Source organism: Lactuca serriola, chromosome 5 (genome assembly GCF_051521515.1).
Source record: "Lactuca serriola cultivar US96UC23 chromosome 5, Lser_US96UC23_V15, whole genome shotgun sequence".
NCBI classification, from domain to species: Eukaryota; Viridiplantae; Streptophyta; class Magnoliopsida; order Asterales; family Asteraceae; genus Lactuca; species Lactuca serriola.
Window position 1 is genome coordinate 178,794,584 of NC_136412.1, and position 72,089 is coordinate 178,866,672.

Genomic DNA, 72,089 nt, shown 5'->3' on the forward strand with positions numbered 1-72,089 from the left:
TTTGATGCGTTTAGCTCCCTTCTTAGGGTTTCACATTGATAAACACATAGATTTACCGAGACACTCGAATTCTTGACATACAAATGTACATTTTCATAGAATAACTTTTAATCATACAAGTATTATACAAGATTGACCGGTTTGGCTTGTTGACTTGACTTTAAGTTTGACTTGTTGACTTTGACTTTGACTTGAATTTGACGGTTGTCACAAAACCGCTTCCAAAACCTGGAAGTGAACCAGACGTCTCGATTTGATACTACTGATATAGGCACTCCATGCCGTGCTACTACCTTGCACACATAAATATTGGCTAGCTTCTCTGCCGATATACTCTCCTGGATTGGTATGAAATACTCGCTCTTGGTTAGTCGATCCATTATGACCCGAATTGAATCAACTCCCTGTGCGGTCCTGGGAAGCTTAGTGATGAAATCCAAGGTGATATCCTCGCATTTCCACATAGGAATGTCTAACGGTTGCATCTTGCCGTGGGGTCTCTGGTGCTCTGCCTTGCCTTTCCTGTAGTTCAGGCATCTTTCTACGTACCAGGCTACGTCCCGCTTCCTGCAGGGCCACAAATAATCGGGTCGAAGATCTCTATACATCTTTGTCGCCCCTGGATGGATGGAGAACCAGGACTTATGGACCTCATCCATCAACACCTGTCGTACTCCTCCCCAATACGGCACCCAGACTCTCCTATGAAGGGTCAACAATCCTCGACTGTCATAGTCGAAAGAAGCTACTCGGCCCCCAATCCTCTCACACTTTAGCCTTTCCTCTTTCAGGCCCTCGACCTGTGCCTCTCTAATCTACTCCAGCAATGGAGTAATCACTGTCATCCTTAGAAATATATCTCTAATCGGTGCCGCCACCGCCTTGCGGCTCAGGGCGTCGGCCACAACATTGGCCTTGCCTGAATGATATAGGATCTCACAATCGTAGTCCTTCACCACATCTAACCATCACTGCTGCCTCATGTTCAAATTCGGCTAGTCCATGAGGTACCTCAGACTCTTGTGATCTGTGTAAATGGTACAACGGACCCCATAGAGGTAATGTCTCCAAATCTTGAGGGCAAACACCACTGCCCTCAGCTCTAAGTCATCCGTCAGATAGTTAGCCTTGTGAGGCTTCAGCTGTCTAGAGGCATAAGCTATCACATGCCCTCGCTGCATCAACACTGCTCCCATCCCTGTGATCGAAGCATCATAATAGACTACAAAATCATCCACTCCCTCTGGAAGAGTGACAATCGCTGCCTCGCACAATCGCTGTCTGAGGGTCTCAAATGCAGCCTGCTGCTCAGGCCCCCAACGAAACCCCACCGACTTCCTAGTCAGTCGGGTAAGTGAAACTGCTATCTAGAAGAAATCCTGGATGAATCTCCTGTAGTACCCTGCCAACCCTAGGAAGCTCCGAATCTCAGATGGAGACCTCGAGACCTCCCACTGCATCATGGCCTCTATCTTGGCTGGATCCACCAATATCCCCTTCTGGTTGACGAGGTGTCCATGGAATTGCACCTTGCGTAACCAAAACTCGCACTTGGAGAACTTTGCAAAAAGTCTCTCGCTCCTTAGCGTCTCTAGCACCTCTCTCAGGTGCTCCTCGTGCTGCTCCTGAGTCTTGGAGTAAACCAAGATATCGTCGATGAACACTATCACAGACCGATCCAGCATCGGCCTATATACGCGCTTCATGAGATCTATGAACGCGGCTGGAGCGTTGGTGAGCCCAAACGGCATCACCACAAACTCATAATGACCATAACGGGTCCTAAAAGATGTCTTCTGAACATCCTCACCTCTGACCTGCATGTGATGATAACCGGAGCGCAGATCAATCTTCGAAAACCAAGATGCTCCCTGAAGCTAATCGAACAAGTTATCTATCCTCGGGAGTGGGTAACGGTTCTTCACCGTTACCTTGTTCAACTCCCGATAATCTATACACATACAGTGCGGCCCATCCTTCTTCTTCACAAACAGGATCAGGGTTCCCCATGGTGAACTGCTCGGTCTGATGAAACCCTTGTCCAGCAGCTCCTGCAGCTGCATAGACAGCTCCTACATCTCTGGAGGAGCCAACTGATACGACGCCTTGGCTATCGGAGCCGCACCCAGAACCAGATCAATCCGAAACTCAACCTGTCTCTCCGGAGGTATCCCAGGAAAATCCTCCAGGAATACGTCTGGGTAGTCTCGCACTACTGGTACATCGTCAATAGTCGCCTTGCCCTTCTCTTGGGCATCCAAAACATAGGCGATGTACCCCGCACAACCCTGCTGGAAGTAGCGTCGAGCTCTCGCTGCCGAGCAAAGAATTGGTCCACGCTGTGGCCACTCGCCCGGAATCACTAACTCTCCTCCATCAGGGGTTCAGACCCTCACTAACTGTAGCTTACAATCAATCACTGCCCCATTGGGGCTTAGCCAATGCATACCCACTATAACCTTATTCCCTTGTAGGGGAATAGGAACCAAATCCACTGAAAACTGCTCATCAAATAGCTACAACGAAAATTGTCCTATGTACTCTCACGACCCTGACGGTTCTGTCATCAGCTATCTCAACCTCAAGTGGACAATCCAGCTCCCTCGAAGGTCTGCTAAACCTCTTGCTAAGCGCAAGTGAAACAAATGATCGGATATCCCCCGAATCAAACAACACTGAAGTTGATATGCTGTTCACTAAGAACGACCCCATATAAATACATATAACCATAAGAAACAATCGGCATTAATAAAAAGATAAAGGGAGGATACATACCCATCACCACATCAGGAGTCGCTCGCGCCGCCTCTGCTGTCATCTGAAAAGCTCTACTTTTCACCACTAGCACCTCACTTCGACCCTGACGGTCGTCTGTAATCCTTAATGTTGCAGGGGCAGGTGCTGCCACCTTCCATGCTGCTGGCAAACTCGGACCTTGGGACTTTTTATGTCCCCTCTAATTGCAATGGAAGCAAATTAGCTCAGATACCGCGGTAACGATGGGAGTAGTTGTACAATCTCTGCTCATATGCCCAGTCCGGCCACACTTGTAGCAACCGGGACTCCCTACCTTGCACGCCCCGTCGTGCAATCTCCCACACTTTCCACACCAACCGTGGCTCTGCTAACCTCTAGATCTGTGATCTGATACCTTGGGCTTCTTGCCTGAACTCCCAATGCCAGATACCGCCTCTGGCTTCCTCTTCTTCTCCATCTCTAAGTCAATCTCTCTCTCACGGACCCTAGCAATCATATCATCCAGCGTTTTACAGCTGCACCGGCTCACAAACTAGCGGATATCACTCCGCAACATCTCATGATAACGGGCCTTATTCATTTCCTCATCAGCTGCGTACTAAGGAACAAGAAGAGACATCTCCTTGAACTTGGCGGTAATCTCTGCCACTGTCTCTATAGTCTGAGTAAGATCCTGAAACTCCCTGGCTAACTGTTGTACCTCAATAACCGGTGCAAACTCAGCTCTGAACTTGGTAGTAAAATCAGCCCAAGTCATCGCATCAAGATCTACGTCATCCCCAATGACATGTCCAATCTCCTCCCACAAATCTCGTGCCATGTCCTTCAGAAGACAGGATGCTAGTCTGAACTTGTCCCCCTCGGGACATCTGCTGGTGCGGAAGGCAATGGCGACATCCGCCAACCACCTGGTACTCGCTATGGGGTCCCGCGCCCCATGATAGTCAGGAGCTCCACAGGCTCTGAACTCCCTGAAAGTGAGCGTGCGTGACCCCATCATGGTCGCCACCTCATCACGAAAGGTGCTCAACCTCTCATCCATCAGCTCCAAAATACCCTCCTTGATCGAACCAAAGATCACAGGAGTCTGCTCGAGTATGATGCGGGTAATCTCTGAAGAGAGGAACTCGCAGGTCTGATCATCTAAATGCTCGGCTCCCGAGCCTGGTCCTGATACCTCACCGGCACCTAAACTGCCGACTGCTGGTCTAGGGTGGAAAACCACCATGCTGAAACACACAATGACAACTTCAGAAATACTGATATCTCGAAGGATCACTATTACTACAAGTTTCCTGGTTTTGCCTTGGCCTTCCTTGATTCAAGTATAGATCCTCTGCTTTCAGTTGTATGGGCCCCTACTACCTTCCACATCTATCTGTACCTTCCCCATGAACCGCCTCGACTGCACCAAGTCCCTTTTACTACTACTGCTGATGTCATGCTAATCTCATCCTAGGCTAGCCCTAGGGTGGTCACCAACCCGCTCTCCACCATCAGCTGCATAAGTAGTCCCCACTTTCTTTCCCTAACTAGCTCGCGATTACTATTACATATCACTGAGACTAGTTAATTCTTCAAATGAGGGATCCTACCCTATAACGGTTGGACTCAAACAAGAGCTGCGAAATAGAGCTAGACCTAACCTTCTAAAATTATTTAGTCCTTGCAATATGTAACTTAACATATTCGTTTACTAGTTAGTGAAAGACAACTAGAACTCCTAAAAGCACAAAGCAAGCAGCATTCGAGCATTGAGTACATAATCATGCAATACCACTCTGGCTATCATTTTGACTAATCTACACTAGCATACAATGCTAAGCTCATACTATCAGGCACAACCTAACCAGGCTATATCACTTTTGTCCACTCAATACTAGCGTGCAATTCTCATAAGGCTGAAACACATACAACAGGCACATAAGGCATCCTCCTTGATCCTCAGTCCTATTCTAGCATGTTGTTCTAATGAAACTGAAACTAATAATCATAACATAAGCTTGTACGGGTAGTTTGGGAGTAGTTACTTCAGCTCGGTTGATCGCATGCACCACACCCCTTTTTAAGAAAACTCTTTTTCTTTCTAAGTTCTTTTCAAAATTTTGTTTTCGAAAACGTTTCTCTTTTAAAAATCTTTCACCATTTCCTCAGTTTGAGTTCAGATGCACTCGAAAGTATGCCTGCATCCCTCAAACTAAGGCTCTGATACCAACTTGAAACGACCCAAAATTTTTTGTTTAAATATTACTAAATATCAAATCCTCGGATATCATATATAATAAAATCATGGAATAAGTAACTCAAATGTCATAGTACTGTGTCAAACAAAACTATATCAATCATAACAATATCCGAAACAAACTCCTAGGATAAACTGAAGCTGTGGTGTGTGCGATGCCATCAACCCGAGCTCTTCCCTTTGCTAGCGAAAGTACCTGAAACCAAAACTAAAACTGTAAGCACGAAGCTTAGTGAGCTCCCCCAAACTACCACATACCATACAATAACACACAAACAACTATTGGGCCTTGCCCACTCCATCGGACCGAAGTACGGAACTAACCAGGGCCTTGCCCTCTGCATCGGACCGAAGTCCGGAACTAACTAGGACCATGTCCCCAGCATCGGACCGCAGCCCGGAACTAACTGCATCTGACCGAAAACCGGAACTGGCCGGGACCGTGTCCCCTGCATCGGACCGAAGTCCGGAAACTGACTGGGCATAACATAACATAAACATATCAACTAGCATAAGCACATATACTGCATACTGCATCGGACCAAAGTCCGGAACACATAGCACAAAGACATGCTTGAATCACAAAGACATCAAGCACACAAAACTACTACATTAGACCGAAGTCCGGATCTACTACTAACTAGACGGGTTGGCATTGTTGCCGTAGACTCATTCCTACTGGAAGGAAACTCACCTCGTAACTCTGGTTGCGGAGATGCTAAGTCTGAAACTGCCTGACCGCTGATCCGGAACTCCCCGACTACAAATCCCATAAACACTAAATCAAATACTGATAACTAATCTTAGGGTAAAATGACTATTTACCCCTGGGCAAGTCAAAGTCAACTTCCTGGTCAAAGTCAGCTTCCTGTTGACCGGACTCGTCGAGTTGGGTCGTCAAATCGCCGAGTCCCTATCATCCATACTAGACCTTTACTCGTTTCTACTCGTCGAGTTTGGAAAAGACTCAACGAGTTCTTCCTCGATGCTAACATCGAGTCTAACTTCATCCGACTCGTCGAGTTATATGAACAACTCATCGAGTTCTCCTTCAACATATGAACACGTCCAATCTATGACTGGCCGAGTCGTATGAACAACTCGTCGAGTCTAAAGAACAACTCGCCAAGTTGAAGAACAACTCGCCAAGTCCCAAGCATGCTATTAGTTAAAGTCGATTCTAATCGATTCCAGTGCTTCCAAAACATAGATTTGAGCTTCCACGACTAGTTTTACACGTAAAGTTTCCAACTTTACGTGCATGCACAATGATATGAGGCAAAAATACCTAAACTCATCACATACTAAGCACTTAGGGTTTGGAACAAGGCCAAGATTGCATAAAGATGGCTATAATGAGCTCCTGGAGTTCAAGAGAGGCTAGATCTGAAGTATAACTCGATCATAAGGCTTCATTACAAAGGATTTGGGGTTCTTGAGCTTAATATCAATAATTTGGGGGACAAAATAGATCTATAAGATCAATAAGCAAGATGGATACTTTATTACCAGAAAAGATGACCACAAAAGAGTGTGTTCTGGATCTACTTCCGCTTCCTTGAACTCTTCAACCTTCTCCTTCTTCTACTTGCTCTAAAATGCACCAAAAGTTCCTTCGCAAAGCAACAATCACTCCACACTCTTTAAGGGGGCTAGGGTTTGGTAAGAAATACTCTGAGGGTGATGGAGGTGAAGTTGGGGCGCAATAAGATGTTTAAATAAGGTGTAAACCCTTAAAATTAGGGCTTCATCCAGATAGGCGGACACACCGAGTACCAACATATGGACTCATCGAGTAGCCAGCTCCATTTGCGTGATCATCTCGTCTCTACTCGACGAGTCGGGCTACAGAATCGTCGAGTACCCCTTAAGAAATGAAAATACTTTATTTAAATTACATACCAGAAATTAGGGCATTACAAAAATCATCTACACTCTCTGGCAGGGTGAGAATTAGGGTCTTACACAACCGCTGTCTGAGAGTCTTGAAAGTTGCCTGCTGCTCAGGCCCCCAGCGAAAGGCCACCGACTCCTTGGTCAGTTGGGTCAAAGGAACTGCAGTCTTGGAGAAGTCCCATATAAATTTCCGGTAATAACCCGCTAGACCTAGGAAGCTCCGAATCTCAGTTGGACACCTCAGAATTTCCCACTGCATCATGGCCTCTATTTTGGCCTGATCGACCAGAATACCCTTCTGGTTGACAAGATGCACAAGAAATTGCACCTCGCACAACCAGAACTCACATTTGGAGAACTTTGTAAAACGTCTATCCCTCCTCGGAGTCTCTAGCACCTCCCTCAAGTGCACCTCGTGCTGCTCCTCAGTCTTGGAATAAACAAAGATGACGATGTACTCTCCCAATCGTGTAATTAGGGAAATGATCTTTCGCTATTCACTAACAATTCTCGGTATGCTATTGACATATGACATCGCTTGAAAATATAATTTAGACACAAATAGAGGATAACCCAGGGTTACACTTACTCAAACCCTTGTAACGAAAGACTCCATCGTGTAGTTTCCCGCACGTGCTGTACTGAATCTAACCCTGCTGGTCCCTCAAAAGCTTATCCGAAATCTAGGGTCTCCTCCCGAGACTCCTCAACATAAGCAACTGATCTAGTTCCCAATGTGCTCCTAGTGCATTTCTCATTCTCAAGCTCTAGAAATCATATCATTCAGGGTCTTGCACCCTGAGATACTCACTATCTCCCTTCTATCATTTACAGTATGTTTCGATACCTTACATTCTTCATTTCCTCATCTGTTGCATACTGTAGTACCATATAAGCTATTTCCTGAGACTTGGCAATGATCTCTGCCACAATCTCAATCGTCTGGTGGACATCTAACAACTCTTGCGCCAACTGTTGCGCTTCAATCGCCCGGGCGCACCCTACCCAAAATCTAGTCTAAAAGTCATCCCATGACATAGCATCAATCGCATCATCACTCGACCTTTTACCAACCTCTTTACATCAATCATGTGCTCTGTCCTTCAGGAGGCAGGAAGCAAGTCGGTCCTTGTCCCCTTTCGAGACTACGGCTAGTATGAACATATTGGCGACATCTACCAATCACCTGCTGCTAGCAATGGGGTCCCTAGTCCCATGATAAACTCCCAAATCATCAACGTACGCGTCCCTATCATGGTTGCTATCTCAGTGCAGAATGCACTCAGCCTCTCATCACAAATCTCTAAGACACCCTCCTTGATCATACTGAAGATCACAGGAGTTTGGTTAATGATACTGCGCGTACTTTCCGATGGAATGAACTCCCTCGTGTGACAATCAAGCTGCCCGGCTCTAGAGTCCAAGCATGATCCCTCGCCGATAGCAAAACTGCCATCTGGTCTACAACGTAGTGTCACAGTGTTGGGTAATATACTATCATAATCACCTTAATACTCGTCAAAAATCAAGGGATCTCACACACTACAAGTTCCCTGTTCTTATCTCAACCTTCCTTGATTCGATTACGGATCCTCTGCTTTTAGTAGTACGCGCCCATACTACCTTCCACATCTATCCGTACTTTCCTCAAGAACTTCCTTGACTCCACTAAGTCCCTTCTACTGCTACTGCTCTCTGTTACTCTCATCCTAGGCTTACCCTAGGGTAATCACCATCCCACTCTCTACCATCAGCTGCATAAGATGTCCCTGCTTTCTTCCCCTAACTAGCTTGCAAATACAACTACACATTACTCAGAATAGATAATTCTTAGAATGAGAGATCCTACCCTATAACGGTTGGACTCAAACAAGGGCTGCGAAATAGATCTACACGTAACCTTCTGAAATTATTTAGTCTTTGCAATATGTAACCTAACATATTCGTTTACTAGTTAGTGAAAGACAACTAGAATTCCTAAGAGCACAAAGCAAGCAACATTCGGACATTGAGTACACATAATCAAGCATATACTACTCAGGCTATCATCCTGACTAATCTGTACTAGCATGCAATTCTTATAAATCTGAAACACATAATAGGCACATAAGGCACCCTTCCTAGATCCTTAGCCCTAATCTAGCATGTAGTTCTCATAAAGCTGGCACACATATCATAACATCAACTTGTATGAGTAATTTTGGAGTACTTACCTTAGCTTGGCTAATTACATGCACAACACCCTTTTCTCTTTTTTAAAATCCTCTTGCTTTTCTAAAACTCTTTTTTTTTCAAAATCTTTTTACAAACATGGTTTTTCTTTTGAAAACTTTTATACCAATTCCTTAGTTTGAGTTCAGACGTATGTGAAAGTGTGCTTGAATCTCTCAAACCAAGGCTCTGATACCAACTTAAAACATCCGAAAAACACAGTCTAAAAATTTCTCTTTAATTTAATAATAAAACCATAGTCATCAAACATCATATAAAAATCATAAACAGTGTATCTCAAAATATCATAACAATTGTCAAAAATATCAAAGTATGAACATCCCAGGCTGAACAGATGGTGTGTGCACTTCAATCATCCCAAGCTCCTTTTTTGAAAACCGAAGTACCTGAAACCAAAACTAAAAACCGTAAGCATGAAGCTTAGTGAGTCTCCCCAAACTACCACATACCTTACACATAATCATGCTACATAGAGATACGGGCCCCTCCCACACTCAGGGAGATACGAGCCCCGCCCACACTCCATTAACTACGAGATACGGACCCCGCCCACACTCCACTGACTAAGAGATACCGGCCCTGCCCACACTCCGCTGACTAGGAGATACGGGCCCTGCCCACACTCAACTACTATGAGATATAGGCCCCGCCCACACTCAGCTAGTCATACAAATCATACAAGTACTACACAAACAACAAGTATCACTAAGCATACAAATCTGTACCATATCAGCTACCTATGAGATACGGGGCCCTCCCACACTCAGCTACTATGAGATACGGGTCCTGCCCACACTCACGTTCCTAACAACACATACAGGTATCACACAGACAACAAGTATAGCAATCCAATAATCTGACTGATATCTATACTTAGAAAATAATGACATACGGGCCTCGCCCACACTTAACTACTAATGTATCACATATGCGGGCCGACCTTGGTGCCTTAGACCCGTTCCTACCGGAAGAGGACTCACCTCACACTGCTGAAGACCCATTGAAAAAACCCTAGCTGCTGGATGATAGATTCCCGAATCTGTCAACATCAAAATAACACCCAATTAATAATTGGGTTCCATCACATATACCCATAAGTCCATGCTTGGGGTAGAAGACTGCTTACCCCTATCTTGGCTTGATTCAAGCCTAAGGCGCAATCCAAAGGCCCACAAGTCAACTATGAGTCAAAGCCCAACATATGGCCCAATTTTCCAAATTGGGCCCAATCCTCTACATGGTATTCCCTTAAGGCCCAACCATTCAGTCTAGTCCAAACTTTTGGCATTCTAATGGTCCAACATCATGTAACCATCAAGGCCCAAACTATGGCCAATCTATGGCCCAATTTTCCAAATTAGGCCCAAACCCTGATATGGGCCTTACCCTAAAGCCCATGTAAATATTCCATTCCATATGATTGTCCTTGAATGGCCCATTATTGGCCTAATCACCAAAGCCCAATGTAAAGGCCCAAATGAAATTAGGGTTTCATATAAAATGACAATTAGGGTTAAGTGTTTCTAACTTAACCCATTACGGACTTAATCCATTAAGTCCTCTACTGTACTAGATAAATCATATAGTGTAATCAGGCTTAATACATAGTCCAATTCCAATGGCTTAAAATGTGGGTCCCAATAAGTCCAAGCCCATGATTCCAAAATTAGGGTTTTCTAAACCCTAATTAGGGTTTCCACCCAATCATAGTCCATTAGGCCCAAAACTAAATATTTAGGCCCATTAGGGTTTTGCTAGTCGGGCACCACCCACTACCTTACGGTGGTGGTTATGGTTCTTTAATTATTTTTTTGCTAATTACAGTTACAATGCTTAATCTCAAATAACATACACACACACACACACTAAGCTACACATACATAGCTACCCTAGTGGTGGCCGGTGATGGTACATGGTGGCAGCCACCACCTTACGGTGGTGGTGGCCTTTTCTCAGTTTTCCAGCCAAGCAAATGACACACTTAATAGAAATGCACACACACACACACACACTTGGTGGTGGCGGCTGGTTAATGGAACTTAGGGTGAAGGTTGCAGATGAGTCGATGGGTTATATACTCGTTCATATAACTTCAGCCCATAATGATGAAATTGGCCCCTCCTTATCCATTTTCTTTCAAATTTAATCCATATTTACCCTTTAGCCCTTGATCCCATAATTTCCTTTCATAATAAGTCCCAACATTACTAACCAGCCCCCAAGCCTTCAAATCTTTTCAATTCAAGTCAATTAATTACCAAACGCACCCTGAGTTCTGAAATCCTCTTCAAATTAAATCCATACGTTACCCTTTTAACCCCTAACTTCTAAAATTTTAACAATTAACCCTCGAGGCCAGCACCTTGCTATATCATTATGGATTTTAGGCCTACTTTTAATTTAGTAATTGTAACACCGAAATTTTTCAAAATAGATTTTTGATTTTCAAACATAAAAATCACATGTCATATTTCCCGAAAATCTCAAGTATCAACATTAATACAATTTATTTATCAAAAGTAGTTTGTCATATAAACCAGGATCATCCAAGACATATCTCTAATGCGAGTGTGTGTACAATCAAGCTGGGGCCTTCCCACGATCATCGGAACTACTTGAAAAAGATAACACATTACACGGTAAGCACGAAGCTTAGTGAGTTCTCCAAAATACCACATACAGCTCATTAGCCACTTTAGGCTATACCTCGATAAGACCCTCCGGTGAATGTATCTCATTGGAACACTCCGGTCCCAACTCAGTAAGCTCATAATAAAAATACTCAACATAAATCACAAATACATAATGCAGAATATCAAATACACAGTTAATCACAATAAACAGCTCAATCACACAAGGTACCACTCAAGGCAAGTATAGTGAGAAGACTCACCTTGCAAGAAGTCATCAAAACTCGAACTTAAATCATCGGTCTAGCCTCCGCCTATCATACACGACAATTATCGCTAATTAATCACGGCTCTTAAGAGGCCACACTAACTCGCATAAGGGAAAAAGACCATTTTACCCCTCACTGGCCCTAAATATCAATAAGTTGACCAAGCCCTAAAAGTCAACAAAAGTCAACGGTATGGAGTACGTTGGGCGTACTTGGCTGCCATGCAGATATGGGGATGCACGACCCCTATGCTGCGCGTACTGGAATTACACCCAGCATATGCTCCAATTTCACCTTTCTCACCTGTTTGGTCTTAAACAGTTAAGACCTTGGCTCACATCTCAGATCAAGACTCGTTAATAGCACTTAAACCATAAAGTCAGGGACTTTAATCCTTTGCATGGCTGTAAAGGTCCCAAACACACAAAACACTCACCCTCTTATGACAAAAAGCACATATCTCATGCATTGCTTGATCCTAACATCCAAGATAGGATTTTTATGACACTACTAAAGGGTTTTGAGCATTCTAACACTCTTATGGTGTACATGCAACCTTATAAACCTTGGATCTATGTTTTCTCTATTATACATGCAAAGATTCAATATTCCAAGGTTTCATCCTAACTATCATAATATGAAGTATATACAACACAAGAATCTAGTAGAATAACATACCTTTTGATGGAGCTTGAAGTCGTGAACCTTTAAGAGCTTAGTGCCCCAAGTGTTGCACCTCAAATGATTCACACAACACCAAAAACCCTTGGAATAACTTGAGAAGAAGAATACTTAAGTTCACTCTTATGAAATCGGATTTGCCCTCTTGTGTACTACACACTGGTGCCATTTCATGAACCATAGACCTCTTTGTATAGTGTGGAGGATTTGGGCTACATTCATGTAAACCCTAATACCCATGACCTTTCATTCCCATAGGATCCATGGGTTAAACACTCCGTGGACTATCCATGAGAGCTTAGCCCAAGTTAAATGATTTTGGTCTATCCTATATATAAGAGTCCATATTTAGTTAGTTCCATTTTTATCACTAAATTAATTCTTGATCAATACTAGTTAAATAGTATGATTCCATATTAATATATTAGAACTTATAATATATTAATATAAATCATAAGTATCCTTTTTCTCATTTTGTCTATCCAATTGTTCCGATGTCGTGCAACCCAAATGGACCATGCCAAATCAGGTCAAGTACATAACAATTATAGTTATGAACATAGACACTAATCTAACAGTTTCCCACTTGGATAAGTCTAAAACTTTTATTGCATACAACTCCAAAACCCAACTAGCAATCACAACTCTTAAAGCCGCCCTAGTCAACGACTTTTCCGTTGGATAAGGGATCATACATTCCTCCATTCCAGATATCATATACTGAGACATGGATTATAATCATTCTCCCTGTCCATTTTTTGTTTCCCGAATTCCGATTTATGATGACCGACTAACTAAACAAATAAAATCAGTCTAGGCTTGGCCAACCACTTAGGGGTGTCTTCACTAAATCATCGAAGGGCCCACAGATATCGCTTTTATCCCTCCAATGGTAAAAGGACTGAATAAAATTCAACTCATATGCTTATTCTACCACTTTTTGAATCATACACAAAGTCATGTTTTATAACATCGAGTTACCAATGCGTTTTCGTACAATCAATGTATAACCAACTCATAGTCAACAACTCATGTCTCTAGGTTTGAAGAATATAAGATATTATCATCTCATAATCACCCGTGATAAAATCCATGAAGTGAGACAAATGAGCGTGGGTTTAATCCAATACTTGAATCTCATTCCAGGAGCACTCATGAATGTTGTAGCAACTCTTGCTATGTCCAACACCTTAGAAATCTACAATCCTAATTCATGACAGTCTTGACTTAATACCTACTTCCGACCTATTATCGACTATCGATGGTTTGAATAACTTAGACATTCGGGAAGAATGACATAGTTATTCTAGAAGTCAAAACATGCAAAATGAAACACAAGAGTAATCAAATCCAATATGGTCTCATAACTTATGAATATAAATAGAGCACCTTTTATTTATCACTATATGGATTACACATTATTCATTGCATAATGTTTCAAATAATCAACTTAATACTTGAATTAAAACAATAGTCATGCGATGCTCCAAGCATGCACACTATGTTTGTCCAAACAATAGTTATGCCATACACTAAGTATGCACACTATGTTTGTCTATGATCCTTACTTTGTGGAATAGATCAACTGAACATAATTCCAATGATTCTCATTTCACAATCCCAAATCCTTATAATAAATGTAAAAATTCTAAATTCCTGCCATTTACTGAAATCTGTTAGATTCTATACTTATATGCATTGATCCTCTTGTAATGACTGTGCACAAAGTCACAAAGACTTGTCAACAGACATTACACAGTATTCCAATGGAGATCAATTCCATGGAAACGAAGTCTCAAATTCAAAGTAAATTGCTTTGAACATCCTTCTTGCATTAAATTTTCTAATCTTACATAGATTTAATGGATAACTTCCACCTATGAAACATTTCCATATTCCCATTCTGACTATCACTTCAGAATAAGAGTTGCCCCCTTTTTAAATATGTGAATACAGTCCTTTCCAAAAATCTACACCATACTTCCAACTGTCCATGAGCAACCAATCTTTAGTAAACCTCAGATTGTCCTCGACAATTGCTTAATCACTTTAGTCATATCCAATTATAGTACTTTTTCCCTCTTAATGCCCTAGGCAATTGGAAAAATTTAGAACATGTGAATATTATAGCACATGCAATCGATCCTATATCCAAAGCATATGGGACATGATTCATGATATCTCACATAAAGACATGATACTAGACCATTCTTTTGCTATAAAATTTCTATTTCTATTTGCCGTGTTTTCATAATTTAGATTATGAAAAGGATGTCGTAATCATAATCGAACTTTAGAACGTAAATAGTGTTCCCATATATAGAATTTCCTTATGTTGAACCATTCCAACATAACATTCATATATATACTTGACTAAATTTGATTAAAATCTCACGATCTAAGCTTTTAGGTTTGAAATGAAGTATAATTTTCTCTCCCTTAACTATAGCAAAACAACTTTTCCCAATTGAAACTTTTGTTTTCTATAATTAACATTGCTAACTTGCAACACTTATCATAATTGTCATGCTCCCACTAACATGATAATTGTTAGCATAACACTTATGCTCCCACTAGCGTTGACATGTATCCGGAATCAGCCGGACTTCTAGAAATCAATACTTTATTGAATTTTTTTTTATCAAAGTTCAGATTTCTGATACGAGATGCTTTGATAGAACTTTATCAAAATCATACATATTTCCTTAGACAGCTCATATTTATGTCTAAACAATATTAGGACTATGAAAAGGGATGTCGTAATCATAGTCTCAATTGTTTAGACCTTTGTCATTTCTCACAAGTCCATGTTAGTATGCCGGTTAACCACACACACTGCACTAACGACTTTGAGAATGAAAATATCACAATTGATATCTACTTAAAACCTACTTAGTGAAAGCGTTTCTTCACCATCAATTTCATGAATTGGAGAGAAACCTTATGACACTTATATTTTATGGAGTATGTGTTCCTATCCATGTGAATTTGTCAACACCATGATCACAAGACAAGGTTAGTGACAAATCCAAACTCACGGGGACTGAACTTGTGCAATCTTAAATTCTTGCCACCTGGTAGCACAAGGGTCTGCTATTGCTTCCAAGTAGTTATGCAAACAACTGAGAACTTATAGAACTCAGATGCATAGTCAACTTTAACTGGAATGGACACAGAAATAGGAATATGTCAACACGATAGGTTACAAACCTCAATTCATGTGCTAGTAATAACCAACAGGTTTTATTCTTAATTAGTTCTTGAAACTTTTTCAAGATCTTTAAGACTCCCACTGTCTTCTTGACATATAAGACTCTCTTGCCAAGAACCATTCCTTGACAAACAAATATTCAAGAGATAATGCGGATTCTTTATCAAGGCAAAAACTTCACACAATTGTCCTTAGTTGGTCTTTGTTTTATCCAAAACATCACAACTTACCAATTTCAAATGTACCAGAGTAGAAAACATTTTACTCTTACATTTGACAAGTATTATAAACCTTTTTTTTAATATGTGTCATTCAAGTTACAATCTTGGAGTATGACTCTAAGAATTGTTTTGGAATGAAGTATGACTCATCTTCTTGATTTAACCATTTCAACAATTCATGATTTCTCTTCTTATCCATAGGAATGCACTAAGATGTCCTTAGAGGACCAATTGTGATATGGTTTCTTAATCATTAAGATGATCACAAAACATGATACTAAAATACTGTCCTATCTTTTTAGATTTGGGAAAATTTTATCTTACTGCCTAATTTGATTCTTCTCATTCGTTCTGCCATACATCGAAACTTTTCCAATGTTTTAGAATTATACTTAAACTTGTAAGTATAACCATATTTACTAAACTTTAGTAAATTATGATGAATAGTCTTATTAATCTTTTGTGGTGCAATTGACCAGTGCACAAGAATATGTACTTGATCCCTTAGTCCTTCACTTGACTCACATATACATGTGAACAAGGAATTAGTCTTAATTTTCCAAAGTTGAAAATTCTCATTCATCATACAATACAACTTGCATGATTCCAAGTTTCTATCCAGCTGAAACTTGGGTGATGAGAATCTTTCCTTATTTGGTAAATTTAGACACTACCACAAAAGAAAGAATCAAATTCTTATTTCCAATATTGCTAGAAACATACAAAAATCATTTTTTCATAAATGCTAGTGCAAGGAGTATAATCAAATAAAACAAAATTTTATTTATTTATAAAATGTGGAAAAAACTATGCTATTACATAGTTCCTAACAATCTATCATAACTCCTAAGTAGCAGCTAAAAAATCCGATCTTCAAATCATGCGGTTGAAATCCATCTTTGCGATCAGATTCAATATACTCTTCCTTTAAGTTTCCCTCCCTTTGCTTGATCCTGCCATACATCAAAATGTAACCTAGTCACATCATGTATTAAAAATCAATAATTATAAACTTAACAGAGTTAGAGAGTGGAATTACCTAAAGCAGAGTAAAACTTTTTGATTCTTCCTTCTCTTAGATCTTTCAGGTAGTTAGGGCAGCTTTTCTTCCAATGTCCCTTCTCTTGACAGTAAAGACATACAAATGCTTTGGGAATGGTACATGGGACTGTCACAAACTTAGCCTTTCTCTTTACCATTTGGTCAACCGGGTTGACCATGGCCAATCCCTTTCCATCGGGAAGAGAACTTTTTCGGACTTCCAATGTTACCTTGAGAGGTAGAGCTTCCAATTAAATTTGATTGACCATTGTGCCAAATCATTGCTGATTCAGCAACAACAAGCAAATAAGAAAGATCTATTAGTGTCATGCCATGATCTGTCACATAGTAGTCTTTAATGAACTCACTATATGACTCAGGAAGTGACTGAAGAACCCAATTAATAGCCAACTTCCTTGGGACAACGACACCTAACACTCTCAGCATGTCGATATGTGACTTCATCTCTAGGATGTGAGAACACGTAGGCCTTCCATCTTCATGTTTCATTACAAGTAGGGCTTGAGTGATCTTGAACTTTTCAAGTCTTCGAGCTTTTGAGTCAGGGAGCATAATTGGAGGAGGTGAAGAAAGAGAAGTATGATTTCCATGATCCAACCAAGGAACATCATCTTCATTAGGAAAGCTTGTTTCAAGAGATTTGGGAAGATCATAGTTGTCTGAACCTGACATCTACAATGGGAGAAATTCAAGTTAGTTGATTTAAGTCCTTAATTTAACACCCAATATGAAATATTAAGGCTAGGACCCAACACAATATTTTATAACTTGGAAGAGGGATGCCGTAATCCAAGCTACAAAACATTTAAAGGTAGGAGAATGACGATTCACCAATTTCCACCATGAAAAACGAAATTAATTATTAGGTTTTAATTGGATTTGAAATTCCTAGATCTTTTGAGATTCATTGAACTATTCAATGGCATGTTTAAATCTCGATTATTCCCTCTCATGTTTGTGACTGGGATGCCGAGGATCACAAACAAGGTGTGGATAACCATGCAAATATACTTGGTACTCTTAATTTTTGTCACCTAATCGATGTGCCGATTTATCACGCGCTCTCCACCGATCTATAATAAACCTTAAGCCACCATTTCCCAACTTTGTTAAATCCAAGTTAGTTTGTCGGTTAACCACACACGCTCCACTAACGACTTAAGCAAGGTGCAAAGTGTAATTTCATGGGTTAGCACCAAATTCACATTTTCCTAAGTAATTAAGATTAGGAATTTATAAGTGTTTAGTTACTTAGTATTTACCATTACTTAGTAGAATTATAGACTTGTCCTACTCGTTCGGCTAACGACCCTCCACCAGTCAAGGAAGAGGTGGGTGAGAGTGGACACCCATTAAACTGCGATTTTATAGGCAGTAACCTTATACCCCCTTATAGATCGGCTTCGTGAATGAGGCCTACTAACGGTAAGACTGACTTTGTTCCTATACATACATACATACATACATATATATATATATATATATATATATATATATATATATATATATATATATAACTATTAACTATTAATATTATAATACTATAAGGGTTGAATTTTAACATTGAAAATTCTAAGGGTTTAACTTGGAATTAAAGTATTCATGAGGGGAAAATTTACAAATTCCAAAACATGAGGGAAAGTTTTGAACTATTTAAAAACTTTTTAATTCCATAACTTATGAGTTTAAAGTAGTTTTAATGAAAAACTCTTCAAGTTCCATAACTTGAGGACAAGTTATGGAAGACTTTAAAGCATTAAAAAATGAGACTCTTCATTTTTATAACTTATGGAAATCTTATGATTTTCAAAAATCATAAATGTGAGTTTTCATATAACTTGAGGACAAGTTACAAAAACACATATTATCAACAACATTTAGATGAATTTGGATTGAAAACATATTATCACGTAATTTTCTATTAATCTAAACTAACTCATAAGAACAAGATAATTTAAATCAAACAAATTTTCATGAAATTAGCCTACCATTAAACTAATAAAAAACATGAATGTACTGACAATTATCTATTGAATTGGATTAGAATGAACATTACCACATCAAAAACAGGTTTATAGGTTCAAAAACAAATTAGGGTAATGATTCTAGTCCAATTCCAGCCTTAAAACTCGAAAATATGTGTCAGGGGCTCCTACTCGTCAAGTGTATGAACCTACTCGACGAGTAGGATGAGTTTCTTGATGGACTCGGCGAGTCTAGTGCTCGAAAAGCCAGAATTTTTGATTTTTAAGCTGTTGCATAAAGTATAATTGAAAACCAAGTGTAGGCTCTGATACCACTAAAGGGGTTTGAGCATTCTAACACTCCTATGGTGTACATGCAACCCTATAAACCTCGGATATATGTTTTCTCTATTATACATGCAAATATTCAATATTCCAAGGTTTCATCCTAACTAGCATAATATGAAGTATATACAATACAAGAGTCTTGTAGAATGACATACCTTTTGATGGAGCTTGAAATCTTGAACCTTTAAGAGCTTAGTGCCCAAAGTGTTACTCCTCAAATGGTTCACACAACACCAAAAACCCTTGGAATAACTTGAGAAGAAGAATACTTAAGTTCACTCTTATGAAACTGGATTTGCCCTCTTGTGTACAATACACTAGTGCCATTTCATGAACCATAGACCTCTTTATATAGTGTGGAGGATTAGGGTTACATTCATGTAAACCCTAATACCCATCACCTTTCATTTCCATAGGATCCATGGGTTAAACACTCCATGGACTATCCATGAGAGCTTAGCCCAACCTAAATGAACTTGGCCCATCCTATATATATATATATATATATATATATATATATATATATATATATATATATATATATATATAAGAATCCATATTTAATTAGTTCCTTTTTATCACTAAATTAATTCTAAATTAATTCTTGATCAATACTAATTAAATAATATGATTCCATATTAATATATTAGAACTTATAATATATTAATATAAATCATAAGTATCCTTTTTTGTCATTTTGTCTATCCAATTGTTCCGATGTCATGCAACCCAAATGGACCATGCGAAATCGGGTCAAGTACATACCAATTATAGTTATGGACCTAGAAACTAATCCAAAAACTACACCACTGAATATACTCAAAGGGGGTGCATCATTGTCTCTGGAGTACAATATCACATAAAATCTCCAACTTTTGGGACAAAACCCTAGAATACTCTACTAAGATGCAAAAACCAAAAGAGCAAGAAAGCTCTGAGCTTTATACCTCAAAATGAAGCTCCACACTAAGATAAGCTCAGATCCAAGGCCTGGAATCCCACTCCTTCTTCTTCAAGACTCAATCACTCCAAAGAAACTCAAGAATTCTCCCAAGGCTCTCAAATGCACTCACAAACTCTAAGAACGAAAACTAGGGTTTAGGAGGGTTGGTGACTAAGAATGGTGGCCAGGAATGAGGTCATCATATCCTTTAAATAGGGGTCTCACCCTAAATTAGGGTTTTCACTATGAGTCTAGAACGCCCAACGTACCCTCCGGTACGCCCAATGTACTAGGTGGCTTTTGCGTCAAGTGCACGCATATGAGTATGTTGAGCGTACACTCGCGTACGCCCCATGTACTCATTCACCACCTATTCTCATAAAGGGAATAAAAGGGCTAATTACTCAAAAGACCAAGGGTTATGAAGTATACCTAGACTCGTATGTTACAATTCTCCCCCTCTAGGATCAGACTTCGCCCTCGAAGTCATGCTCCGAAAATAATTCGGGATATTGCTCTCACATTTCTGACTTCAGCTCCCAAGTCAACTTGGACCCTCTACGATGTTGCCACTGCACCCGAACCAGGGGCACCTCTTTGTTCCTTAGAACCTTCACCTTCCGATCCAAAAATCGCAATCGACCTCTTGATGTAATTCAGGCTCGCATCCACCTGAATGTCCTCTAGGCGTACCATTTCCGTCTCATTGGCTACACACTTCCTTAACTGGGACACGTGGAAGGTGTTATGAATCTGACTCAACTCTACAGGTAGCTCCCACTGGTATGTTACGTTATCCACTCTGGTGGTCACTATGAAAGGACCGATGTATCGGGGCCCCAACTTTCCCCGCTTCCTTAATCGAATCACCCCTTTCCATGGGGTTACCTTCAATAGTATAGAATCTCCGACCTGGAACTCCAGCTCGGATTGTCTCCTGTCTGCATAACTCTTCTGGCAACTCTGGGCGGTCAATAACCTCTGTCTGACCTACTAAATCTGCTCATTCGTCTTCAGCACTATCTCAGTGCTACCCATCACTCGTTTCCCTACCTCTCCCCAACAAATGGGAGTCCGACACCTTCTCCCATAAAGAAGCTCAAAGGGAGGCATACCAATACTCGAATGATGGATGTTATTGTAAGAAAACTCAGCCAAGGGAAAATAAGTGTCCCAACTTCCTCCAAAGTCCATCACACATGCTCGCAACATGTCCTCAAGTGTCTGAGTCATCCACTCGCTCTGCCTGTCTGTCTGCGGATGGTATACGGTGCTGAAGTGCAACCGTGTACCCAACTCCTCATGAAATTTCTTCCAGAACCTAGATGTAAAGCGCACGTCTCGGTCTGACACTATCGAGGTTGGCACTCTATTGAGCTACCACCTGCCTCACATAAATCTCGGCCAGTCTCTTCGCAGAAGAATTCTCACTAATAGAAAGGAAGTGAGAACTCTTCATCAATTGGTCCACAATCACCCAAATCACATCAACCCCACGCGCAGTTCTCGGTAACTTGGTGATAAATTCCATAGAAATCTGTTCCCACTTCCACTGGGGAATCTCCAGAGGCTGTAATGGATCATGTGGCCACTGGTGCTCCGCCTTAACCCGACGACAGGTAAAACACTTCTCTATAACCCATGCCTCGTCCCTCTTCATACAAGGTCACCAATAGTCTCTCTTTAGGTCCAAATACATCTTAGTGGCCCTTGGATGGATCGAGAATCTCGATCTATGCGCTTCCTCCATCAGAATACGGCGAGCTCCACTTGTATAGGTCACCCAAATCCGCCTGTGGAAGGTCATAAGTCCACGACTGTCCATCACAAAATTAGACGCTTGCCCAACCACACGTTCTCTTTTGTGGTTCTCCGACCTCATAGCCTCCACCTGCGCCTCTCAGATTGTATCTAAGACTGGAGTCATCACTATCATCCTCATACACACATCTCGGATCGGAGCACTCTCTGCTCTGCGACTCAAGGCATCGACTACCACATTAGCCTTGCCTGGGTGGTATAAGATCTCACAGTCGTAGTCCTTCACTACATCCAACCATCTCCTATGTCTCATATTTTGATTGGGCTGATCCATCAGATACTTTAGGCTCTTATGGTCTGTGTATATGGTACACCGGACACCATAAAGATAGTGGCACCAAATCTTGAGGGCGAACACCACTTCCCCTAACTCCAAATCATGAGTGGGGTATCTCGTTTCATGAGGCTTCAGATACCTCGATACATATGCTATCACATGACCCCTCTACATCAACACTGCACCCATCCCTGAAATGTATGCATCAAAGAAATGTACGAAGTCCTCCACTCGCTCTGTAAGAGCCAACACTAGAGCTTCGCACAACCTCTGGTGAAGAGTCTCAAATGATGTCTGCTGCTCATGCCCCAAAACAAATGCAATGTGCTTCCGGGTCAATTTGGTGAGAGGAACCACAATCTTGGAGAAATCCGTGATAAATATCTGATAATAGCCGGCCAATCCCAAAAAACTCATGATCTCGGATGGGGATATTGTCACCTCCCATTGCATGACTACCTCAATCTTGGCCGGATCGACCAAAATCCCATTCTGATTAACGAGGTGTCCCAAGAACTGGACCTCTCGTAACTAGAAATCACACTTGGAGAATTTGGCATACAGCCTCTCCGACCTCAATACCTCAAGAACCTCACACAGATGCTCCTCATGCTACTCCCTGGACCTGGACTATGTCACACCCCAAAACTGGAACGGCGGAAACGTTCTGGGGTGGATGACGTCATCTCAAGTATCACAACATATGCAGTATAATAATCAAAGTACAACAACCATTGCATTAATAGTAATAATTTTACATAGTTTACATGTCATAGTAATATCAAAGTAAATACAGAACATAACATAGATGCAGCTCAGTACTAGGCTGTCTTCACAAAAGCTCCTGGGATGTCCCTGTCTATCGATGACCTGAGAATACAAGTTATTTTGAAAGCGAGTATCAGCATTTTTATAATGCTGGTGAGTCCATAAGTATTTAGTGTCATTTTTATAAATACTCATTTTTATTCAAAATAACTTTATGAAAGATAGTAGTTTCGAATCTACGGAGTATTAGAATTCTTTCCAGAAAATCCTATATTTTCTAAATAAAAGTAGTCTTCTACCAAGACCCGACAGATTTAAGTTTTAAGGAGTAATTTTCCCTAAAATACTATCATTACCAAAATAAATAGTTGACTTTAAAAGAATAATGTGAAAATCACAAGTGAAAATACTAGGGGAAAATAATATATACCTCAATAGTAACACTGCTGACTAAAACAAAAGAAAACCTAGACTCCAGGAGAGTATCGAATGAATGATATGTCTGGCTCAGTCTAACAAAAAGAAGCACAGACTCCAGACAGTATCGAATGAACGATACAGCTAGCAAAGTCTAAAACAAGAAAACATAGACTCCAGACAGTATCAAGTAAAAGATACAGCTAGCAAAGTCTAAAACAAGAAAACACAGACTCCAGACAGTATTGAGTGCACGATACAGCTAGCAAAGTCTAAAACAAAGGGTGAATGTGAACTCGTATGTAACCATGCTGATCGACAATACAGTATCCAATGACCCTCCAGGTCACGCATAGAGGTAGTGGCATTGTGTCACCCATGGGCCTTACCGGCACGGATTGTAGCTAGTAGTCTGGGTGTGGGAGTGTCACTACCATATAGATCTATACACATGATGTTCTCTCTCCTTCTCGGAGACTTTGGTTACACGGCGTTGGCGCGATGAAGCATCGTAGAGGGAAATAGTGTGTCACATTCTAAAGTAAAAGAGAGAGATAGGGAGAGAGATAGAGGGAGAAATAGAGAGAGAGAGAGAGATAAAGGGAGAGATAGAGAGAGAGATAGAGGGAGAGGTAGAGAGAGATAGAGTCTCCTAACTATTCCTATAATAGTTACTAGGGTTCCAAAAACATGAATAATAGAAGGATTCATGTACTACTCAAGCCGATGAATTGGCTGAGAGAGAGAGAGAGCTTTTATGTCCATACATGTATACATGATATATAATTAATGTTTAAATGACCTTCGGACGGATATCCGATACCCACCAGACCACATCCCAACGAGGAAAAGGAAATAGGGCGAACTAGCCTTCCTAAGTCCTTTAAACATTATTTATATAACTATACAAATATGGGCATGCATTTAACGAAATAAAAACATAGAAGGAAGCTTTGATAAAACTTTTGGAAAACCTTTACACATAAGAAATTTACGAATTGATGTCATTTTGTAAAACGAGTTTTAAAAACCTTTGGAATCCTTCGAAAAATCATTCATAAACAACTTTGAAAATGATTTTTATAAAAAAGTTTAAGTGAAGAAATCCTTTGTTTAAAATAATGTTGTAACAGGTTTTGAAGGGAAACATACAGCACGAAGGATAGTTTGAGAAAGATCTAAATAAGTAATAACGTTTTGGTAAATCCATTTGAAGTAATATACTTGGTAAAACAGATGAAAGTGTAATAAATCCTTTTGCATGCGGGTTATTAATCACCTATGATTGATATGATAACTAGCATGTTTCAACTTGTATTTCCCCCCCATAAAAGCATTTAAAAACATTTAAAAGGTTAATTCAGGGGTATGAACTCACCTGTAGTGGGCGATTCGGATGAATGGACGGTATTGGACGCTAGGTGTCAAGCGAGGACTTGAACACACACTCGGATCCTATTTAACATATAATGATACATTTAAGTATCTAATTAGTCATTTAATAACTAATCAAGCAAGTAAGGATGTCCAACTATATGAAAACACTTTGCTACAAGTGCTAGGAGAACTAAGGGTTGCATATAAGGAGAGTATGGACTCACATTGGAGTTTACTCCTCAAATGGTAATACCTAGGGGTGTTTACGGTTTTGGAACCATGTCCCCCATGAATTTACGGCCGTAAACTCAGGGGAATGGTGTATTTGTGTGCTTTAAGGCTTCATGCTTCACAAGGAAAGGTTCTAGGGTTGATTCAAGGGCTATGGAAGTGATTGGGGCTCAAAATGGACACTTTATGGAGTTTACGATCCTTAGACCACTCCCTTGGGAGTTTACGGCCGTAAACACATGAGTTTACGGTTGTAAACCCATGTTAGTCCATTTCTTTTGTGCTTTTGTGGTTCTAAGTCATGCATGCAAGGTTCTAGTCATTCATATGAGCATAGGAAGGTGTTAAGGGCACTTAAACACCTTGGAAAGGTGTTTACGGTTTTGGGAGATGTTCTAAAACCGTAAAATCATGTTTTTCCCTTCAATTCATGTTCTTATGGTTCTTAGATCATTCATGTAAGGTTCCATTCCATTACACAAACATTAGAAGGCATTAGGGGCATCTAAACACCCTTTGGGGGTGTTCACGGTTTTCGGGATGATCTCCCCAAACTGTAAACACATGTTTGCTTGGGAAATGGATGATTTTCGAGTGTTAAACTCATTAAGAAGGGATCTATGCTAGTTATCAAGGCTTAGAATGAACCAAGGCACACTTTGGCACTCGATTTGGAGTTTACGGTCCAAGAACACCTCGGACCGTAAACACCTTGGACCGTAAACACCTTGTTCTTGGTGTTCTCCAAGGTTTTGACATGTAATCAAATCAAACAACTAGCTAGGAGATGTATACTTACGTATAGGAAGCTTGAATGATTGATTTTGGCGGATTTGACGGGATGAATTTATGAAAGTTGAGAGAGAATCCTTGGGTGTTCTTGAGGCGGGAGTTGGAAAAATGAGAGAAAATGACTAAGTGTCATATTTATACCCTCGGGGGTTCGCGGTCAAAAACTCCGAGTTTTTTTTTGTAAATTCCAAATTTTTGGAGTTCCGCGACTTATACTAAACACAACAACTCTAAATTTTACTTCCTTATTTTTGGTTCGATGGGCGAATATTATTTCAAATATTCCAACGGGCTTAAATCCGGTCAAAAAATATTTTGGGATAAATTTGACTAATTTTTGACGTCCTTAATTACGGCGTTAAAACAAACGGAAATTTTGGGTTGTCACAGAATACACCAAATATCATCGATGAACATGGTCACTATCGGTCCAGCATAGGACTGCACACCCAGTTCATGAGATCCATGAACGCTGCTGGTGCGTTGGTGAGCCCGAAAGGAATCACTACAAACTCGTAATGCCCATAACGAGTCCTGAAGGCTGTCTTCTGAATATCCTCTTCTTGTACTCTCATCTGGTGATACCCAGATCTCAAATCAATCTTGGAAAACCAAGATGCCCCCTACAACTTATAGAATAGATCATTGATCCTCGGAAGTGGATAACGGTTCTTGAACGTTAGCTTGTTCAACTCCCGGTAATCAATGCACATCCGGTGTGAACCATCCTTTTTTCCTAAAAAAAAGGATCGACACTCCCCACGGTGAGCTACTCGGTCGAATAAATCCCTTCCCTAGCAGCTCCTGAAGCTGTGAGGATAACTCTTGCATCTCTAGCGGCGCAAGGCGATAAGGTGCCTTGGCGATTGGCGCCGCTCCCGGAACCAAATCAATCCAAAAATCCACTTGCCTCTCAGGAGGCAGACCTAGTAACTCCTCGGGAAAAACATCAGGAAACTCGTACATTATCGGAACCTCGGAAATAGAACTCGTCCTCTCCGAAACAATTTGCGTATCCATCATGTACGCCAAGAAACCCATACAACCCTGCTATAAACTCTGTCTTGCCTGGCAATAGAGCAGAAGGCTGACCCAAATCTGGTACCCTCACCATACACGGTAAGCACTCTCCCACTGGGGTCTCGTATAGTCACCAACTGACACTCGCAGTCGATCACTGCTCCAAAACGGCTCAACCAATCCATGCCCACAATGACACAGACATCACCCATCGCAATCGGTACCAGTTCAATCGAAAACTCGACACCAAAAATCTCCAACACACATCCTCGGAATACATCAGTAGCAAAAACCGCGTGCTCATAGACTATAGAAACCCTCAAAGGTTGACTGAACTTCTCGCGTCGGATACTAATGTGACGACTAAAAGCTAAAGACATGAAGGAATGACTCACACCCGAATCAAATAACACTAAAGCAGGCACAAAATTCACAAGAAATTTACCTAGATATAGCACATAATAATCACAATAAATCTCATACAAGAAAAACAATAAAGAAATATGTACCAGCCACGACATCAGGTACTGCACGGACCTCCTCCGCTATCAGCTGAAAAGCTTTCCCATGAGCCTTCGGAGCCTTGGTATTCACTGGTCGAACATCAACAACACGCAAAGCAGCATGAGCGGAACCCTGAGCTGATCCCTGAACCAGCTGAGAGCACTTGACCTTCCAATGGCCGGTCTAAATTGCAGTGAAAGCCGACTGCAAATCCCTTCGGGCAATCCTTCTCCATATGCTCCTCCTTGCCACACTTGTAGAAAATCCCCGCCCTGCAAGATCCCTCATGACTCTTGCCGCACTTGCCACAAGTGTGGCCATTCTGGCTTCCTGATCTCGAATCGGCGGGCTTAGCCCGCTTGGCAGCCGGTTGCGACTACACCGGCCGCCGGTCTCTCCCCTGAGTCTCCGCATCTTCCCTAGCCTGGGTCTCTAACTCGATCTCCTTCCTCTTGGCATTTACCTGAAGCTTCACAAATGTCCGATAAGATGAGTTCGCCATGAACTCTCGAATATCCCTCCGCTATCAGCTGAAAAGCTTTCCCATGAGCCTTCGGAGCCTCGGTATTCACTGGTCGAACATCAACAACACGCAAAGCAGCATGAGCGGAACCCTGAGCTGATCCCTGAACCAGCTGAGAGCACTTGACCTTCCAATGGCCGGTCTAAATTGCAGTGAAAGCCGACTGCAAATCCCTTCGGGCAATCCTTCTCCATATGCTCCTCCTTGCCACACTTGTAGAAAATCCCCGCCCTGCAAGATCCCTCATGACTCTTGCCGCACTTGCCACAAGTGTGGCCATTCTGGCCTCCTGATCTCGAATCGGCGGGCTTAGCCCGCTTGGCAGCCGGTTGCGACTACACCGGCCGCCGGTCTCTCCCCTGAGTCTCCGCATCTTCCCTAGCCTGGGTCTCTAACTCGATCTCCTTCCTCTTGGCATTTACCTGAAGCTTCACAAATGTCCGATAAGATGAGTTCGCCATGAACTCTCGAATATCCCTCCGCTATCAGCTGAAAAGCTTTCCCATGAGCCTTCAGAGCCTCGGTATTCACTGGTCGAACATCAACAACACGCAAAGCAGCATGAGCGGAACCCTGAGCTGATCCCTGAACCAGCTGAGAGCACTTGACCTTCCAATGGCCGGTCTAAATTGCAGTGAAAGCCGACTGCAAATCCCTTCGGGCAATCCTTCTCCATATGCTCCTCCTTGCCACACTTGTAGAAAATCCCCGCCCTGCAAGATCCCTCATGACTCTTGCCGCACTTGCCACAAGTGTGGCCATTCTGGCCTCCTGATCTCGAATCGGCGGGCTTAGCCCGCTTGGCAGCCGGTTGCGACTACACCGGCCGCCGGTCTCTCCCCTGAGTCTCCGCATCTTCCCTAGCCTGGGTCTCTAACTCGATCTCCTTCCTCTTGGCATTTACCTGAAGCTTCACAAATGTCCGATAAGATGAGTTCGCCATGAACTCTCGAATATCCCTCCTCAGAATGATCAAATAACGACTCATACGTGCCTGCTCTGTCGACACATGCTAAGGGCAGAACAACGCCCTCTCGTGAAATATCTGAGTAATCACAGTCGCCGACTTTGTCTTTTATCTGAGAAATATCCGAGTAATCACAGTCGCCAACTCCTGGGCCAACCGTTCCCCTATCCACCGAGGGAACATACTCATCATGAAACACATCACAAATCTCTCCCAAGCCACTATAGTGTGCTTTGCAGGAGTAAAGCTGGTTGTCGCAAATTTCCGCCACTCCTTCGCTCCCAAGCGAAGCTGGTTCAATGCGAACCGCACCCTCAAATGCTTTGGGCATGAATAGGTATAGAAACATCCCTCGATGTCAGGGATCCATCTCATCGTAGCAATCGGATCCTGAGTCCCATCAAACTATAGTGGCTTCCTGTTGTTGAACTCCCGATACAACAACGAGTCACCCCCTACGTCCTGGCAGCAGCGATAGCTGTGGCGGCTGCAGCAACAGCCGCCTCCGAAACTGCAGCATATCGCTCATCAAACTTCTCAATCAGAGTGGTCTTAATAGACCCAAACATCTCTAGAATAGCCTCCCAAACGGCTGCGGCCACCTCATAATGAATCATCTTGTGAATCTCATTATCGCTAACTCCACTGTTCTATGGGGTGTGGTGCATAGCTACCATGATGTCTCTGAACACAACACAAAATCATCAGAGACTCGCTCAAGTATACTCACACTCGATCACTTGCTCCTTAGCATCCTATGGATTCGTACTTAGGCTGCCTGCAGATCTGGTGCTTTCAGTAGTACGGGCCTAATATTACTTTCCACACCTAGTTCATAGTCACCCGAAGTCCTCCTCCTATGATTCTAATTCACAAATACTCTATACCTAACAACTCACAGACTACTCTCTCGGAAGATTCCTCTCAAGCTCATCTAGGTATGTCCTCCTAGATTATCTCTCAACTCAAAACTCATCACATACTCAGAGCAAATAGCAGATAACGTTGATCAAGAAGATCTCCTAGGCTAAGGCATCAAAAATCAGGCAACTATATCCCTAGAATATGAAATACCTAGCCTAATTTCTATCATTAAACCCTAACAAAATATTCCAAAATATCTCATAACACAAAGTAAGGGTATCTTGGGAAATCATTTTTTGGGCTCTGGCTGATTGTACACACCGGTCCAACTCGTTTTCTCTTAAATCTCTTTCTAATTTTAGAAAAATCATTTGTTTTGAAAGTTTTTCTCAAATCCTCAATTTGTGTCCGCACACACTCGGAGGTGCATCCGAATCCCTCAAACCAAGGCTCTGATACCAACTTGTAACACCAAATTTTTTCAAAACATATTTTTTATTTTTAAACATAAAAATCACATGTCATATTTCCTAAAAATCTCAAGTATCAACATTAATACAATTTATTTATCAAAAGTTGTTTATCACATAAACCAGGATCATCCAAGACATATCTCCAATGCGAGTGTGTGTACACTCAAACCAGGGCCTTCGTGCAATCATCAGAACTACCTGAAACACATAACACATAACACATAACATGGTAAGCACGAAGCTAAGTGAGTTCTCCAAAATACAACATACAACTCATTAGCCACTCTAGGCTGTACCTCGATAAGAACCTCCGGTCAATGTGTCTTAGTGGGATCCTTCAGTCCCAACTCAGTAAGCTCATAATAACAATACTCATCATAAATCACAAAGACATAATGCAGAATATCAAATACATAGTTAATCACAATAAACAACTCAAGCACACATGGTACCACTCAAGGAAAGTATAGTGAGAAGACTCATCTTGCAAGAAGTTAGCAAAACTCGAACTCAAATCACCGGTCTAGCCTCCGCCTATCATACATGAAAATTATCCCAAATTAATCACGACTATCAAGAGGCTACACTAACTCATAGAAGGTAAAAAGACCATTTTACCCCTCAATGGCCCTAAATGTCCATAAATTGACCAAACCCTAAAAGTCAACAAAAGCCAATGGCAGGGAATACGCCGAGCATACTAGCTCTTTACGTTGGGCATGTTCGGCTGCCATGCAGACATCGGGGATGCGCGACCCCTACGTTGCACGTGCTGGAATTACGCCCAACGTACGCTCCAGTTTGACCCCTCTCACTTGTTTGGTCTTAAACAGTTAAGACCTTGGCTCACATCTCTGATCTAGGCTCTCTAATAGCTCTTAACCCATAAAGTCAGGTACTTTAAGCCTTTGCATGGCTGTAAAGGTCGCAAACACACAAAAAACTCACCCTCTTATGACAAAAAGCGCATATCTCATGCATGGCTTGATCCCAACGTCCAAGATAGGATTTTTATGACACTACACCACTAAATATACTCAAAGGGAGTGGATCATGGTCTCGGGAGTACAATATCACATAAAGTCTCCAACTTTTGGGAGAAAACCATAGAATACTCTACTAAGATGTAAAAACCAAAAGAGTGAGAAAGCTCTGAGCTTTATACCTCAAAATGAAGATCCACACTAAGATAAGGTCAGATCCAAGGCCTGGACTCCCACTCCTTCTTATTCACTCCAAAGAAACTCAAGAATGCTCCCAAGGCTCTTAAATGCACTCACAGACTCTAAGAACGAAAACTAGGGTTTTGGAGGCTTGGTGTCTGAGAATGGTGGCCAGGAATGAGGCCATCATATCCTTTAAATAGGCGTCTCACCCTAAATTAGGGTTTTCACTCTAAGCCTAGTACGCCCAACGTACCCTCCGATACGCCCAACGTACTAGGTGGCTTTCGCGTAAAATGCATGCATACGAGTACGCTAAGTGTACACTCGCGTACGCCTTGAGTACTTATTCACCACCTTTTCTCATAAGGGGACTTAAATGGCCAATTACTGAAAACACCAAGGGTTACGAGGTATACCTGGACTCGGGATGTTAAAGTAATTTGCTCATTTATTTATTTAATAAACGGGGTGTTATATATAATTAGAGAAAACATAGATCCAAAACATTTAGGTTTGTATGTGCACCTTAAGGTTGTTAGGATGCTTAAAACTCTTTAGTGGTATAAAAGCCTAAGTTTGTTTTCTATTATACTTGATGTTATATTTATTTTCAAAGTGTAAAAAATCGAATTTCTACCTTCTGCCCGGTGAACTCGCCAAGTCCACTGGGTGACTCGCCGAGTCCCTTAGTTAAATGACCAACTCGACGAGTCCAATTCATGTACTCGCCGAGTTGATGCTCCACGGGGGCAGAATTTCGACTTTTGGCCAGAAATTGGATTATGATCATTACCCCCAAACTGCTTTTTGAATGTTGAAGCCTATTTTTCAATAGGGTAACGATCATGCTTGTCCAACTAGAAGATAGTTGTCAAAGTTTCAAGATTTATACTAGTTTATATGATTTCTTGAAAACCGTTAATGTGAATTATCTTTGCTTATGAGTTTTGCTAGATAATAGATATTATTTGACATTTCTTGTTAGTTTAATTGCTGATCTAAATGCCTTTTAATGGACTTCATAACTTGTCCTCAAGTTATGGAATACCAAAAGTATTTTCCTTAAAAGTCATTAAAACTCATAAGTGAAGGAAATGAAAGGTTTTCAATAGTTTCCAAACTTGCCATCAAGTTTTGGAATTTGTAAAGTCACTTAAAATACTTTCATTTCAAATCCTAGAATTTTAAAACTTTAAAATTCAACCCTTATACTTTATAGTATTATAAGTTTAGTAATATATATATATATATATATATATATATATATATACATATATATATATATATATATATATATATATATATATATATATATATATATATATATATATATATATGTATGTATGTATGTATGTATAAGATCAAGCCAATCTTACCGTTAGTAGGCCTCATTCATGAAGCCGGTCTATAAGGGGGTATAAGGTTATTGCCTATAAAATGGCAGTTTAATGGGTCTCCACTCTCTCCCACCGCTTCCTTGACTGGTGGAGGGTCGTTAGCCGAACGGGTAGGATAGGACTATAACTCTCATTAAAAGTATAATGATAATAATAAAGTAACTAAATGTTCTATTAAAATTCCCAATCTTAGTTACTTTAGGAAAATGTGAAATTGATGCTAATCCATGAGAATTACACTTTGCACCTTACCAAGTCGTTGATGGAGCGTGTGTGGTTAACCAAAACATTAACTAGGACTAGTAAGGGTGGCAAATGATGGCTTGATGTTTATCATAAGATCAATTGAGCGTGTGTGATTAACCGTCACATTAATGGGTGATAAAGGTTAGAGTACCAAGCATATATTGCATGGTTATTCACCCATTGTTTGTTATCCTCGGTATCCCAGTCACAAACCTGAAGGGCATAATCGAGATTTAAAATGCCATTGAATTGTTAAATGAATCTTAAAGGATCTAGGAGTTTCAATCCAATTAAAACTTAATAACAATTTCGTTTTTCGTGGTGGAAATTGGTAAATCGTCATTTAACTACCTCCAAATATTTTGCAAGTTCGGTTACGACATCCCTTTTCCAATTTGTAAAATATTGTGTTGGGTCCTAGCCTTAATATTTCATATTGGGTGTTAAATTAAAGACTCTTCATCTAATCTAAACTTTGTCTTTCTTTCTTTTCAGATGTCTTCCAACATTTTGTCTGGCTCAAACCCTACTGGCTTCTTCTCTCTCATGAACTTGTGTAGGAGAGTCATCTTTGATGGTTCCAAATTCAATGATTGGATTAGGAACATCTAAATGATCACTCGCTATGAGGACAAGGAATATGACCTAGACAAGGACCTTAAGGAAATCGATGAGTCTTCTTCTACTCTTGAGGAAATTGCTAACTTTAGGGCTCATGAGAAGGATGTCACCAAGGTGTCTTGTATCATGCTGGTCACCATGACAGTTGAACTCCAAAAGTCCTATGAGGACTTCTACATTTTTGAGATGCACTAGGACCTGATGGAAAAATATCATCAGAGTGCTCATCAAGAGAGGTATAAAATCATCTCTTCCATGATAACAGTTAGAATAAAGGATGGTGAACCCATCACAGGCCACTTGCAGAAAATGCAAAGGTTTGTGGACCGGTTGATAAAGTTGAATGTAAACTTCCTTGAGGAGTTGGCTATAGATATCATTTTACACTCCTTACCTCCATGTTATGACCAGTTCCGCATGAGCTATCATATGAACAAGGAGGAGGTCACACTTAGCAAACTTCAAGGGCTTTTGAGGATTGTCGAAAGTAGTCTCAAAGGTAAATTGGTTGTTACTACTCCTACCGCCGCCCCTGTTATGGAAATTGGACAAGGGAAAGGGAAGAAGAGGAAGGCTCTCTCAAAGAGTCGTAAGGGAAAGTTTCTTGATGGATCCTCTTCAACTGGGACCAAGGCTGGTTCTACTTCTTCCTCTTCCATTCCTAAGGAAGTAGAATGTTTCTACTGTCACAAGAAAGAGCACTGGAAGCGAAGCTGCCCCAAATACTTGTTGGATGTCAAGGATGGGAAGGTTAAACCCACCCATGTAGGTATTTATACTATTCTATCTAAAAACTCATCACATTCTAAATCTTGGGTTCTTGACACAGGTTGTGGATTTCACATTTGTTCTGATATGCATGGCCTAAAAGGAAGTAAGGATGTGGAGCACGGGAAGATAAACTTGATCATGGGGAATAGGAAGGTTTCACCTGTCACCAAGATTGGAGTTTACTCTTTATTGCTTGGAATCATTCGACTTAAGGTCGGATGATACTTGCGAATCTTTCTTACTTAGAAAGACGACCAAGTCACCCTTCACTGGTACTTGTGAAAGGGGTGAAGGTTTGTTAGATCTCATACACACCAATGTGTGTGGGCCCTTCAGAATCGCCACAAGGGATGCTAACCACTTCTATGTCACTTTTACTGACGATTACAATAGATATGGCTATGCCTACTTAATTAAACATAAGTCTGTAACATCCGGATTCCCAGGTATTCTATGTTATTCTTTTATTTTGGTTTAGAGAGAAGGACTCGAGGATTCAACGCCAAGACTCGCCGAGTAGGATCGCGATTTGCTGACTGAATTAATGAATGGACTCGACAAGTCGGCATGGTGACTCGACGAGTCCGCGCTGAGGTCATAAACCCTAAATTTGCGAGCCTGAGCCCTATTTAAAGGCCCTTATAGCCCTCATTTGCGGCTACCAGTACAAAGATAGAAACCCTAAAGAGAGCTTGGGCGGGTTGTGTGTGAGAGCAAGCCATTTTAATCCTTTTTGTCGTTTTGCAAAGAAGAAGGTGATTCCAGCTAGAGGAGGTCAAGAGGGTTACTAGTCTGTGGTTTCCAAGCTTGGATCTGCAGTTTTGAGGTAGCTAATCGAACTCTCCTTCTGTTTTCGTTAAGATCTATGAATATAGGTTTTTCTATACCTTTTTTATGGCTTGAATAATTGAGTTTATGCTCCTTTTTTGTGTTAGACTTCAGATATGGACCCATAGAGGTGTAGAGCATTATCCATCTTGCTTTATGTAGAGTTAGGGAAGGAATGAACTTAGGTTGCCATTTTTGAGGCTATTTCTTCAAAAGGAACCATATATGTGTTGCATGAGTGTAAAGGTTTCACCTTTACGTGATTAGTGGGTATGGTAAGCTCAGATCTATAGGTTAGAGAAGCGGATCTGACCTTAGAAGGTCATTTGAGTGTTGCCATGGATGCAACTCGCCGAGTTCATAAGTGGACTCCACGAGTCGAGTCGGGGTTGCCCTACGATTAGTGACAGGAGTAGCCCGTCGAGTGAAGGGATGAATCGACGTGCCAAGTGAGGCTAGAAGGATTTAAAGGAACCGCATGGACTCGTCGAGTCGCCCATGTGCACTTGACGAGTCAGGTCAATGTTTGACCGTTGACTTTAGTTAACCTTAGGGTTTTGGTCAATCTGATTCAAGAGAGTTCTAGGAGGGGTAGAATGGTCTTCTACCCATCATTAGAGATGAGAATATGAGAGTATATTGATTAGGGATGTTATTCTGTTGATAGGAGGAGGCTAGATCGGGTATCCGAGCATGGGAGATTATCTGATATCGTACGAGGTGAGTCTTCCCACTATACTGTACCTAGAGTGGTACCTATGTGTGACCGGAAGGTGTTATATGCTATGAGATGTATGTGTTGTATGTTGTTATATGATACATATGTGTTATGCATGTTATGAATGAAAAGGACCGGAAGGTCATTACAGGTAGAGCCGGAAGGTCAACCAGAGTTGGGACGGAAGTCCCTTGAGACACATGGATCGGAAGATCCGATAGAGCTATGGCCTTGAGTGGCATATGTGCTGTATGTGGTATTTTGGGAACTCACTAAGCATTTATGCTTACAGTTATTGTGATATGTGTTTCAGGTACTAGAGAGGATCGCGGGAAGGCCCCGACATGATCCGTACACACTCATGGAGAGTTTGTGTTAAGATTCTGGGATATGTTTTGTTATGATAACGTTGGATACATTATGTTTTGATATTATCTTATGAATAAAAGTATGTTTTCGGAACTAAAATATTGTTTTGAAAATTTACGTTGTTACAAGTTGGTATCAGAGCCTTGGTTTGAGGGATTCGGATGCACCTTCGGGTGTATTTGAACTCAAACTGAGGATTTGAGGAAGTTTTTCATAAAAGAAACAATTTTTCAAAAAAGTAAAAGCATTTGAGAAAGGCGGAAGGAAGCAGTGTGTACGATCAGCCAGCGCCCGAACGGTGATTTCCCAAGATACCGTTACATTATGTGTTATGGGTGTTCGTTTGGATGGATCGGTTTGATCCGATCCAATCAAGTGAATCCAAATTGATTTCTGTTTTCAAAACATGGATCCGAATAGACAAAACTAAATTTAAATCCAATCTGATCCGATCTAATTACAATTCGGTTGGATCGGTTTTTATAATCTGTTTTCAAAAACCAAAACATTTTAACACGCCAAATAATTATAATATTACTAAACTTTACACAAGAAGCAAAAACAAATTACTTAGATGTGATTGTAAATTAATAAACAACTAATAAGAAGATATAATATAGTTAAATATTTTATAGATTGAAAACTTTTGAGTGAAAATGCATATTAATGTTTTTTTATCGGGTGAAACGTTCCTATTTGAAAAAATAAATTACAAAATTAATAAAAAACTATAGATATATATTATAAATAGATAAATAATAAATGTTTATTTGGTTTTTTTTGGACTATTCGGTTCTTATTTTATAAATGAAAACCAATCCGAAATCCAAAATAATAATTTGGATTTGTTGAAAACCAATCCAAAAATCCAAATATCCGAACCAAATTGTCCAATTGGATAATTCGGTTTTATCGAAATAGTGAACAGTCCTATTATGTGTTATGAGATATGTTATGATATTTTATGCATGCTAGAGTAGGCTAGGTATTCATATTAGGACTAAAGTGGCCTGATTTGTGATGCCTAAGCCTAGGAAGATTTCCGTTGCTATGAGATGCTTGAGAGTGAGTAGGTAGCAGTGAAGAGCTTATGAGAGGTCTACCGAAGGGTAGCCTGTGGTAGCGATATGTAGAGTACTTGTGATCTGGGATCCTAGGAGGAGGACTTGGGGTGAACACTGATGTGGTGTGGACGATAGTATAGGGCCCGTACTACTAAAAACACCGGATCAGTTCGCAGTCTAAGTAAGAATCCTTAGGGTACTAAGGCGCAAGTAGGGTTGAGTTATCGAGTGCGAGTATACTCGAGCGAGTCTCTGATATTTCTTATGTTGTATTTCAGAGACATCATGGTTGGGACATGCCACAGACCAGGGACTAGCGATGTGAGTGACGAGGAGCTTCGTCAGATGATCCACGAGGAGGTGGTTGCGGCTATCCGAGCCGAGATTCCAGAGATGTTTGGGTCTATCAAGACTACATTGATTGAGACCTTTGATGAGCGTTACACAGCGGTGACTGAGGCTGTGGCTGCTGCAGCTACTACAACTGTTGCTGTTGCAGCTACTACAACTGTTGCTGCTGTTAGACCTTAGGGAGATGACTCGATGTTGTTCCCGGAGTTCAGCAACACGAAGCCACAGAAGTTTGATGGGATGCAGGATCCGATTGCTGCGATGAGATGGATTTTTGATATCGAGGGATGATTCTACACCTGTTCGTTTCCGGAGCATTTGAGGGTTCGGTTTGCACTGAACCAGCTTCGCTTGGGAGCGAAGGACTGGGTGGAAGTTTGTGACGACAAACTTCACTCTTACAGAGATTTTGGAGGTGACCTGGGAAAGGTTCACCGTCATCTTCAGAGACGAGTACATTCCCCTGGTGGAGAGGGAATGGTTGGCACAAGTGTTTTTGTCCCTCAAGTAGGGGACGGAGTCAGTTACGGTGATCACACGGATGTTCCATGAGAGGGCACTATTTTGCCCTGAGCACGTGTCATCTGAGCAGGCACACATGAGTCGGTACTTGAGAATTTTGAGGAGGGATATCAGGGAGTTTGTGGCGAACTTGTCATACCGGACATTTGCTGAGCTCCAGATAAATTCCCGGAAGAGGGAGATTGAGTTGGAGACTCAGGCCCCGGAGAAGGCCGAGTCTCATGGGAAGGATCGGCGATCGGCACAGTCTCAGTCGGCAGCCAAGTGGGCAAAGCCCGCAGATTCGAGGTCTGGAGGCCAGAAGGTCCGCACTTGTTCGAAGTGCGGCAAGGGACATGATGGGGTTTTCCGATCAGGTTCTTGCTACAAATATGGCAAGGAGGGGCACATAGCCAAGGATTGCCCCAAGGGGTTCATGGTTTGTTTTCAGTGCAACGAAACTGGACACCTGAAGGCCGAGTGTCCGCAGCTGTGGGGGTCAGCACAGGCAGCACCGCAGGGATCTGCCCCTACTGCCGTGCGAGCTGTTGAGGTTCGGCCAGTGAAAGCCGATGCATCGATGGCTCGCGGGAGAGCCTTCCAGTTGACAGCGGAGGAGGTCTGCACAGCGCCCCATGTTGTGGCTGCTATGTATTCTTTCATTTATTTATGCTTAATTGTGATAATGTGCTTATATTGTGATATGCATAGGTACTTTTCTTGTGAGTTCTGTACCTGCTTTGGTGTTATTTGACTCGGGTGCGAGTCGATCATTTGTGTCTTTATTATTTATTCAGCACATCAGTATCCAGCGGGAGGCGTTGAGTCGACCTCGACGAGTTTCTATAGCTGAATAGCGAGCGGTGTATGCTAGGGATGTCATGCGACGATGTGTACTCAAGATCTTCGGGGTTGAGTTTCCGATAGATCTGGTCCCAATTGTGATGGGGGACGTGTGCGTCATAGTGGGCATAGATTGGTTGAGCCGATTTGGGGCTGTTATAGACTGCGAGTGACAGTTGGTGACGATACGAGACCCTAGTGGGGGAGTACTTACGGTGTATGGCGAGGGTACCCGTTCTGGGTCAGCATTTTGTTTGGCTGCCAGAGCAAGGCGGAGCCTACAACAGGGCTGTAGTAGGTTTGTGGCTTATGTGATGGATTCTCGGGTGGCCGCAGAAGGGTCGGGTTTGGTTAGTGAGGTGCCAATAATGCGCAAGTTCTCGGATGTTCTCCCCGAGGAGTTGTCGGGTGTGCCTCTCAAGAGGCAGGTGAAGTTTCGCATTGATTTGGTTCCAGGAGCGGCGCCTATCGCCTTGCGCCACCAGAGATGCAGGAGTTATCCTTATAGCTTCAGGAGATGTTGGGGAAAGGATTTATCAGGCCGAGTAGGTCTCCTTGGGGAGCGCCGATCCTTTTTGTCAAGAAAAAGGATAGTTCACACTGGATGTGCATAGATTACCAGGAGTTAAACAAGTTGACAGTCAAGAACCATTATCCACTATCGAGGATTGATGATCTATTCGATCAGTTGTAGGGAGCATCTTGGTTCTCCAAGATAGATTTGAGGTCTGGATATCAGCAGATGAGGGTGTGGGATGAGGATATCTAGAAGACGACGTTAAGGACTCGTTATGGGCACTACGAGTTTGTGGTGATGCCTTTTGGGCTCACAATTGCACCAACAACATTCATGGATCTCATGAACAGGATATACAGACCGATGTTAGATAGGTCGGTGATTATATTCATCGACAATATTCTGGTCTATTCGAGATCTAGAGACCAGCATGAGGAGCATCTGAGGGAGATTCTCAGAGTTTTGAGATCGGAGAGGCTTTACGCCAAATTCTCCAAGTGTGATTTCTGGTTACGAGAGGTCCAGTTCTTGGGACATCTCGTCAACCAGAATGGGATATTCGTCGATCTGGACAAGATCGAGGCTGTGATGAGTTGGGAGGTACCGAGATCCCCCATCGAGATCAGGAGTTTTTTAGGGTTGGCTGACTACTATCGGAGAGTTATCAAGGATTTCTACAGGATTGCCATTCCTCTCACCAGGTTGAACCGAAATGGCGTGGCTTTTAGTCGGGGTCCTGAGCAGCAGGCCTCATTCGAGACGCTTCGCCAGAGATTATGCGAAGCCCCGGTGTTAGCAACACCCTTCTGGAGGGAATGGAGGATTTTGTGGTGTATTGTGACGCATCGATATCAGGTTTGGGTGATGTGCTGATGCAGAGAGGGAACGTGATCGCATATGCATCAATGCAGCTGAAGCCTCATGAGACGAGCTATCCTACCCACGATCTGGAGTTGGGGGCGGTGGTATTCGCCCTCAAGATCTGGCATCACTATTTGTATGGGGTTCGGTGTACCATATACACGGACCACAAGAGCTTGAAGTATTTGCTGGATCAGCCCAACCTGAATATACGCCAAAGGAGATGGTTGGATGTGGTAAAGGATTATCAGTATGAAATCCTGTACCACCCGGGCAAGGCTAACGTTGTAGCCGATGCCCTGAGCCGTAAGGCAAAAAGTGCCCCGATACGAGACGTCTGTATGAGGTTGACGGTGATGACTCTGGTGTTGGACACCATTCGGGAGGCCCAGGAAGAGGCTGTGAGACCGGAGAACCGCGAGAGAGAGCAGGTGACCGGAGAGGTATCTGAATTCGTTACCGATAGCCAAGGGCTTATGACCTTTCAGGGTCGGATTTGAGTGCCGTTTGAGGGCGGGGCGCATACCATTCTGATGGAGGAGGCGCACGAATCGAGATTCTCGATACATCCTGGGGCCATTAAGATGTATTTGGATATGAAGAGAGACTATTGGTGGCCTTGTATGAAGAAGGATGTTGCGTGGTTTGTTGAGAGGTGCTTGACCTGTCGTAGGGTTAAGGCCGAGCACCAGCGTCCGTATGGCAAGTTGCAGCCACTTGAGATTCCCCAGTGGAAGTGGGAACAGATTTCTATGGATTTTATCACCAAATTTCCGAGGACCGCGAGGGGTGTCGATGCAATTTGGGTGATAGTCGACCGACTGACGAAGAGCGCTTGCTTTCATGCTATCAGTGAGAGCTCTTCCGCTGATAGGCTGGCAGAGTTGTATGTGAAAGAGGCGGTATTGCGTCATGGAGTACCGATCTCGATTGTGTCAGACCGAGATGTACATTTTACTTCCAGGTTCTGGAAGAATTTCCATGAGGAGTTGGGCACGAGGTTGCATTTCAGTACCACCTACCACCCACAGACGGATGGACAGAGTGAGCGGATGATTCAGACGCTTAAGGACATGCTTCGATCATGTGTGTTGGACTTCGGAGGAAGTTGGGACACATACTTGCCAGTGGCTGAATTTTCTTATAAAAACAGCCACCATTTGAGTATTGGTATGCCTCCCTTCGAGTTGTTGTATGGGAGGAGATGTCGGACTCCAATTTGCTGGGGAGAGGTAGGGCAGCACGTGATGGGTAGCACTGAGATAGTGCTTCAGACGACTAAGCGGATACAACAAATCAGGCAGAGGTTGTTGACAGCTCAGAGTCGCCAGAAGAGTTATGCAGACAGGTGACGATCCAAGCTTGAGTTTCATGTGGGAGACTTCGTAGTCCTGAAGTTGTCTCCTTGGAAGGGATTGATTCGATTCAGGAAGAGGGGAAAGCTGGGGCCCCGATATATTGGTCCGTTCTGGGTGACCGCGAGGGTAGGCAGGGTAGCGTATCGTTTGGAGCTATTTATGGAGTTGAGCCATATTCATGATACCTTCCATGTGTCTCAGTTGAGGAAGTGTATAGCCGACGAGTCGGCGGTGGTACCACTAGAAGAAATTCAGGTGGATGCGAGACTGAATTACGTTGAGAGACCAGTCGCGATTGTGGATCGTAAGATCAAGATTCTGAGGAACAAGGAGGTGCCTTCGGTCCTGGTCCAGTGGCAACATCGAAGAGGGTCCGAGCTGACTTGGGATCTGGAGTTGGAGATGCAGGAGCGGCATTCAAAGTTGTTTGCAGAGCGAGACTTAGAGGAAGAAGTCTGATTCTAGTGGGGGAGAATTGTAACATCCGGATTCCCAGGTATTCTACGTTATTCTTTTATTTTGATTTAGAGAGATGGACTCGACGATTCGACGCCTAGACTCGTCGAGTAGGATCGCGATTTGATGACTGGATTAACGAATGGACTCGACAATTCGGCAAGGTGACTCGACGAGTCCGCACTGAGTTCAGAAACCCAAAATCTGCAGGCTTGAGCCCTATTTAAATGACCTTATAGCTCTCATTTGCAGCTACCAATCCAGAGAGAGAAACCCTAGAGAGAGCTTGGGTGAGTTGTGTGTGAGAGCAAGCCATTTTAATCCTTTTTGGTGTTGTTTTGCAAAGAATAAGGTGATTCCAGCTAGAGGAGGTCAAGAGGGTTGCTAGTCCGTGGATTCCAAGCTTGGATCTGCAGTGTTGAGGTAGCTAAGCGAACTCTCCTTTTGTTTAGGTTAAGATCTATGAATCTAGGGTTTTCTATACCCTTTTTATGGCTTGAATAGATGATTTTATGGTCCCTTTTTGTGTTACACTTCAGATCTGGACCCATAGAGGTCCAGAGAGCATTATCTATCTTGCCTTATGTAGAGTTATGGAAGGAATCAACTTAGGTTGCCATTTTTAGGCTATTTCTTCAAAAGGAACCATATATGTGTTGCATGAGTGTAAAGGTTTCACCTTTACATGATTAGTGGTTATGGGAAGGTCAGATCTATTGGTTAGAGAAGCGGATCTGACCTCAGAAGGTCATTTGAGTGTTGCCATGGATGTAACTCGCCGAGTCGAGTCGGGGTTGCCCCACGATTCATGAAAGGAGTAGCCCGTCGATTGAAGGGATGACTCGACGTGCCAAGTGAGGCTAGGAGGATTCATAGGACCCACATAGACTCGCCGAGTCGCCCATGTGCACTTAACGAGTCGGGTCAAAGTTTGACCGTTGACTTCATTTGACCTTAGGGTTTTGGTCAAGCTGATTCAAGAGAGTTCTGGGAGGGGTAGAATGGTCTTCTTCCCATCATTAGAGATGAGAATATGAGAGTATATTGATTAGGGATGTTATTCTATTGATAGGAGGAGGCTAGATCGGGTATCTGAGCACGGGAGATTATCCGATATCGTACGAGGTAAGTCTTCTCACTATACTGTACCTAGAGTGGTACCTATGTGTGACCGGAAGGTCTTATATGCTATGAGATGTATGTGATGTATTTTGTTATATGATACGTATGTGTTATGCATGTTATGAATGAAAAGGACCGGAAGGTCATTATGATATGGACCAGAAGGTCATTACGGGTAGAGCCGGAAGGTCTACCATAGTTGGGACGGAAGTCCCCTGAGACACATGGATCGGAAGATCCCATAGAGCTATGGCCTTGAGTGGCGTATATGTTGTCTGTGGTATTTTGGGAACTCACTAAGCATCTATGCTTACAGTTGTTGTGATATGTGTTTCAGGTACTAGCGAGGATCGCAGGAAGGCGCCGGCATGATCCGTACACACTCATGGAGATTATGTCTTGAGACTCTGGGATATGTTTTGATATGATAACATTGGATACATTATGTTTTGATATTATCTTATGAATAAAAGTATGTTTATGGAAATGAAATTTTTTTTTGAAACTTTACGTTGTTAAAAAATTAGAAACCTTTGAGAAATTCAAAGATTTTAAATAAGAAGTGGAGAATCAGCTGGGCAGGAAGATAAAGATGCTCTAATCCGATCGCGGTGGTGAGTATCTTACTATTGAGTTCCTAGACTATCTTAAGGAATGTAGAATTGTTTCATAGCTGACGCCACCTAGGACACCACAACTTAATGGTGTGGCTGAGAGGCACAATCGAACCTTGTTGGACATGGTTCGTTCCATGATGAGTCGAGCTTCGTTACCTATCTCATTTTGGGGGTATGCCTTAGAGACTGCTGCCTATATCCTTAATCTAGTCCCAACCTATGCAGTTATCACGGTCAAAATTTCAATAGCGGTCACATGCCGCTATTTGAGATCGCGGTTATCGCGGTGGTATAGCGGTGATATAGCAGTTTTTTAATATTACGTATAACTTATAATTTTATATTATATTTATATAAAATTTATATATATATATATATATATATATATATATATATATATATATATATATATATATATATTTGAGTATTAATACTATAAGTCTATATAGAATTAATATCATAAACCTAAAAAATCATATAAAAACATAACATAATATTCTATTATGGTAATATGGAAACTAGGTAGTGTCAAAGTGTCAAATAGAGCTTAATTGTATTGTTCGTGTTCAATATCGTATTAGTAGGTCATGGTTGATACAAAGAGTTAAGTCCTAAGTCGTAGCCTCATAGGTGTGGTTTGATTTACAAAAAGCATTAATGGAGTCAGACCATAGCAGTTCAAGTTGTCGTGAGTACAGAAAGAGATGAGAAAGAGAGTTGTCGGTAGACATAGTTGCGTTGAATGCTTTTAGTTATGTTAGTTGTTTGGGCATTTTAAAATGAAAGTGTAGTGAGATCATTAAAACTAGTTTTTCATTGACAAAGTAACCAAATGACCCAAAATGTGAACGAAAATGGAATAGCGCCCATAGCGCCGCTATAGCGGTTATTGAAATAACGGTAAATAGCGGTGAATAGCGCCGCTAATAGCGGTACCGCGAAATGAAAACGCTAAGTTGAAAATAGCGGTTCCTGACCTCCGCAAAACGCTATAGCGCCGCTATAGCACCGCTATAGCGCGCAATTGATAGCTTAGGTCCCAACTAAAAAGGTTGCCAATACACCTCACGAGATATGGACCGGGAAGGTTCCCACATCAGACCACACCAAGGTTTGGGGTTGCGAGGCTTTCTTGAGACGCGAGACTCATGACAAGCTCAAACCTCGAAGTGAGCAGTATATTTTCATCAGCTACCCACATAAATCCTTTGGTTATCTCTTCTACAGACCAAGTGACAATGTTGTCTTCAATGCGAGGAGAGGAGTCTTTTGCGAGAGAGAGCTCGTAGGCAAAGGAGACAGTGGGAGGTAAATTGACCTTGCAGAGCTTCAAGAGTCAAGTGGTGAAGGAACCTCAAACACTAGCAATCAAGCTAAGGAGGAAACTCCTATTGAGTCGATTGACAAGTCTGTACCTCTAAGGCGTTCCGGTAGAGTTAGTGTTCTACCTAAGTCTTATGGTTTCCATATTACTGTAGAAGGTGATACATTTATCAATGATAGCACACTGGTAAATTTGGATCGATGACCCTAACAACTATAAGGAAGCCATGGCAGGCCCCGAGTCTGCTAAATGGAAAGAGGCGATGTACAGCGAGATTTAGTCCATGTATAACAATCATGTTTGGAACTTGGTTGAAAATGTACCAGGTAGTAAGACAATCGGTTGCAAATGGATCTTCAAGGAGAAGACCAACATGGATGGGAAGGTACACACTTATAAGGCGCGACTGGTTGCGAAGAGATTTACTCAAACTCCAGGAGTTGACTATGATGAGACCTTCTCGCCAGTTGCGAAGATTAAGTCTATTAGGGTTATGCTAGCCATTGCTGCATTTCATGATTATGAAATATGGCAAATGGATGTCAAAACTGCTTTCCTTAATGGAAAGTTGGCTGAGGATGTTTACATGAGTCAACTACAGGGTTTTGTCGATGCAAACTACCTTAATAGAGTGTGTAAGCTTGAGAAATCTATTTATGGATTGAAACAAGCATCTCGCAGATGGAATCTTTGTTTTGATGAGAAAGTCAAAGAGTTTGGCTTTTTGAGAAGCAAGGATGAGTCTTGTGTATATGTCAAAGCTAGTGGGAGCTTAGTTAGCTTTCTGGTATTTTATGTGGATGACATACTACTCATAGGAAATGACATCCCAACCTTGCAGGAGGTTAAGTCATGGCTTGGGAAGTGTTTCGCTATAAATGACCTCAGAGAAGCTGCCTATATTCTTGGGATAAGGATATTGAGAGACAGGAGTAAGAGACTAATTAGACTTAGTAAAAGCACCAACTTGGATAAGGTGTTGAAAATATTCAACATGCAGGATTCCAAGAAAGGTGACTTACCGATGCAGAGCAATGCCAAAACTGAGCAAACATACTATTCATAGGAAACGACATCCCAACCTTGCAAGAGGTTAAGTCCTTTGTTGGGAAGTGTATCGCTATGAAGGACCTCGGAGAAGCTACCTATATTCTTGGGATAAGGATATTGAGAGATAGGATTAAGAGACTAATTAGACTTAGTCAAAGTACCTACTTGGATAAGGTGTTGAAAAGATTCAGCATGCAGGATTCCAAGACAAGTGACTTACCAATGCAGAGCAATGCCCAACTAAGAAAAGCTTAGAGTTCGAGTATAGAGGCTGAGATAGTTGAGATGAATCGAATACCATATGCTTCTGCTATTGGCTCGATCGTGTATGCTATGACTTGTAGTCGCCTTGATGTGGCCCTTGCTTTGAGCATGGTCAGCACATATTAAGGGAATCTGGACAAGGCTCACTGGACTACGGTAAAGAACATTCTCAAGTACCTACAGAGGACTAAGGACTGGGTCGTTACCCTCGGTGGGAGTGATGACTTGAGAGTGGTGGGGTATAGCGATGCCAGCTTTCAGACCGACAAGGATAATTTCCGCTCTCAGTTGGGCTGGGTCTTTACCCTGAATGGAGGAGCAATCACTTGGAAAAGTTCCAAGCAGGAGACAGTGGCTGATTCAACTTGCAAATCAGAGTACGTAGCAGCAAACGAGGCGGCGAAGGAGGCAATATGGCTGAAGAACTTCATTGGAGACCTTGGAGTCGTACCAGCTATAAAGGAGCCTATGGAGATTTTCTGTGACAGCGAGAGTGCAGTTGCCTTAGCCAAGGAACAAAGGGATCACAGCAGTTCCAGGCACATTGACAAAAAAATACCACATCATAATACATCGAATAGAAGAATGACTCCTCATAGCAAAGAGGGTATCGTCTTATGAGAACCCAGCAGATCCCCTCACGAAGGGACTGAGTAGGGTTAAGCACTTACAACATGCGATGCACTTCGGGCTGAAGGACGATATTAGTTTTAATAGTTCGATAGCTTTTCAAACTTGTAATTGTTGAAATGTAATTGACATTTGATGATCTAAATAAAAGGTGTTTTTTTTATTTATAAGTAGTGTTACTATCTTGTGTCAATCGTTTACTATTGTTTCACTTTGCATGTTTTGACTTCCTGAATAATTATATTATTCAAACTATCCTCAGTTGATCATACGTTGGAAGTAGGTATTTAAGCAAGACTGTCATGCATTTGGCTAGTAGATGTCTGAATTGTGTTAGACATAGCAAAGTTTGCTGCAACATTCATGAGTGCTCATAAGGTCTGAGTATTAGATTAAACTCACACTCACTTGTATCACTTCATGGAATTTATCTCGAGTGATCGTGAGACGATAATATCATATAAGTCTTCAAACCAAGAGATATGAGTTGTTGACTATGAGTTGGTTGTGCATTGATAGTACGAAACCGCTTCAGTAACTTGATGCTATAAAACGTGATGTTGTGTACAATTTGATGAATAGTTAGTACAAACATATGATTCGAATTTTATCTGTTCTTTTTGTTCCTTGGAGGATTAAAAGCGATATATTGGGCCCTCGATGATTTTGTTTTGACTTATGTTTCGGGCCCGGTCAGAACTAAATTGATGTGTTCGATCAAGTTCTATGTCAAACAAATCAGAGATCGAGAAACAAATTGTTGGACAATAAGTATGACGTTGTTCCATGTATTTGTCCGGCTGATATCTCGAGAACAGAGGATCATATGATCACTTATCTAAAATGGAGCATCTCAGTTCAACTGAGGCTTTTAAGAGCTACGATTGCTAGTCGGTGTTTTAAGTCGTACTTGTAGTTATAATTATTAGACTTATCCAAGTGGGAGACTGTTGGATTTAGTGTCTAAGCCCATAACTATAATTGGTATGTACTTGACCCGAGAGTAGCATGGTCCATTTGGGTTGCATGGCATCGGAAAAATTTATAAGGATGGACTTTTGAGAAGAGGATATTCATGATTTATAAATTTATTATAAGTTCTAATATATTAATATGAAATCGTATTATTTAATTAATATTGATCAAGAATTAATTTGGAATTAATTTTGTGATCAAGAGAGAGTAGTTAAATATAAGGGGTTGATTTGGTAAATCATTCATTCTTATGGTGTGGGCCAATGATCCATGATTCCTTATGTTGGGCTAAACCCATGTGACAACCCATGGAGGTTTAAACCCATGGAGCATGAGGAATATGGAAGGACATGCACATTAGGCTTTACATGGTGTAACCCTAGTTTTGCCACACTATATAAGAGACCCTAAGGCTACCAAAATCAGCACCTAAGTGAGCTTAGAAGCGTGGTAGCCGATTTTTGTGAAGCAAGAAGTCCTCTCTCAAGTCCTCCATTGTTGGTGGTGTTGTGTGAAGCATTTGAGGCATCACATTTGGGGTGCTAGGCTCTTAAAGGTCCAAGGAATCAAGCTACAAGAAAAGGTATGTATTCTAACTAAATTTTTGTTATACAAGTACCCAAGTGTGACAACCCGAACCTTTTTCAGTCAACGAAAGTCAATTTTCCGTTAAATGAAAATTTTGAATTTTATTTATTTTGTCAAACTTTTAAGGGTTGTAAACAACTTAGATCACATAAATTAAGTTTATATAAGTGTCGGGTCTAAAATCGTGCGAAAAATCAAGTTTTTCTTCGAAAATCAGCGAAGTCCCGTGCATCCCGGTGTTTACGGCCACAATCGAATTCACGACCATAAACTATACACGGACATAAACCGATCACGACTGGGTGGAACCCATCACCAACCATGAACCTAGCCTATATATACGTGTTTTCACCCTCATTCTTACTTTTCTGGCCGAAACACTACATTCTCTCTCTAAAACCATCAACCGAAAACTCAAGTTTCCTCTTCATCTATCATCCAATCCACCTTGGAACTTGTTTTGGAGCATCAAACATTCATCCTTTCATCAAATCAAAAACTCCTCATTCTTGAGTTCACGGCCGTAAACCCTTCATATCTTCATATTTCACCAAGAACATGTCGTGAACCATTCAAAGACCGTAAACCCTTCAAAGGCAGTAAACTGTTCACGGCCGAGAACAATTGACGACCGTATTCCCTTCACGGCCGCAATCAGCCCCAAACGTGAATCTTGGCTGTAAACCCACTTTTTGTAACGCCCGTGTTTCTAGGCTTGCCATTTTTAGCAATGTAATAGTCTAGGTTAGCCATTGTAACCCCAATTTGAAATAATAAAAATGAATTATTTGTGAATTATGTGAATTATGTGATTTATGTGTTTATTTTCTTAATTATTATAATTTAATGAATTAAGAATAAAATAAGCGTCAAAATTAAAGTGTGAGATAAGCCCGATATCTTTGCATAAAGTTGTAGTGGTTGAAACAAGGATTCCGGAGATATAAGGAATGCCAAAATCCGAGTTATAACGAAGAAGTTATGACCTATCGAAGTTTCGCGACAGAACCGGCACGACGTCGAGTGACGTAAAATATGAATTTAAGATAGAGCGATATTTAGCCTTAGCGATCTAAACGAAAGTCGTAGATTTCGTTAAACCGAGAGCGTGCATAAAAGGAACGCCCAAATCTGACTTCGTATGAGGAAGTTATGATTTTTCTAAGTTTTGACTTAGCAGTATGCAGCCCAAATACTCGATATGAGATCGAGCGGTTTTTAGCCGAAACAATCTAAATGAGAATCGAAGATCTCGTTGTTAGTAGCGAAACAATGAAAAGTTAGGCGAGAACGGACGTCAGACGAAGAAGTTATGAATTTATAACGAAGTTTTTCTGTCCCGGCCTTCTAAAAATAAATAATAAAAATAAAAGTCAAAATTAGCCAACGGAGTCTAAATGAAAGTTGTAGAGTATGGTCTGACCTTCGCGTGGATATAAAGAACGTCGAAAACGGAGCTCGTATGCGAAAGTTACGCAATTTAGAAGTTCGACGAGTCAATTACGCCCCGCGTAATTGAGTACGCCCCGCGTACTCAGTCGGATGCAACTTGTCTGACCAATACTCGAGTGCCACAGATCGACGCATGCAGTGACGTCAAAGTACGCCCCGCGTAACCGAGTACGCCCCGCGTACTGAGTACGCCCTGCGTAATTTGAGATTACGCCCCGCGTAATCCCAGACCCAACAGCCTATAAATAGAACTCAAGATCAGCCATTTCCTTGCGATTTTTCTTACTTTCTCTCTAAGTTTTGCCTCGATTTGCGTGCCAATCATATCCCGAAGCCCCGGTGTTATTCCCGAGCCCCGAAGCGAGATCCGAAGCCCCGAGAATCCCGAAGAGCGTTATTCCCGAGCCGAAGCCCTGCCCGGGAGGAGCCGGTTTTTGGTGAAGATCTTCCAGATCTATCAAAGTATACTACTTCTATAAGCCGTAGTGCTGTCGGATCATCTTCTGATCAAGTGAGTGTGTAGTTATTTTCTCTCCAACGCAATATTATGAAGTATTTAATATAAAATACGTGCTACGTGTATATATTTTGTGGTTATACGTGTGAATGTATATTCTCTATGAAATACGTGTTATGTGTGTATGCCTCATCTGTAATGTGGAATATGTATTGATTAAAGCATGCTATACAGGTTTTTAAACAGTGTATAAAAATGTATATTTTTATCTACTAATATGTTGGGTAGAACATGGGTAAATAATTGGTGTGTAATAAACAGATGAGAGGCCTCGGTGTTATTGGTGTTATTGGTGTTATTCTAGTCGTTCAGCAGAGTATGGATGACGACCACAGACTATTCTAGACTGTCCTGTGGAACACTAGCAGGCTCATTACCTGTAGGTGTTGTGAACGACGTGTTCACCGGTGTACTCTATCCCCCACATGGTTGTCTTTAGGACACTTATTGTTGAGGAAGCCCCTCTGCAGTAATGTCCGTCCCGATGAAAATCCTGAAATAAGTTCCTTATAATAGACGTTATTTTTAGGAACGTAAGGTGAGGATAACGGGAATGGGTAATCGGGTTTATTGTTGATTGATGAAATTAAATATAATTATTGTGGGTTTGAAAACCCTATATGCTCACCAGGCTCCCAAGCCTGACCCACTCAGTTTAATTGTATTACAGGAAGTGGCGCAAGAGCTTAAGATGGGCGAATCATCAAGTCATTTTTGTTTGCAAGTCTGCATATGTATATAGTTGTTGAATGACTTGTAATGTAATCGTTTATGCTTTGTGATCTGTATCGGAACATGACATCCCGACTTTTGATTATGAAATGAAATCATATTTCTATATGAAATGTTTTGATAAATATCTATCTTATCATGTTTTGTTTTTGGGAACAAATTCCGCATCTCTTTTAAAAATCAAATGGATTTACTCTGAAAATGTTTTAAAAAGCATAAATGAAAACGGTCTTTTCTGGCCGAGATTTTGGGGATGTCACAGTTGGTATCAGAGCATTAGTTTAAGCGAACTAGGAATTTGTAGGATTTCTAGACTTAAACTTAAGATGCTAAATGGAGATTGTGAGGTGTGTGTCTGATAAATTTTAGACACGAGCACTAGTTTATTTTAGGAGAGTTGCCTAAAATGCTTTGATGTGCTAAATGTTATATGTTTCCATATATGATATTATTTGTTCGGATCTACGGTTTGTTGCCAACCGGATCTGAAGGTTTATGTGTTTAGGATTCTAAGCGTATGTATACGATATTAGAACTAGCATGTAATCGTTTGGAGTAATAAGGTGAAATTATTCGGTGTGTAGATAAAAAAAATGGTGAGAACAAGAAGCGGAGTTGGAAATGCTGATGAAAACAGGAATCAACCGCCTGTAATTCAACAAGTACCTGTCGTAGCTGATGCACCTGAGCCGATAACAATGGCTGGTGTACAAATGATGATTCAAATGATGTTGGATCGTCAGATGGAAGAAACAAGACGCCTGCTTAGGCAGAATCGTGAAGAACCGTCAATTCAAGCGGAAGAGCCCGAAGAGAATGGAGGGCAGTCTGAAGGAGAAAACTTTAGTGGAATCATTGGTCAAGACGAACAACCAGTGGTTAGACGCAATAACCAGTATGGAGGAAATGATGGTCGTGGGTGCAAGTATAAGGATTTCATGGCATCCAAACCACCATGTCTATCCGGAAGCCCGACGCTGGTGCAAGTTATGGATTGGGTCTCCGAAATGGAGACTATGTTTGAAAGTTGCGAATGCAGCAACAGGCAGAAGACCGCTCTTGCGATCCCTCTGCTAAAATCTGGCGTGTTGAGTTGGTGGAAGCTGTTAGCTGACTCTATGCCCAATGGAGAAGCAAGCAAAATGTCTTGGGAAGACTTTGTGGAACAACTAAAACTGAAATACTGCTCCGAGCAGGACCTTCTGGAAATCAGTAATGAGTTTTAGAATTTGAAGAAAGGGAAATTGAGCGTTACTGAATACGCTGCAAGTTTCATAGAAAAGATGAAGTTTATCCCATATTTGGTGCCTACAGAACTCTCTAAGGTCAACAAGTTTGCCCTTGGACTACCAGCGGACTATGGTCCAATGGTTAAGCAAGCAACCACATTGAAAGCCGCCATCTGGGCTGCTAGAAATGTTGAGACCCAGATCAGGGAAAAAGGTCTGGAAAGGTCAGAGGTTGGCGAGAAAAGGAAAATCGATGGATTTTCAGGGTCCAGCAAGAAAAGTAAATTCTCGAAGTCTAGTTCGAGGGGAAGTGGAGGAAAGGTAGAAGCGAAATGGTGTGACAAGTGCAAGAAGAAGCATTATGGGAAGTGTGGCGGGGAAACCACATGCTTCAAATGTGGAAAGCTAGGGCATTATGCCAACGACTGCACCTTCACCAAGAATGTTTGTTATGGTTGTGGTGAAGAGGGGCACATCTCAAGGGATTGTCCGAAAAAGAAGGAAGCAGCAAGACCCAACATTCCGCCAAAGCCAAAGGCGAGAGCATTCCAGATGACACTGGAAGCTGCTAAAGATGAAGCTGATGTCGCTTCAGGTACCTTTCTCATTAACAAATTGCCTGCCCAAATTTTATTTGATTCTGGAGCCAACTACTCCTTTATATCGCATGAATTTGGTAGAAAACTAGCTTTGCCTGTTGATAGACTAGATAATGCTTTATTAGTCGAAGTTGCTAGTGGCAAGTTTGTACCTGTTAGCTATCGTATGAAAAACATCTTAATTGATCTGAATGGAAATAAGTTCCACGAGGAATTATTACCTATCGAACTTAACGGTTTCGACATCGTTTTGGGAATGGATTGGCTTAGCGCCAATGATGCTGAAATTTTATGCAAGAAGAAAATAGTGAAAGTGAATCCACCTAGGAAGGAATCGTTTATGGTGTACGGAGATAAACGCAGAGTAAACTCTGGAATCATTTCTCTAATGAAAGCCAGAAAATGTTTGACCAAGGGGTGTACATCATACTTAGCATTCGTCATCGACGCTAAGAAGGAAAAGAAGGTGATGCAAAATATTCCTGTTGTGTGTGATTATCTGGAAGTATTTCCCGAAGATCTTCCTGGATTACCGCCCGATCGACAAGTAGAATTTCGTATCGACTTGTTGTCCGGAACAACGCCAATTGCAAAAGCACCTTATCGATTAGCACCAACGGAGATGAAGGAGATGATGATGCAACTTCAGGAGTTATTGGACAAAGGTTTCATTAGACCTAGTTCATCACCCTGGGGAGCTCCGATGTTATTCGTAAAGAAGAAAGATGGAAGCATGAGGATGTGCATTGATTACCGAGAGCTGAATAAGGCAACAATAAAGAATAGATATCCGTTGCCAAGGATTGATGACCTATTCGATCAACTACAAGGTTCAAGTTATTTTTCAAAGATCGACTTGAGGTCAGGATATCATCAGCTGAAAGTAAGGGAGCAGGATGTAGAGAAAACTGCATTCAGAACGCGATATGGACACTACGAGTTCTTGGTTATGTCGTTTGGACTAACCAATGCTCCGGCAGCATTCATGGATTTAATGAATAGGGTTTGTAATCCGTTCCTTGATAAATCTGTGATAGTGTTCATAGATGATATTCTGATTTATTCGAAAAGCCAGGAGGAGCATGGCAGACACTTGCGAGAAGTGTTGGAAGTTTTGAAGAAGGAGAAGCTGTATGCAAAGTTCTCCAAATGTGATTTTTGGATTCGTGAAGTCCAATTCTTGGGTCACGTGGTCAACCAAGAAGGGATAATGGTTGATCCAGCGAAGATCGAAGCTGTGATGAAGTGGGAACAACCGAAAAGTCCCACGGAGATCCGAAGCTTTTTAGGATTAGCCGGATATTACCGAAGGTTTATCCAAGGCTTTTCTTCGATCGCTAGTCCATTAACAGCTTTGACCCACAAAGGAGCTACTTATGCTTGGAGTGATAAGCATAAAGAAGCATTCGAGAAGCTAAAGAAGAAACTATGCGAGGCACCGATACTTTCTCTACCCGATGGAGTTGAAGACTTCGCTGTTTATAGCGATGCGTCTGGGGTTGGATTGGGCTGTGTTTTAACCCAAAGAGATAAGGTGATCGCATATGCGTCTCGACAACTGAAAGAGCACGAAAAGAACTACCCGACTCATGATTTGGAGTTGGCAGCGGTAGTTTTCGCACTGAAAATATGGAGGCATTACCTCTATGGCACGAAGTGCAAACTTTTCACTGATCATAAGAGTCTCCAATATCTCTTTAGTCAGAAAGAATTGAATATGAGGCAACGACGCTGGCTGGAATTACTTAAGGACTACGACTGTGAGATACTTTACCACCCCGGTAAGGCCAATATTGTTGCTGATGCTCTCAGTCGGAAGGTCAATCTTGAAAAGAAAAGGCCAAGAGCGTTGAGAATTGAAGTTGTCTCGACTATTTTGGAAAGTATAAAGAAAGCTCAAAGCGAAGCTTCTGAGAAAAATGACCGAAAGGAGGAACGTTTGGGCAAAACGTTGGTGTTCGGTGTAAACAGTCACGGACTGAAGGTGTTCCAAGATCGGATTTGGATACCTAAGACAGGAGGAGTCAGAGATCTTCTGATGGAAGAAGCTCACAAAACCATGTACTCGATTCATCCCGGTAGCACAAAAATGTATAGGGACCTGAAACCCTATTATTGGTGGCCGACGATGAAGCTCGACATTACGAAGTATGTGGCCGAGTGTGTGACCTGTGCAAGAGTCAAGGCACAACATCAGAAACCATATGGGAGTTTAGAACCATTAACTGTGCCTATGGGTAAGTGGGAAGACATTGCTATGGATTTTGTCACTAAACTGCCCAGAACAAAAAGTGGTCACGACATGATTTGGGTGGTCGTCGATCGATTCACTAAGAGTGCGCATGTCATAGCAGCAAAGGAGAAATGGACTATGGAAAAGCTTGCGAATTCTTACGTGAAGGAAATTGTGAGGCTTCACGGTGTTCCGTTAACAATTGTGTCGGATCGTGATAGTCGTTTCACCTCACGATTTTGGAAAAGTCTACAAGAGGAATTGGGTACCAAGTTGTGTTTAAGTACAGCTTACCATCCGCAGACTGATGGTCAGAGTGAAAGAACAATACAAACACTTGAGGATATGCTGAGAGCGTGTACCTTGGAATTCCTAGGTAATTGGGATGAACATTTGCCTTTGGTAGAATTTTCCTATAATAATAGTTTTCACTCGAGCATAAAGATGGCACCTTATCAAGCATTGTATGGACAGAAGTGTCGTACGCCGTCTTGTTGGCTTGAGGCTAGGGAAAAGCAGTTTATGGGACCGGAGTTGGTTCATCAAACTGCTGAAAAGTTGAAAATAATTAGGGAAAGAATGTTAGCAGCTCAGGATCGTCAAAAGAGCTATGCTGACAAAAAGCGAAGACCGATGACTTTTGAAGTTGGAGATTCGGTTTTGCTTAAAGTCTCGCCGTGGAAGGGACTTATAAGATTTGGTAAAAGGGGAAAGTTAAGTCCAAGGTTTATTGGACCGTTTAAAGTTCTTCAGAGGATTGGGAACCAAGCTTACAAGCTCGAACTACCAGAAGAACTGAATGGAATTCATAACACTTTCCATGTGTGTTATTTGAGGAAGTTCACGGGAGAAGTTCCCGACATAATTCCACTTTCAGAGTTGAGGATCGATGAGAACAAAAGGTTGATTGAGGAACCGGAGGCAATCGTTGACCGAAAGACTAAGAAATTGCGACGTAAGATGGTTGAGTTAGTGCTTGTCCGATGGAAACACACGAATGGGCCGAATCTCACCTGGGAAACGGAGAGTGACATGATGAGTCGCTATCCGCATTTGTTTGCTGGTGTGTGATTCCGGGGACGGAATCATTCTAAGGTGGAGAGAATTGTAACGCCCGTGTTTCTAGGCTTGCCATTTTTAGCAATGTAATAGTCTAGGTTAGCCATTGTAACCCCAATTTGAAATAATAAAAATGAATTATTTGTGAATTATGTGAATTATGTGATTTATGTGTTTATTTTCTTAATTATTATAATTTAATGAATTAAGAATAAAATAAGCGTCAAAATTAAAGTGTGAGATAAGCCCGATATCTTTGCATAAAGTTGTAGTGGTTGAAACAAGGATTCCGGAGATATAAGGAATGCCAAAATCCGAGTTATAACGAAGAAGTTATGACCTATCGAAGTTTCGCGACAGAACCGGCACGACGTCGAGTGACGTAAAATATGAATTTAAGATAGAGCGATATTTAGCCTTAGCGATCTAAACGAAAGTCATAGATTTCGTTAAACCGAGAGCGTGCATAAAAGGAACGCCCAAATCTGACTTCGTATGAGGAAGTTATGATTTTTCTAAGTTTTGACTTAGCAGTATGCAGCCCAAATACTCGATTTGAGATCGAGCGGTTTTTAGCCGAAACAATCTAAATGAGAATCGAAGATCTCGTTGTTAGTAGCGAAACAATGAAAAGTTAGGCGAGAACGGACGTCAGACGAAGAAGTTATGAATTTATAACGAAGTTTTTCTGTCCCGGCCTTCTAAAAATAAATAATAAAAATAAAAGTCAAAATTAGCCAACGGAGTCTAAATGAAAGTTGTAGAGTATGGTCTGACCTTCGCGTGGATATAAAGAACGTCAAAAACGGAGCTCGTATGCGAAAGTTACGCAATTTAGAAGTTCGACGAGTCAATTACGCCCCGCGTAATTGAGTACGCCCCGCGTACTCAGTCGGATGCAACTTGTCTGACCAATACTCGAGTGCCACAGATCGACGCATGCAGTGACGTCAAATTACGCCCCGCGTAACCGAGTACGCCCCGCGTACTGAGTACGCCCTGCGTAATTTGAGATTACGCCCCGCGTAATCCCAGACCCAGCAGCCTATAAATAGAACTCGAGATCAGCCATTTCCTTGCGATTTTTCTTACTTTCTCTCTAAGTTTTGCCTCGATTTGCGTGCCAATCATATCCCGAAGCCCCGGTATTATTCCCGAGCCCCGAAGCGAGATCCGAAGCCCCGAGAATCCCGAAGAGCGTTATTCCCGAGCCGAAGCCCTGCCCGGGAGGAGCCGGTTTTTGGTGAAGATCTTCCAGATCTATCAAAGTATACTACTTCTATAAGCCGTAGTGCTGTCGGATCATCTTCTGATCAAGTGAGTGTGTAGTTATTTTCTCTCCAACGCAATATTATGAAGTATTTAATATAAAATACGTGCTACGTGTATATATTTTGTGGTTATATGTGTGAATGTATATTCTCTATGAAATACGTGTTATGTGTGTATGCCTCATCTGTAATGTGGAATATGTATTGATTAAAGCATGCTATACAGGTTTTTAAACAGTGTATAAAAATGTATATTTTTATCTACTAATATGTTGGGTAGAACATGGGTAAATAATTGGTGTGTAATAAACAGATGAGAGGCCTCGGTGTTATTGGTGTTATTGGTGTTATTCTAGTCGTTCAGCAGAGTATGGATGACGACCACAGACTATTCTAGACTGTCCTGTGGAACACTAGCAGGCTCATTACCTGTAGGTGTTGTGAACGACGTGTTCACCGGTGTACTCTATCCCCCACATGGTTGTCTTTAGGACACTTATTGTTGAGGAAGCCCCTCTGCAGTAATGTCCGTCCCGATGAAAATCCTGAAATAAGTTCCTTATAATAGACGTTATTTTTAGGAACGTAAGGTGAGGATAACGGGAATGGGTAATCGGGTTTATTGTTGATTGATGAAATTAAATATAATTATTGTGGGTTTGAAAACCCTATATGCTCACCAGGCTCCCAAGCCTGACCCACTCAGTTTAATTGTATTACAGGAAGTGGCGCAAGAGCTTAAGATGGGCGAATCATCAAGTCATTTTTGTTTGCAAGTCTGCATATGTATATAGTTGTTGAATGACTTGTAATGTAATCGTTTATGCTTTGTGATCTGTATCGGAACATGACATCCCGACTTTTGATTATGAAATGAAATCATATTTCTATATGAAATGTTTTGATAAATATCTATCTTATCATGTTTTGTTTTTGGGAACAAATTCCGCATCTCTTTTAAAAATCAAATGGATTTACTCTGAAAATGTTTTAAAAAGCATAAATGAAAACGGTCTTTTCTGGCCGAGATTTTGGGGATGTCACACTTTTCCACTTCGATCAAGTCTCGATAACATTCCTTAACCAAAAGCAAGTGTTTTTCTAACACTTTAACTAATGGATTTGCTAATTTAAATTCAAATATGTGTTTAATTAATATTCAGATTCCGTTAGCTTCGCGTACAACAAAATCGAGGATCATCATTTCCTGTGTCGTTGTCCGGCACATACACGCAACCAACAGTGAGTTCATACCTCTACGCTTTTAACATTTTAATGTTTTCAAGGGGGGGGGGGATACAAGCCAAACATAAATAGTATTTGTGAACTTTATACACAAAATTTCAACATGATAAAAAATTATGCAATTGATACAACCTAAGATCACCACATTTTATAAAGTATTTAGATATTTTTATCCCTTTTGTAACATGCTGATCATAAGGGAAGTTTTCAACTCACAACTATAATTGCATAACTTTCAGAACAATACACGAATCGAGTACTTAACACACATGCAAACTATAATAGGTATAGTTTGGGATTTCAATACACAGTTTTACCATCTCAGGGTTATACATTAACAATTATATAAACTATGACAGATATAGTTTATTATATACATTAATACATTCTGAGTACAAGAGTACCATACTGAATAATTATTAAGTACAATTATTTTTACTCTACAAGACGTACGTATAGTTTCCAGTACAAGAGAACAATACATTACACATAAACTAGTTAATACAGGGTTGAAAGACATCACTTCAAATGTACCCTTCGAGGTGCGGGCTAATCCTATCATTACTGTAACCAGAGTCTCCTGGAGGGAGAGCGTGAGATTTGTGAATAGATCTATTCGGGTCTGAAAATCCCACACCTAAACTGCTAGCTATAGTTAGGCAGGCATGCCTGGGGTGACAAATATCATACCGTCCGACACCTGAAGAACGTCGTAGAGGTCATCGGTCATATCAAGCATGGTTATATGACTCACAATAGTATAAATTAGCCTTTGTTTACGGGATTTCATTCTTCATTAGTTTTATTTTAATTAATAGAACTACTACACATTATACTAGAGGATTCCAGGGGTCAAAATACATGGTTTTATTTTAAGTAATGGAACTACTATACATACGGGTGATAGCCAGGGTTTTAATACAAAGGGTTTTCGTTCAAAACAACATTATACAATACATACTGGTGATAATCAGGGTTTTCAAACAGAATATTCTATACATACTGGTGATAGGCAGGATTTTCATACAAAGGGTTTTCATTCAAAACAACATTATACAATACATCTGGTGGTAATCGGGCATACGAACTAATACTTTATGGAACGTCATAACAGACACACATGTTAGAAAATATTGGATTTTCTTGGAAACATATAAACATTTTCACAGATTCATTAACAAGTTTTCATTAACATAAACATGCTTATGAACTCACTAGCTTTAATGCTGATACTCTTTCAAAATCACTTGTATTCTCAGGAAATCAGTAGACAAGTACTCCCGCAGCTTTTGAGAAGACGAAGCATATAGAGTCATGTCTTTTATATTTTGCTATACTTTTGATGTATACAAACTATGTATCAAACAAATGTAAATATTTTACTTATCCAATGTAATGTTTGTGTCTACTTTTATTACTATGATGTGATTTTTGTGATACTATACATGACGTCCTCCACCCCTGAACGTTTCTGCAGTTTCAGTTTGGGGGTGTGACAGATTGGTATCAGAGCTATTGTTTATAGTGAACTAAGTGTACCAAACCATACATGGTATATAACTATAAACACTAAAGGGGCCGAAACGCTTTGAAACTAAAAGTATACTTTTAAAATTTAAGTATTTTTATAAGAAGTATACAAGTATATACATACATACTAGAAGTTGTATCGTAATAAGAACTACATAAAAGTATTTAAGACGAGTTGGGCACTACGGTTAAACTTGAATAGTTATGTCATCATATGTGGTGCCAATATAACCTGATCAACTATATTTGTCCGATATATGACCAACATGTGTTTGGGAGTGACTGTGGTGTTGCGACAAGTCTAAAACTCACAAATCCAATACTAATGAAGCACATAGTTAAAATACTATAGGAGTATTTTATAGTTCGATAACACTACACATAATTATTACAAGTAATACTAGTCCTCACAAATGAAAGACCTGCAATTGCTTGTTTATGTTAGTAAACCTTTATTGTAGATCTCTATTAATGCTGTAGGCTTTTGATATATCTTGTTCAAAAGTATCTGGCTCATGATCAACATAGAAGGCTTATCGTCATTTTCCACTTGTATCTTTTAGAGAAAGATGCCTCCCAAGAAGAGACCCAACAGAAAGAACAACAATCCTCTGACGGATTCACCGCCACCACCTCCTCAGTTTGATCCTGCTATGTTCCAAGCAACAGCTACAACCGCTATGGCTGCCGCGATGTCGCAGATCAATTCTGGCGGCTCTAGCAGATTGGGAAGTGGTACCCATCTCCATAATCTTGATGGTGGTCAGCGACACCAGAAGGAGTGTTCCTACAAGGACTTATGAACGTCAAACCCAAATCCTTTGACGACAATGGAGGTGTCATTTCCCTAACTCGTTGGTTCGAGAAGTTCGAATCAATTTTCGAGATCTGTGCGTTCCCCGAGGCAAGCAAGGTGAAGTTCGCCGCCTACCCTTCACCGATAGAGCACTGACTTGGTGGAATAGTCGAATCAAATCCCTAACTCTACCGGTAGCCAATGTTATGGGTTGGGAGAGTTTAAAAGAGCTAATGCTTGCGAAGTATTGCCCAAGGGGTGAGATGCAAAAGCTAGAGCATGAGCTCTAGAACCTGAAGATGAAGGGTTCCGACATTGCTGCATATACTGCTAGGTTCAACGACTTGGCTCTTCTATGTCCTGAGATGGTCACCCCGGAAAGCAAGAAAATTAAGAGGTACATATGGGGATTCACACCCCCCAACTCAAGGGAACATATTGGCTGCTAAACCTCTCACATTTTACAGCGCCAAGTGTCCAACACAGACTCTAATAGATCATGGGGTTGATCATGAAACTATAGCATCCATTCCCGAACCACCAAAGGCGGCTGGTGAGAAGAAAATGTTCTGGAACAAGCGCACGGTCAAGTCTTCGCAGTAGCCCTCCAAGAAACAACAAATAGTGCCAGTTCATGCTGCTACCACTCCTGCTAATGTCCTTGCAACTCAAACACCTGCCAGTAGATATGCTGGAACCCTTCCAAGGTACGATAAGTGTAACTTTCATCATCACGGAACCTGTCGTGACATGCAATGCAACAGCTGTGGCAAAAAGGGACACACAACCTGTTTCTACAAAACACAAGTCCAACCAACCAATCAGGCCCCTGGAGCTGGAGTTTGTCAAGCCTGCTATGACTGTGGCGAAACCGGGTATTACAAGAGGAATTTCCCAAAAGTGACAACTGCAGGAAATACAGGGAAGGTTCTAGCTATGGGCCAGGAGGAGGCAGTCGCTGACCCCACCGTAGTCACGGGTACGTTCCTCCTCGTTAACTCTTATGCATTCATTCTTTCCGATAGTGGTGCAGAGAGGAGTTTTGTTAGTCATGCATTTAAACATCTACTCAAGCATAAATCCCAACCTTTAACCGAAACATTCACCATAGAGATGGCTAACAGAAAGAAAGAGAGCACTAACGACGTATCCATAGGCTGTACCCTTACCCTAAATGGTCATTCTTTTCCAATCGACCTCATGCCAGTTTCCATAAAAAGTTTTGATGTCTTCACCGACATGGATTGGTTGAGCCCCAATCGTGTTCATATCCTCTGCTATGAAAAATCCATTCGCGTCAATTTTCCATTCGGCGAAGCCCTCATTATCTATGGTGATAAACTAAGCTCAAATCTTCGTATCATTTTGTGCATCAAAGCCTAAAAATATATGTTAAAGGAGTGTCATGCATTCCTAGTCCATGTCATTAACGAGAAACAGGAAGTTAAAGACCTCGAGAGCATCCCCAAAGTCTGTAACTTTCCTGATGTCTTCCCTGAAGATCTTCCCGAATTCCTCCTGAGCGCCAAGTCGAGTTCCGAATCGACTTAATCCCCAGAGCTACCCCCGTAGCTAAATCCCCTTACCGTCTAGCACCAACAGAAATGCAAGAGTTATCCAACCAGATCAATGAACTACTCAACAAGGTATTTATCAAACCAAGTTCCTCACCCTGGGGAGTTACAGTCTTATTTGTGAAAAAGAAGGATGGGTCCTTTCGGATGTGCATAGATTATCACGAACTGAACAAGCTTACTATCAAAAACCGTTATCCCCTACCCAGAATCGACGACCTCTTCCATCAACTCCAAGGAACCAGTTACTTCTCAAAGATAGACCTAAGATCAGGGTACCATCAATTATGAGTCCATGAGAGTGATGTTCCTAAGACATCATTCTGGACTCGATATGGTCACTAGGAGTTTGTAGTAATGCCCTTTGGTCTAACCAACACACCCACAGTATTCATGGATCTGATGAATCGGGTGTGCCGTCCATTCCTAGACAAATTTGTGATAGTATTCATAGATGATATACTTGTCTATTCTCGGAGTGAGGAAGATCATAGACAGCATTTAAGGCAAGTGCTGCAAACATTAAGGGCGGAGAAACTATATGCAAAATTCTCAAAGTGCGAATTCTGGAACAGAAAAGTAACTTTCCTCGGTCACATGGTTAGCGAAGAAGGCATACATGTGGACCCTTCAAAAATTAAAGCGATCGAGAATTGGTCAGCAACGAAGACACCAACAGAAATCCGTCAATTCTTGGGTCTTGTTGGCTACTATCGCAGGTTTATCCAGAATTTCTCCAGTATTGCTAAGCCTCTTACCGCCCTGAATCAGAATGGTGTAACCTTTAGTTGGGGAGAAAATCAATACACTGCATTCCAAACATTGAAGCAGGACATATCTTGTCTCTTCCAGAAGGGACGGAGGACTTTATGGTCTATTACGATGCATCCAATCATGGGCTAGGCTGTGTGCTCATGCAGCGAGGAAAGGTCATTACATATGCCTCGAGACAGATGAAAGCATGCGAAAGCAATTATACAAATCACGATCTAGAATTGGGAGCAGTGGTCTTCACATTAAAGATTTGGAGACATTATCTCTACGGAACCAAGTGCACCATATTCACCGACCATAAAAGCCTTCTGCACATTTTTTACTAGAAGGAGCTGAACATGAGACAACGATGATGGGTAGAACTACTCAACGATTATGAGTGTGAAATACGCTATCATCCCAACAAGGCCAATGTGGTAGCATATGCCCTCAGCCGGAAAGAGTATTCAAGTCGTAAAGTGAAGGCACTTACAATGACCATCAATTCCCATTTGTCCACACAAATCAGAGAGGCTCAACTGGAAGCCTTAAAACCAGAGAACATGATGGATGAAGCCGTGAGGAGAATGGAAAAGAAATTAGAAATCAAGGGAGACGGAGTTTATTATTTCATGAACCAGATCTGGACCCCAAAGCTCGGTGGTTACAGGGAGGTTGTCATGAACGAAGCTCATTGGACTAGATAGTTTGTTCACCCAGGTGCGGATAAGATGTATTTGGATCTCAAAAAGCTATATTGATGGCCAAACATGATAGAAGAAATTGCTACCTTTGTGGGCAAGTGTCTGACTTGCGCCAAAGTAAAAGTGGAATATCAAAAGCCCTCAGGTCTACTTCAGCAGCCATAAATACCTGAGTGGAAGTGGGAACGAATCATAATGGACTTCATTACAAAATTACCCAAGACCCCAATTGGCCATGACATTATCTGGGTAATGGTCGACAGATTGACTAAGTCTGCCCACTTCTTGCCAATCAAAGAAACATACAAGATGGAGAGACTGACTTGAATCTACATCCAAGAGATAGTTCGATTGCATGGTGTGCATGTGTCCATTATCTCTAATTGAGATAGCAGATTCACCTCGAGATTTTGGCAGTCATTACAGAAGGCTCTTGGAACTAAGCTGGATTTGAGCACAACTTACCTTCCACAGACAGAAGGGCAGAGTGAGAGAACCATTCAAACCCTAGAAGACATGCTGAGAGTGTGCGTTATCGACTTTAGTAAGTCGTGGGATACCCATTTGCCATTGGTTGAGTTCTCTTATAACAACAGCTATCACACTAGCATCAAGGCTGCTCCTTTCGAAACCCTCTATGGTTGTAAGTGCAGATCCCTTCTGTGTTGGGCTGAGGTGGGTGACACACAGCTAGTCAAAGGACAAGTCCCTGATAGCACTCTCACTGCCCAGAAATCATCCGAGAAACCACCAAAAAGATCGTACAAATCTGAGAACGACTAAAAGCTTCAAGAGATAGACAAAAGAGCTATGCCAATAAGAGACGAAAACCTTTGGAGTTGCAAGTTGGTGACCGTGTTTTGTTAAAGGTCTCACCCTGGAAAGGCCAGATACACTTCGAAAAGCGTGGAAAGCTAGATCCAAGATACATTGGGCCTTTTGAGATCCTCGCCAGGATCGGCCGTGTAGCTTACAAACTTCGTTAACCCAAGAGCTTAGCAACGTACATCTCGTCTTCCACGTGTCAAACCTCAAAAAGTGTCTATCCGACGAGACTCTTGTAATTCCACTCGATGAAATTCAGGTCAATAAGAGTCTCAAATTCGTGGAAGAGCCAGTAGAAATCATAGATAGGGAATTCAAATGAACGAAACAAAGTCGCATCCCGATAGTGAAGGTTCGATGGAATACCAAGTAGGGACCTGAATTCGCTTGGGAACGCGAAGAGCAGATAAGCAGAAGTATCCGCATCTCAGATCATATAAATTAAATTTATATAAGTGTAGGGTCTACAATCGTGCGAAAAATCGAGTTTTTCCTCGAAAATCAGCCATGTCTCGTGTAACCCGGTATATATATATATATATATATATATATATATATATATATATATATATATAATTCACCATACATACATATCTATCATATTATACATATTAATGTCTGTAATTACACTTGCTGGGATTTAAAAAAAAAAAAAAAAGGATGGATGAATGGATGTAGAAGAATGACCGGCGAAAGACAGGGAAGGCGGCTTTAAGGCTTCGATTATTGACGGATAGCTAGGACCAAAAACACTATATTTTCACGTTTTTGTTCTATTAATTTCATTTTTGTGGTGGTGCAAATATAAGGGAAGTTTGTTTTACATACTAATGTTGCAATTAGTGCAATTGAAAGAAGAGGTTGGCTATAATGTTACAATTTGTGTTGTTGTGGTCACAGTCACATAATTCACCGCAGTGGCGATGCTTGGTATAAGAAAGGTGGGTCTTAGGACCCACTCACCCACCTAATTATTTTAATTTATATGAAATTATTATAGAAAATTTTTAGGGACTTACCTTAAAAAAAATTAAGACCTACCTTACCTATAATCTTTTTTTTTATTTGTACAGAAAAATATATATTGAAAAATCTATGAACCATATGGTTTTCTATTCTAAACTCACTAATGAATTTTGCAGTACGCCTTGGTACGGGTACAATACACGATACGAAGGGGTACAGTACACAGTACGCATTTCACTAGGTCCTAAAATTCTGTACGAAGGGGTTGGCCTTAGGCTCATTTCGGTACGCTCCAGTGATGTACCAAAGGCTTAGCATCTACGGTTTGATTTTTCGCTGTGTACCTTGACTCCCACTTGACTGACTTGTCTGACTCAGATGTTCTGATCGGCATTCTGCTTGGTTGTCTTCTTCATCTCCAAGATCTACAAAATCATCTTTTTCCGGCTGGTATTGTTGTGATTGTTTACCTACATCATCTTCCTCATTAATACGACTTTTCTTTCCAAAAACCATGACTTTGTATTTGTAATCAGGAATCGGGATTCAAGAAAAAAAAAGTATGAAATCTGATTTTTGATGTTCTACAAATTAAATCTAATGAAGAAGACGAATTGAATGTAGAATGTGATGGGAGGGAAACCTAATATAGGCCGCATTATAGAGTATGAAATCTTATTTCAAGGGTCACTCATAATGTGACCGGTTACTGAGAAACGCCAAAGAAATGATTGACACTTCAAATTCCTACTACTTACAATTTACTAAAATTCTTGTAACAATAGCTCTTCAAAAGCGTAATCAGTTTGACAGTTCATAGTCGTTAATTAGAGAACCCAACTTCGTTACCCCAAATGAAAGACAAATACAATAGATCTTCAAACCAGTCGATCTATAACTTGTTTTTGCTTTTCTCCATTGAATTCGAAAAACTCGACCCTTTTTACATCAGGAGTCATGATTCTCCTTGTTTCATCTTCATCCAAAAACTCGTATTTTTCATTAAAATCCTATATCATCGAACAAAAGCATAAGTTATTCATCTTAAGGTGCAAAAGTCCAAACAAGCTTTTGAGCTCTTGAAATATATATTTACGGGCTCAATTTCTTTTTCATATATTGTAATGCTTATGTGAGAAATTTACAACGCACAATACATCAAGGAAATAGGAAAGTGAGCCACCGTGCTTCAATATTGCGATAATAAAAAATAAATTAATAAAAATACCAACTTGATATGAGAATACCTCTCTAATGTTAATCAACTTGAGATTCTCCAGTTTTGGACAATATTTGAGAATTCGTATCAGTTCATCAACATTGAAGGCATCCATAGTTGCTTTAAGCACCAAAGTCTTCAAATTAGGATGAGCCAAGTCACATGCATGCTCCATCAATGCACTACGAATGTGAAAAGCAAAGGATACAATAGGCATGTAGGTACTTAGATGATAAAGATTTGATGAAAATGATACTTTCAGACATCTCCAATTATTATATCCTTTTAAAGAAACTTGATTAGAAGTATATATAAATACTATAGAGAAATAATTGTATTGTCAAAATGAATTAATTTGTTCATTGATGAATATCTCTTATATAGGCTATTTACAACAGATTATACAGCTGGAATGGAGCTATTCTGTAGGCATAAATATAGAATCTAATTGACTATACATTTGAATATACAGGTGAGTTATAAACGTGTTGTATCAGCTCCTTGGATCGGATCTTCAAATTGCTCATGGGCTGATGTATTGGGTTGCTGTTGATGTTGTTTAATGGGCTGAGACTGGATATCCTTAATACGCCCTCGCAAGATGGAGGATCAATCGGAGACTCCAATCTTGGATCTGTTTCACAAAAAGGGAGCACGAGAGAGTGGCTTAGTTAACATATATGCAAGTTGATCTTGAGAGTTGACATGAAAAACCTTGAGAAGACCAGAAGAGATTTGTTCCCGAACAAAATGGTAATCCAAAGCAATGTGTTTCATTCTAGAGTGATAAACAGGGTTTGCACACAAATAAGTAGCACCAGTGTTGTCACAAAATAATGTAGGAGTAGTTGTAGGTGTGATGCCCAATTCTTGTAGTAAATTCTTTAACCATATGAGTTCAGCAGTGGCATTAGAAAGAGCTTTGTACTCGGCCTCCGTTGATGAGCGAGATACAGATTTTCATTTTGTTGACTTCCATGAAACAATGTTAGAACCCAAATAAAGTAAGTAAGCAGTTGTTGATCTACCTGCACTGTGAACACCTCCCCAATCAGAATCAGAAAATACCGAGAGAGTGAGAGACGAGTTTCGATTGAGAACAAGACCATGGTGAATGGTGCCTTTAAGATAACGTAGCAGACGCTTAAGTGCTTGCCAATGAGTTTGACGGGGATTAGGCATGAACTGGGAAAGTTTATTGATAGCAAAGGAGATGTCAGGATGTGTAAATGCAAGATATTGAAGAGAACCTACAAGTTTACGATACGGGGTAGCATCTACGGTGGGGGACTGATCGGTGATGGATAAAGGTTCAGGAGCACTAAGAGGAGTGGAGACTTCCTTTGCACCTTCCATGTGAAACTGAGTAAGGATGTCTTGTATATGTCGGTGTTGAGAGAGAAACAAACCAGTTGGGGTAGGAATAACTTCGACACCAAGGAAGTGATGTAATGCACCAAGATCTTTTAGAGAAAACTTTGCACTTAGAGAAGTGATAAAGTGATCGAGAAAGCGAGAATAGTTACCGGTGAGTACTATATCATCTACATAGACCATGAAGTAACAAGTGATTGATTTATTTTGATAGATGAACAATGACGCATCAGCTAATGATTTTTTGAACCCAAACCGAATTAAGAAAGTAGTAAGTTCGATGTACCAAGCCCGTGGGGCTTGTTTTAAGCCGTAGATAGATTTCTTGAGTTTGCAAATATAAGTAGGGTATTAGCGATCAGTGTAGCCAGGTGGTTGTGTCATAAATACTTCTTCATGAAGTGTTCCATGAAGAAACACATTGTTAACATCTAATTGTCTTAATGGGCAATTGTTGGAAAGAGCAATGGATAACACAGTGCGTATAGTGACAGGTTTAGTGACCGGGCTGAAAGTATCAAAATAGTCCTTGCCATATTGTTGTAAGAAACCTTTGGCTACGAGATGGGCTTTGTATTTTGAGATGGAGCCATCTGGATTTCGTTTTATTCGAAAAAACCCATTTGCAGCCTATGGGTGTGTGAGTGGAAGCAGGAACTAGTTCCCAAGTATTGTTTTGAATGAGTGCATTAAACTCGGAGTCCATTGCAGATCTCCATTTGGGATCTTTAGAGGCTTGACTATGGGTAGTAGGTTCAAGGGTTGTAGGTATTAGATGTAGGGTAGTAGTATTTATGAGGTTGTTGTTGAAGTATTTTGAGTTCCGTTTTCGGTTTCATTGTGGATAAGGTGTGGCAGATACAATAGGCGGATCAATATTTGATGAGGATGTGGTTGGTTGCTGCGTAGGAGACTGAGGTGGTGTGTGTATGGGTGATGATGAGGGCTGTTGGGTTGGAGAAGTGTTTGGAAATATCTGAGGAGATGCAGCTGCTGGTTCAATACCTGGAAGAGTTCTAGTTGCTAATGACGGGAAGAGTGGTGGTGAGATAACCAAGGCAGGGGTAGAAATTACTGGGGTTGTATGTGATGGTGAGCAAAGGGAATCAGTTGTGGGTAAAGTTATTTGTGAATCAGCATGACAGGGATAAGTATGCTCAATGAACCCAACATGTATTGAGTGATATACTTTGTGGGTTGTAGGATCATAGCATTTGTAGGCCGACTTAGATGTAGAATAACCAAGGAAAATGCATTTTGTTGATCATCGGTGTAGTTTAGAGGGTGAGTAAGGTCGCAGCCATGGATAGCATAGACATCCAAATGGTTTAAGTTTGGTATAAGCTGGGGATGCATTGTGAAGTTTTTCATAGGGTGATTGGTAGTTGAGTATGAGAGTAGGCAAGCGATTGATGAGGTGAGCTGCTGTTTGAAACACATGACTCCAAAAATGAAGTGGGAGATTGGCATGGTGTAAAAGAGAAAGTCCAGTTTCAACTATATGGTGATGGCGTTGTTTGACAATCCTATTTTGTTCAGGAGTGTGTGGTGGGGTGGTGAAGTGAGAAATACCATGTTATTGCAGGTAAGAGGAGAGCTTGATAAACTCACCCCCGTTGTCGGTAAATAAGGAAACAATGGGTGTTTGATAGTATTTTTCAGTTAAGGTTTTGAACTGAGGAAACAGGATGGAAACATCCGACTTCTTTTTCATTGGGTACAACCAAATATAGCGAGAAAAATAGTCAAAAAAGGTGACATAATATGCATAACCATCATTTGAAAGTTGAACAGGTCCCCACACATCTGAATAGATAAGTTGAAGAGGTTTTGAAACTTTAAAGGAATTATCACCAAAGGGCAATTTATGGCTTTTGTTGATAGAACAAGAATGACAATGGAAAGAAACATTAGAAAATTTATTACAGCTGAACCCTAAACGACTAAGAAGATACTTGAAAACTTTAGTAGATGGATGCCCAAACTTGTGATGCAAGGAGCTTATTGATTGGCTTGAAGTGGTGGTGGAGTTGACTCTTGGAAGACTACGAAGTGACTGATAGCTGTATAATAGACATCATGAATGTTCACTCCCCGCGTGAGTGTGATGCCCGTTTGAAGATCCTTAACAAGGAAGAAGTGTGGAAAGAATTCCACAGAAACATTGTTAGATTTGCACAATTTAGCAACAGAAATACGATTATTGCGAAGTTTTGGAACATATAGAACATTATGCAGGTTTAGAGATTTAGAAGTAGTAAGGAGAGCAGATTGACCAATGTGAGAAATAGAGAGACTTTTACCATTGCCTAACACAATCTCATCAGGACCTCCATATTCTGAGAGGGTTTGAAACGATGCAGATGTAGATGCAACATGATGTGAAGCACCAGTGTCAAACATCCAAGGTGGGTTTGAGGAAGTTGATCCAGCAGTAGTGGTATTCACAGTTGGACTTGCTGAATTGGAGATAGTGATGTTGTTTTCCCTGAGAAAACGAGCTAGCTTCCTGCAGTCTTTGGTTTCATGACCTGGAATATTGCAATATTGACAATAGCTGGAATTTCGATTACCTTTTGAATAAGAATTACCACCAATGTATTGATTGGTTGGACGAGAGACACGAGCTCCTGTGGTTTGATTTTGATTATTGTTGAATTGTTGTGGGTAGCGATTATCATTCCTGGATTTGGTTGGATAGCGATTTATGAACTTTTGTGTATTGTTGACAGTTGCGATAGCAGGAGAAACAGTAGTGTCTTTTAGGGTACGCTTATGGTCAAGTAATTTTTCAAATAGATCTGGATAGGTAATAGCAGTATCATGAAACTTGAGAGCAGTTGTGATATTGTTGTAATCTTCTCCTAATTGGCTTAGTATATGG